The sequence below is a fragment of the Sinohyriopsis cumingii genome, chromosome 10 (assembly GCF_028554795.1).
Source record: "Sinohyriopsis cumingii isolate HCF-2022 chromosome 10, ASM2855479v2, whole genome shotgun sequence".
Lineage (NCBI taxonomy): Eukaryota > Metazoa > Mollusca > Bivalvia > Unionida > Unionidae > Sinohyriopsis > Sinohyriopsis cumingii.
Window position 1 is genome coordinate 12,054,668 of NC_142970.1, and position 52,240 is coordinate 12,106,907.

Here is a 52,240-nt window from a genome sequence, read left to right on the forward strand (position 1 = left end):
CTCTTCCTCCTCCTCGTCATCATCATCAAGGCCTTATTTAGTTCGCCAAGCGTGTGGAGTCATCCCGACCCAATCGATGTATGGGCGGTATAAGGACGCACATGCGGATAGGTCCGATAGGATCTTTGCATTCGCAAAGACATATATAGTGATATACACGCAATTTCTGTGAAAATTAATCATCTTCCTGCCAATTTCATCCAGGTATGGCTCGATGAATGGTTTTTAAGTTAGCTAGGAGTGGTGATAAGATAATTCCCTATGCCAATAAAGCGCTATTTCGGCGATTCCCAATGTTTCGACAAGTCAATAGCTCGTACTTCACAACTTCACTACCCAACATCAATATCAGAATATCAATGGGGGTAACGTAAATCAGCCTTATTTACGTATCATTACGTATCATTGTAATGTCCCTATCATGATTAACCACTCTGTCTTTGAATGAATACTATCTTGGAGACAAATACTTTCTGTAAGGGTTTGTATCTGTAGTAAAAATCCACACAATGCGCATACTGGTACAGTGAGAGCCATTCTAATCCTACCTTTGTTGTAGCACGTCAGGTACTGACCTACATCGTCTGTATGTTGAGTGACAACGTTATGACATGCGTGAATGATGTGTTTGTCTGCAGCTCTTATTAAGTCATGTTTTTCTTTCCTAAGAACAGGGCTCTCACAAATGTTTACTGAGTCATTTTTAGTTCTAGTTCCATTCTGGAAAATCAGTTTATTTATTAAAATCAGAGCAAGAATATTTAACAAACTACTTCTCTTTAATTTTTCTGCCCTTCCAGACATCTGCGAAAATTAAATGTTCCGTCCAAAATATCTATTGTATATATTCCCTGGTTACAATAAATACGGGAATTCACTGATATGATGCCATATATTGTTATATATATATATATATATATATATATATATATATATATATATATATATATATATATATATATATATATATATATATATATATATATATATATCTATATATATATCTATATATATATATGCTGGTCGATGTGCCTTCATTGCAGTGTTATATGCATTTAAGATAAGACTATTGCTAGAGAGAAATATTTTCACACAAGTTATAATTTTATCGCACAAAACATCGATGTTTTTGTTGTTGTTCATCCAGCCGTACCTTTTTCTTCTGCTAAAAAAGGCTTTGATCGTTTTTGATTGGAATGGAATTAAAGCATCAATCGGTGACAAGTGGATTAAACAAATGAAAATAGAGAAAACCATGTTTTACCAGGCCAACAATTAAAAGCATCGGTTCCTATGTTGAATTCAACATAAATGAATGTCTGAATGGTAAGTGAAAAGTGTGCTTTGTTCGGCATAGAAAGACACGAATTTCAACTGAGTACAACTTGTACCGATTGTAACAAACTGTCTTTAAGACGTGATGGGCAGTCGCCAAAGACAACTGAGTACTACTTGTACCGATTGTAACAAACTGACTTTAAGACGTGATGTACAGTCGCCAAGGACAACTGAGTACTAGTTGTACCAATTGTAACAAACTGTCTTTCAGACGTGATGTGCAGTCGCGAAGGACGGCTGACAGTGACAATTTTAATAAGGTACTTTTAAGCGGTTTATTTCGTATAACACAAACTGTTTTCCATTCTGTTGTGAAGATTATATTAAACATGACTTCTACATATATATAATAAAACTATGCAACATGGACGCTAGAATTTTCGTCAATAACGTAAACAAGTGTTGTAGAATTTAACGCTTTATCCGATTTTGTCTACTTAACAAAGCAAATTTTGTTACATGGTCACTAATCAATTACAAAATCAACGTCTTTTATCCGACAAAGCAAATTACATAACCACTTTCCCAACAAACCTCGATTATTTTTCACCAGCACAAGTCTTAGCTTAAGTCTAAATTGTCGTGGATTCATTTTTCAGCCTTAATTCAGATTTACATATCTCTCAATCAGGTTCTGAACTTAAGATTAAATCCAGACTTAAATTAATTCGAGACTTAAATTCATCTAGCGAGTAATGAAGTTACACAGTCACTGATTGACAGGACCTGTAAGTAACGCCACCAATACAATTTGCAACTTAAGCGTTGAATCAGAAGGTTTTGATTGGTCACTTAAAATATCGACCAGTCAGATTCTAATCTTAAACTTAAATCATAGCCTAAATTGGTTTGGTGAAATTGAGCTCTTTATAATGGAGTATATATGTCAACTTAAATCCAGCGAACTAAGCAAATTCGTCAAATCAAATGACTTAAGTCTGGGCAATGTTAAAATACTATCCTGCTCGAAATTACATGCGTAAATTTAAAAACACAAAATAAAATTAGAAAATACAATTTTTACGGAAGACTGATAAGCTTGACAGAATCATTGTTACAACATAGGCTCAACTGAGTCAGGCGAGATGAATTGTAAAGGGAGATAAGTAGTAAAATATATTTTTGTCGTTGAGAACTTATTCGCTCCGATTAATTATATTTAACTCCCACCAATACACCCAACAATAATCATGGACTCTCGATATGTAATTTATTAAAGAAGATACTGAATTAGTAGATATAGTCCCTTCATTAAAATATCCAATGCTCGACGGGGCGTATACTCAGTCGCTAACTTGTATAATACATAATAATAATATGCTATATATAGTCAATCACAAATTTGTGTGTAATTCACGATGGTAGGTAAGTCAATCACTAGTTTGCATAAAGCATTAAGGTACTTATAGTCAATCACCGGTTTGTGCGCTTCCTTATACTTGTCACATTGTGGACAAATTTGCAGATGCCTCATGTATATACATCTTATTGTTAATTCGTAGTTAAGAACACCTTGTGCGAGACTTTGATAATGTCAATAATGCAATACGATTCTGGACAGAAATCTTGGATAATGTCAATACGTAATATATATTATTACGACTATAGATACGATTCTGAACACAAAGAAACTGCCTGTCTGTTGTATAAACATTACGCAACGAACTATCCGTGGTTAGTTTAAAAGGGGATTCTACAACCAGGACGAGGGAGCAGAGACTACGATGTTTGTTTTGCGATCCGCCAGTGATGTCCCGACCAACCTGAAAGCTATTTAGGGCTTTGGGAAACATCTCTGTCGAATAAAACGTCAACGCACGTGATATGCTTTCTATAAGATGGTTGACGTCTTAATGCTGTGTAGTACGTGTTAAATGTCACTATATCAGTCTTCTCTGGTGTCATATTCATCTTTAATTTGGATCAATTTAGAATGGAATCAATTAAAAGTGTTATAGCACATATATAATGGGGCAATTGGTAAATATAAATGACATTTAGCAAATTGCTAATTCGCAATAGCTAATGAGAACTTACTCAGCACAACCAGCGTTTACCTGTAGTGCGTAACCTAGTTAAATATTTTTTTTAAAAAACAAGTTCATACAGGAGATATAAGGTATCACGGTACCAATTGTTTTTCCATATACCTCAATGCTAATGTTTTGTGAAATAAATATACTTTCTGTCCTACTTGGGCATGCATGTCACACACTGTCATATAGAACAATGCTAGATTGTCAATTTGACAATGACATAACCAGGTACTCCATTGCATTTAAGAGAGATAACTCTACTGGAACTAGACAGGGGTAAGAGTTATCTAGTCACAACAAGCACATTTTCAGCCATGTGTACCATATTTTAAAAAAATCATAAAAAATACAAAATATGATCTAGATAGAAATTAACACAAACTCACATGTTGCCAAGAGGCTCAACTTTTTTTAAGCCAAACAGAAAGTACAACTCTTACATAATGCACCAATCACAGCTAGTGTTGTTCTTTAATTCTGAATACAATGTTCCATACACCTTAAGCTCCGCCCACCTGGACTTGCGCAATTGGTACCGTTATACCATAAGATAAGCTATAGAATTAATACTTACTTCGCTTAGTCGGAAGAGAGTGTTCATGTAGCTATATTCTTCACCATCATTGTTCTTTGTGCGAACTCGGCACATACAATTATAATTCCCGGAAAGAACATTTAATTCACTAACTGTGATGCTTTCACGCAATGCATGTACCTAACTTCCACAAGAATCACAATGGATAGAATCATTGGCACAATTCTTTTGGAAACAGCGCACGGGTACTGATCGAGTTTAGCGTGCTTACGGGCACGGGCAGAAAACATTCCAACAAAGATACACTCTATTATCGAAAACAGAATACCATATCCTGAGAATGTTTAACACGTTAATACAATTAAAACACTATTACACTACAACATACACTAAACAATACAACACAATATTTTTTATATACCTCTAAATTGCTAACTGTTAACTACACTTAGTACTAATCATTTGAAGATTCCTATATAAGTAACCGAGTCATGACATAATACTTCCGATGAAGACTTTTATTCTTGGTTCATTCTGATAATTCACAAACTTAAAATAGCAGATGTTTGATCATTTTGATAATTTGATTTAGCCCTGAACCGCGGAAGGTGCGACATTAATATTATCTACGTTTGAGATTGCAGATGCCGGTGTATATTTAAAGGTCGATTATATGGTTACCCTTTGAATAGTACTTCATGAACAGATTTGTTTAACTGACTGAGACAATGTAAAATAGCCAGGAACTATTAAAGGTACGGAATATTAGTTATTACCTGCGTTTGATTTTGCCGACATCGGCAGAGTAAGTGGTTACTGTTTGTAGCATATTCGCTTCTTCTCATCATATACTAGAAACATTAATATCATATAAAAATAGTATTACCGCTGAAGACTGTCTCGATTACGGTGAAAATAATTAGGACATTTACATGTGAAATTACATTCAGTATTTGTGCTGTCTATTCATCGTCTCATGGTTTATCTTTCTCGATGAAAGTACATCACGAATATATGATTACAAAAGTTAATACATATTTAATTGATACATAATTTAAAGAATGCACATGCAAATTTAAATTAAATTAAACTAAATATTTTCTCTAATCGGCTGGTTTTGATAGTGCTGATTGTCTAATAGTAAAGCATTGGTACATCTTATTTTGTCCCAATTAATCTGTCTTTATCAAACGATACTTATATTGAAATTGTGTATTAAATATAACTTCAATATTATTATTATTATTATTAGTATTATTATTATTATTTGTATCCCATTGATATTAATTTTGTAATAAAATTATTAAATCTGTCTTTGTCACATTGAATCTGTTTAATTTTAGTCTTTGCCAAACTATATCTGCCTTTCTTCCAATAAACGTTTATGTTAAACTTATGCAATATACTACGTTTAAAATATTATTATTTTTCCCTAAATAAGATAATTTTTTTATAAAATTATTAATCTGTCTTTGTCACATTGAGTATGCCTTCGTCATACAGCTGTCATACTCAATCTGCCTTTGTTCTATTAAATATTTGATTTTATACTTATATAATATAAAACTGTTATACTATTATTGTATGTATCTCAATAATATAATTAATTTAGAAACTCGTTAATGAAGGTTTATTAAGAATTTTCGGCATTTATATGGTTGTTACGATGTGAAATAAAGGGACACAACTTAGGGATCGTGTGTACCAATTTTGCGTTTAAACAACAATAAAACACGCTTATTTAAACTACGATATTGTCAAAATAAACTTTAATATAGTACAATGCATACAAATATATACAAATTAGTTATTTAAAAAAAAGACTTTATCTTTGCATGACATTGTCTGACTTCGTATGACCTTGTCTACCTTTGCATGACTTTGCATGTCTTTGACTTTGCGGTTGTTTAGTAGGAACGGACTTTCATATTATATTGGATTACTTCAAATTATTGTCAGTTCCTCTCATATTTTTCAATTATATCTTTGATAATTAGCTAGTTTGCTAAATTTTACAAAACATGGCGGTATTGCTTTTTTGATGTTACTTAGCTTGCGACCATAGAGTCGTAACAAAGTCAATCACTAGTCTGCATAACAGCCTATGATACATGTAGTCAATCAATCACAAACTTGCGTAAAGTTTAGACCAAGTATATGCCGCATATATTATTTGATGGTAATCTATTAAAGATATATCGCATTCAAATAACTTTTGTATTCTCCGTCAGAAACTGGTGGCATTTAGGAAAATATGGTATACAAGTTTCACATAAACTGAATTAAAAAAAATTATTATATAATAAGTTGTAAAAAAAGGCTGTTTAAAATGCATTTTTAATATATACTATTAATCTGGTTTAGAATTTAAACTTTCTAATGGAAATAGAAAATTGTACTGGACAGAATGTCATAGATTTGCAAAACATCCTTTTTTATATGAGGACAAGATCCATGCTTAGATGTGCTAACCTATTCAAATGTCTTCCCATAAGCACAGTATTATATTTACGTCATTTACATTACACGAAGAATGGTAAAAAGAACGTCAGAAAATTTACGCATATGAATATTAATCTCTCTAAAATCTGCAAATCCTATTTTATTTTACACCTATGATTCCCTAGAGTTTCTTGCAAGAAAATTAAGAAATGTTGAAGCTGAAACTTGCTTCGTCGTGTCTCAACTTCATCTAAAATATGTACGATAATGATTAAGGATGAGGGGTGAGGAAGAAATGAATGTATATAATAAAACAACATAACGTGTTGATTCCAAGCACATGTCAAACTCTTAACTATGACTGTAAGCAGGCATCACACATTTGACTTTTACCGTGCATTAAAACTATTTTGGACATAGTAACAACGATTTGACGATAAGCATGGGTAAATGAGAACACATATACACACATGATGGTTGGGATTGGTTAATGATTTAAAGTAATACTTAAGTGAAGCGAATCTTCTGAGAGCTTATCATGTTTGTAACTGAAAAGAATGTTTTATTTACGGAATTTCAGTTCTTTCACAGATTTATGGCTTGAACACGCATTACTGAAAGTAACACAGGATTCCTTAGATAAGGGATTGAAAACACAAGATTCAAACTTGTATAGATAAACATGACCCATCTCAAAGTTTTATCTGCAGATAGATTGAATCAAGTTTATATCGATATTGAATTAAATCATTACCTAACCATACAGAGGCCCCGAGTGGCCGAGTGGTCTAAAGCGCTCTCCGTTACGGATCACTGCCATCTCACCGCTGTCTGCGTAGGTTCGAGTCTCAATGTGGGTATGTGAGAAAGCTTGCCAGTAGCTTCTCGAGGATCGGTGGTTCTTTCCGGGGATTTACCGGGTTCTTCCTCCACCATTAATACTGGCCGCCATGTATAGCCTATCGTGTGCTGAAAAACGGCGTTAAACCCTACAACAACAACAACCTAACCATACACACAGCGATCTCATTTGTTGAATGTTAAGTTTGACTCAAACTGGGCTAATGAAGAGTCTTTAACCCAGGCTTAAATAAACTGTTAGCGTTGACGATCTTATATTCTCCGATGCGTTCTATTTGTTTTCCACCAATACTATTCACGATTTTCCTGCTTATTTGATACGTTGTTAATGCAGAAAGGTAATGAATTGGAACTATGTTTATTACATTTAAAACATAAATGGCTGATGAAATGTATAATCCGTGCCTAGTTAGCGTCAAGTTATAGCATGGACCCAATGCTTGGTCATCGTGCTCCCATGAAATAGGAAACCTACAGCTATGCCAAATTTCATGGCCATCAGTCAGATTAGTCACCCGAGCAAAGTCATGCTGAAGATAATTCTCAACCAACTAAAGCCTCAAGCAGAGAAAATTATTGCTGAAGAGCAACCAGGCTTCCGAGCAGGAAGGAGCACCACAGAACAAATCTTCAATTTCAGAATCCTTTGCGAGAAATACCTTCAGCATCAGCAGAATCTATACCACGTCTTTATAGATTTCAAAAAGGCATAGGATATGGTATCATGCGGCCTTATGGGCAACTATGAGGAAGTACAACATCAGCTCAGACCTGGTGCAGGTTGTTGAGCACCTCGATGACAAAGCCACTAGTGCTGTCCTCTTCAATGGCAGTAGACGAGATTGGTTTCGAACAACAGTTGGAGTCAGACAGGGACGTATACTGTCACCTACACTCTTCAACATAGTCCTGGAAAGGATAAAGGAAGATGCCTCGCATGACCACAAGGGCACTGTCAGTATCGGAGGAAGAACAACCACCAACCTTCACCTCTCAGATGATATTGATGGTTCAGCAGGAGATGAAAATGAACTGGCTGACTTGGTTGAACGCCTCATTACAACCTCCATAGCATACGGTATGGAGATTAGAGCCAACAAAACCAAACTGATGACGAACAACACCAACAGCATTAGTGCAGAAATAAAGGTTGGTGGACAGAAGCTGGAAAGAGTCAATGCGTAAAGTTCTTGGGATCAATTATTACGGATGTGGGCTCCAAACCAGAACTACTTTGCAGGATTGCCCAGACAACAGCAGCAATAACAAGGTTGCGACCAATATGGAAAGATACCAACAGTCAGTTTGGTTCCAAAATAAGGCTGATGCGCTCGATTGTCATGTCCATCTTTCTATATGCTTATGAAACATGGATGCTAACATTAGATCAATAAAGAAGGATTCAAACCTCTTTGGCATCTCATACACTGCCCATGTAAACAACGAAGTCCACAGCAGGATCCAACCAGCCATCGGACACTATAAAGACATCTTGACTACTGTAAAAAAGCGTAAACTTAAGTGGTACGGTCATGTCTCAAGATCATCTGGACTGGCAAAATGATCTTGAAAGGCAGCATGCGTGGGTGCAGAAGAATAGACAGACAGACAAAGATGTGGCAAGACAACATTAAGGAGCGGATAGGCATGGGATTTAGAGATTCCCAAAGGGCAGTAGAAAACAGAGAAAGATGGAAAGAATTGGTTCTAAAGTCAACTGTGTTGCCCCCAACGACGTCTTGGGTTAAGGGATTAATGATGATGAGGATGAATATAGTATGGATATTTCACATACACTATTGTCAAGTTTATAGCAAGGATATACCCCATATAATATTGTCGAGTATATAGAATGGTCAGGATATGCCCAATATAATACTGTCAGGTTTATAGTATGGATATACCCCATATAATATTGTCACGTTTATAGCAAGGATATACCCAATATAATATTGTCGAGTATATAGAACGGACAGGATATGCCTAATAGAATACTGTCAAGTGTATAGTACGGATATGCCCCATATAATATTGTCGAGTATATAGAACGGACAGGATATGTCCAATATAATACTGTCAAGTTTATAGCACAGATATGCCCCATATAATATTGTCACGTTTATAGCAAGGATATACCCCATATAATATTGTCGAGTATATAGAACGGACAGGATATGCCTAATAGAATACTGTCAAGTTTATAGCACGGATATGCCCCATATAATATTGTCGAGTATATAGAACGGACAGGATATGCCTAATAGAATACTGTCAGGTTTATAGCACGGATATGCCCCATATAATATTGTCGAGTATATAGAACGGACAGGATATGCCCAATATAATACTGTCAAGTTTATAGCATGGAAATGCCCCATATAATATTGTCAAGTTTATAACTTGGATATGCTACATATATTTTTATCATGTTTATAGCATGGATATGTCCCATATAATCATATGTGGAAGGTATTAAATAAATAACAAGTTTCAGAATCGTATATCTCCCCTATAAGAGATGGGCATTGTTTCAAGAATTTCATGACAAAATGTATTTTCAAATCTATCCTGCGGCTCAAATATCATATCGACGTTTGTATTTCAAACATGTTCATATCCAACTTTACTAATTAATATCTCTCTCTCTCTCTCTCTCTCTCTCTCTCTCTCTCTATATATATATATATATATATATATATATATATATATATATATATATATATATAGTATACGTTGTAATACTACTACTGACCGTATCTTATGTTTTTCATTATCCATATTACGTTTTTCATTATCCATATAACGTTTTTCATTATCCATATAACTAGCTACTTTTGGCTATGTAAAAGAAGCTTGGGCGACAATAGTTTAATAGTTTAAGACAAAATGAAATTATCTCTGAAATGGCTCGTTATATTCACGAGAAAGATTACTATACCAGATTATCAATCATCTACATAGGGATATACCTCTGTGTTGTGTCAAGACTGGCGAAAAGTTGACATTTTTACAGTCAGATTGATTTTTAAATATAATGTTCCATTAGTTGCACCATTAAATGCCAAAGTGTGACCACATAATCGTATCTTTCTATAAGTTTATCTTCTGCTACAATATTTACCAACGTTACGTTTGCTTGTGTGCTACTTTAAGACAGTTAATAACACAGAATGCTCGTATCGTGTTAATCGCGTCACTGAAATACACAAATGAGGTTTTACCCTATCAATAATAATGTAGCACATTTCCATAGAAAAAGCTAAAGAAAATGATACATGACACATACTTCCGTTGTCATGTCGGAGATGGACCGGAAGAAATTGAGGTCAGGAATTCTGGAGAACGAATATCAACCATTCGAAGTATTTTTTTTTAAATTGATAATAAAAATAATATTAAAAGAATTGACAGACGTTGTACTGTCGGGAAATTGATAGGCAAAAAGAAACAGAGGTCAGAAATTGGAGAGAAAGTATATCAAACCTTCGAAATATATTTTATTAATAAGATCCATTTAAATGATGACAAAAGAACAAAATACATAAAGATTACACATATCTGTACTTACTCTAACGGAAAGTTATGTTTGTATATACATGTTAAAACGGGACATTATGTGTACGGATACAATGAGACCTGTCATTACAGCGCGGCTTTTTAATGCAAGCAAGCAATGTCTGACGGAATCATAAAACAATGGCTCACAAATGTTATTGTATGCTTCCAAATATTTTCATGACTGATTCCCCATATGGAAAAGGACATTTTTATCACGCATTCTTGCATATTTAGAAACGTGGAAGAATATTATGAAATCAAATCAAACCCTGCTCAATTTCATCATTCAACATCATTTAAACATAAATTTGACCGAAGCCTATTGATAACCCAAAATCAGTTATATTTATTGTTTGATTTGTCTTAGTCTTCACTGAATGATAATCTTGATAGTGTGATTGCATATTACACTGCTTGTTTACATTAATATACCGTTCGCTGTATCAGTCGTACAAAAAGCTTGAGGCTAATGTCTTTTACAATGAAAGAGCACTTGCATGCAGTTAAATGTGTAAAAGCTACTGTTCATAAGGAATATATAATACACAAGTTCTGTATAATGATAGCTGCAACATAATGAAGGGATTACTGGCAGGTTTAAACGTATGAATGAATTGTACATGAAGCAACTGGATAACAAAACAATATCATGTTGGCTCTCTTTTCTCACTAAACACAACTTCAACCACTATTTGACTAATGCACGAATCTTGTAGAAACGCCAGTTTTGGGCCTAATCTAAATTTATGTCGACTCTGCGAGAGAAAAAAAAACAACGGAGAAAGTAGCACGTAGATGTGATTTGCACTTTATAAACCATTTTATTCTGATTCTGATTCTATTCAAAGCAATAGTGACTTCAGTTACCGGTCACAATGATGGTGACTTCGGGGCTCGACGGTTTGTACAGGCAGTGGTTTTCTTTACTGACGTCATCTAAGGTGCAGATTGGTTTGATATAAGAATAATGTCGTACCATATACTAAGAAAAGACCATTTTATTTAAAGGGGGTTCTTCTGACGTTCTACAACAAATATTCAACCACGAGCATTACAAATTGCCCCATTTTATTAGGTAAGGCGTGTGTAACTAGTGGACTGAATCGTCAATTCTTAAAACATATAGCAAAGCATGCACGATTTTCATTTTTGAAAGTTGGAACTTGCCATACCAGTTTTCAGTAGTGCAGAAAGCTTATATTTTGCCATCAAATAATAAAGTTAATGATATAGTCAATCAAAGAATTGTAAAACCAATTCATCCCAAGTCCAATATAGACTTATAAATTCATATACATCTGCCCACATCAGTTGGCAAAATGGAAGATCAAAAATATGTATTTACAGAGATAATGTGCAAAACGATTAATGCCTTTATAAATTGACTGATTACCTCACCGGCCTTTTTTCATCCCATGTTTGGTACAAGACCAGATTCCTCTCAGAGCATGCTCTGTCTGAATATATTGATGCAGTAACTATGTTTAACCCTAAGCATTGGTTTCATAGCCTTTGCGTTCGACTGGTTAACTAATTTTGTAAATTTGCATGCATTGGAATTCAATCAAGAACGACTTTAAAGAGACATACTGAACGATACGAATCAGACGCGGAAATTGTGACGTCATTCCTGTGTCATGATGTCTGTTCACGTGTCACATTATAATGTTACCGTCCTTGTGTTACATCACTAAAAGAAACTAATCCAAGAAAGTTTGTTCAACAGCGTGCTATACAAAGTCGTAACATCATGCAATAAAGCTAAAATATAGCATCTAGCCTTTAATTGCACAGAGTTCTCAAATAGTATAGCTTTCCGCACGTGAAATTCTTCCAGGAAATTTTCATCACATTTACAAGCATCCCATCGAAGGACGCTTCCGCGTTGATGTAAATTTGTGATGATGTCCGTCATATCTTTTATTTCTCTTCTAAATATCGATTCTATTAAACTTTCAAGGATTTTATTTTTGTTGAAAACGAATCGGTAATGTATCTAAACATACACGCATATATTGCGAAAATAAATCGCTATAGTGAATTACAAAGTTTTTGATGATTGTATATGCTGATGTCAATAAAAATCCAAAAACGTATACTTGTCCTAAATCCAGTCGAATACAATTGCCTTTGATTCTAGATCAAACAATTTGTATGATATATACACTATTATGGATTAACACCATATGAATTCAAACAAACAAAACGCTTTCAAACGTAATTCAATATTTTGTCTAATATTTTCCCCAAAACTGTCTATGATTGCCTCTGTGGATAACAAAAATAAAGCAAAATACAGCAAAACACAGTCACATGTTAAAACACCTAAATTATTACACAGAAGATTAATGAAAAACTTGAGCAAAGGAATTAAACAGATAATTTTATTATTACCATTATTTTATTGTGCGAGGAAACTCCCATCACAAAAACACCACCATTTAAGTATATCCTTGTCACTACTAGACTAATGACAATCTATGATTGATGTAGCCTCTACAGGAAAAACTATACAGTACATTTTGGTTCAGGATGTATACATTTTAGTTCCGAATGTATACTTTAAAATTCCAAAAGTATACATTTTAGTTCCGAATGGATAAATTTATATTCACTTCCGCTCGTTGCTTCCGCAGCATTATGAAGCCTATTTAACAACACGCTCACGCCCCGCTTCGACTCTACATTCGCCAAAAATAGTTCTGGCACACTTCCGTTTTATATACGCCAGAAATCGCTAAGGAATCTCTCTGTATCATAATCAGGATGGTCAATATTTAGTTCCTTGATGATTTCCGTAAGTTTCTGTCGGGCTGTTGGAAGGTCCTGCTCCATCACAGCAACATTGGCAAAGGGTTCCTCAAAACCACCGGGACCAATCTCAGCATGTTGATCGAATAGGCTGAAGTGAATTTTCCCGGCTGCCTCTAACTCCAACCTTTTTGAGATATAGTATGGGTTCTGCAGAAGATGGTTATGCAGAGAAGGGATGCACATGATTCCCATCATCTGACCCTTAGGTATCCGATCAGGGACATACGGCTTAAAACCACAAGCGACCTCGAATGCAGACAGGAGCAGGTCTATTCCATATATCTTTTTGATCCAGTCCCTGAGATAGAAACCACCCATCCTGCCGTTGACCTCCACTAATTTTGGACCGGTTGGCTCCATCTTAAACTCCACGTTGAAGACACCATTCTTCAGGCCAAGCTCCGTGCAGCACTGGTAAGCAGCGACGATAAGCTGTCGCTGTTTGTCATAAGAAAGGGCACTTGGCATACAAGCGGCAGTCTCAGTGAATGTCTTGCCTCTTGTTGGACCATTGTCAGAAACAAAGGCAGCAACCATCTTTCTTTCATGAAGAATGAGATCCACATCATGCTCTGTACCAACAAGATACTCCATAACCATCAAGGTGTTTCCATGACCAAGTCCGATGCCAAAGTAATCGTTAGGCTCCTGTATAAGAGAACGAATTTCCGTGTACTTCTCCTCCATTTCATCGGGGTTTCTCACGAGCGTTACACCAACGGCGCTGGACCCATATTCCAATTTCATGATCAGAGGGAACTTTCTTGCCTTCTGGACATTTTCTATATCAGCTTGAGATCTCAATGGTGAGAACCATGACGTGTAGAGGTAGGTTCTCGGCCAGTGCGGAATGTCTGCAGTCCTTTTCCTCACTACAGCTAGTGTGTCACTCTTGTTCTTCGCACTCAAGGCTCCCTTCTCGGTTGATCCTAGTGAAAAAAAATAGATAAATATAGTATTTGGTAAATCAGAAAATGGCAAGGCACCCTTCGAAGAAGCTCCTCATGAATGTTCAGAGAAAAGTAGTAGCTTCTTTTCTAACAGCGCTGAACTTAAAATCCAACGGATGTTCACTCCTGACCCACTCGGGCCCAGATTGGAGCTGCTGCTTAAGTGTGTTTATGGGACAGACACCTGCTACCCTTGCCTAGATATTAAAGTTGCCCTATTCAACCAATATAAAGAAACAATGCTTGAATGTTCACATACGCGTATGCATGTGCGATTTATTTATAGGTGTTTAGCCTACCCAATGTATCGCTTTTGCTATTACAAGCAAGATAAACAAACAGTACTTGAGTGCTCACATAACGTATGTGCAAGCTATTTATAGTTGAGATACCGACCCAATGGATCGCATGTGCACCTATTATAATTACAACTTCAAATACCGTATTATCAGACAATAACCAACCATGCTGCCATCGGCTATTGCATTAGGCCGCACGTTCCGCATGTAGAAGTGATTTTCTTTACCAGAGGTGACGTTGAACTATGAAATTGTATAATATTGATGAATGAACTACACTAGGAACTCCATATATTTCACGGAAGAGCTTTTCTTCTGATACACCAGTGACTTTAAAACGTGCTCATTCTTAAGGTATCTTTGTGCATTGCTGTTTTACCTATTTATCTAACACCGCTAATTAAGTATATATTCATTTCTATAAATCTACATATTCTTTCCTTAATTTATTCATTTTACAATTAGACAATTGGTTTTATTTTAACCAAAACCTGCGACATCGTTCTTTTTATGTAATCTAACATTACGTGGTTAGAGTTCAGAGAGTAAGAATAAAATACATATACATGTACTTTATTCAAATATCCTTTTAAAATATTTAAACGACCTATATGACTTCCATGTTTTTATTTCGATGAATAAAACTGAATTAATGGCAACAGTTATATTTCATCTTTTTGAAATACTATTGTAAAGCGTTAGTTAAGTCTTATTGCTTGGTTTAAATATGAATTATTAAATGGTAAATCCATAAGAACACATGCTACGTTTCGTACTTCAATCTTAGGTCTTCAACTTGATAAAGCAATGAAGAATGAAGACCAACGTTTGTCTGAACAAAAACGATCACTTCAAAATACCCAGACGTAAAGACTGTCATCATACCTGGTAGGTGAAGAAGATGACATAACTTGGCGGCTAGGGGAACGCAATCCTCCCAGAAAGTGAGGCAACCGTCGAGCTTAATTTTGTTTTTCTTAATCAGTTTGTAGATCTTCGTGGCATGCTGGTCATCCTGAGTATGATCAGAGAAGTCGAAGTGGATGAACTCAGAAACTTCGTCTTTGGCAAAGTGATTTGGGTTAGACTCAATCAACACCACCTACAAAATATAAAAGACATTGTACATAATTCTTATTATAAGTAGGGCTGACGAAGTTAAAGAGAATATAATGAAATCACCATGTCATTTTATTCCTGGATGCAACATTAAACAGATCTAAAAAAAACGGCACCTAATTGGTTACTAACGTGTCATAGCTGATAATAGCATATTCTATTCTCATACTTGTCCGTAGCACAAGCGAAATAATGCATGAAACATCGTTGATGCCAAAGCAACATCATTATAATTCTGAGTCTTTTCCGAGCCTACACTGTTGGTACAAAGAGCATTGAGAGTAAATGCTCCCCCGCCTTTCTGGACCATAATAATTACAGGTTTATCGCACACCCACCCACACTTTACAAGTCTTATCATCAATTTATGAGACCGATTGTCATTCTCGAAAACGTAACGTAAACCGCACTGGATGGCAATTAACAGCTAACACACCACGTTAGAGTCACCAGAGTTACACTCTTGGCTGAAGTGCCGCACATTTGTACACGCGATATTTGTCTTTCGTATTACAAAATGGGCATTGCACGTAAATAGGTCTGAATTATTTTAATTTTATCACTTCAACTCCACTGTCATTCGCAAGAAAACTAATACTATGGACCCACAAGGGTAACACTATATTCGTAAAGGAGCATGATTTTCAGTCATTGATCACGATTCACGAAGATTACGTAGTTCATTATTACAGAATTCACTTCATCACAAATCGATGTATTTGTTTGGTTTCAATAAGATAGCATTAAAGTAAGTTTAAGCTGCATAGCTCTTTATATACAGAGTGTATGTTTATATACTACAACATGTCTGTCTTAAACAATCTGGATGAACTCTGATGAATGTGATTCACATCCCAAGTTTCACACTGGCTTTTCTTATCATTTACGTAGCTCTTTTTGTCAGAGTTACTTGCCCAACAGACAACGTATAGACCGAACGCTGCTGTTGCACGAGATATTTGCGTAAGATTTATAAATAGACGTTTCCTTATTTACCTGTTGAAAATGTAAAATCGTTGGAGAGCTACGATAACACACTTATCTTGATCTCCTTTTCCAAAACTGGTGGCCAAAAAGAGTACTTGACTTGCTGCAGCCACCTATTTGAAAGCCTCTCCACTGTTACGGTCACGTCAAATATAATAGATCAAAGTAACATTAAATGCCCCTTTAAATTTTTGGTGACAATAAAGGTAATTAAAGTACACTGTCCAAAATTTTCGTAATATTTATATATTCTGCATTCCTATGTATCTTGCCTACAGCCAACCTAGTGGCCAATTGCTTCTGTTGAACGATACACACTTTGCGTACAGACTGCTTGTTGGAGAGCTGCAATAACATATTTACCTTTATTCCGATATCCTGAGCTGCTGGCCAGATAAAGTGTTTGCTGTAGCCACCTGCTCCTACCACAAGTACTCTCTTTCCGACCATAAAAAACTTCTGAGATCTAGTAATCATGGTCTCCACAAGAGGACCAACTGACATGCCCATCATCTTGGGATATAAGTTCTCAAATATCTGACAGTTGATGGTACAGTCGTGGCTGTTTACCTCGATGCCAACAGGCGTAAGAACCCCATTTCTTCTGGTGATCACAAAGTCAATACCTGTAAATAGTATGTAAATGATTGAATATTTAAACAAAAATGTGCAAAGCATCAAAGATTGAAATAAAGATGACACGTTCGCTAGTACCAGCAAACAGTGTCAACGATTCTGTAGTACAGTGATTCATCAGAAATTACACAAGTCATTTAAGACTGATTTGACAATCGTTTAATTAGAGTTGACTTAAATGCTGGAAAAATGCCAAGACAAATGCTGCAAAATTACTTTTGAATTCTAAAAGGATCAGGCCAGAACTTTTGATATTTGGAAGAGTTTGGCTTTGTGACTTCAGCTGTACTGAGATAATGTCCTTTCTGTTTAAACAATGGACTTGTGTATATCTACATTACGTGTGTTTAATTTTATTAGGTAGTAGGCGTCATGTTTAAAATTTTTACACAGCTTCAGGCTAGTGGGTTTGAACTTTTGAGATGATGTCATTTCCTTGGAGTAAACATGTATTGTAACTTTTTGACCTTGAAAGGTCGTCGAAAATTGTGTTGTCGAGTTTGATGGGATTTGAGTTCCAATCATGTTTCCTCCTAGGAAAACCAGGTAACCTAATTTGTGATTGATTAGCTGACCTTGGTGAAAAGTCGTCTGATCTAAACAATGAATATTCGATCCTCTTTCTGTTTCTGAAAATCCATCTTAGTTTTCTTCATAAGGGATGTTTACATGAGAATTAGTTATTCCTATTGTAAGCATTAGCATTAGTGGAGTCATTTAGTTGTTCTTTTGAGAGGTTTTTATTTATTTATTTCATGTATTCATTGGAGGTACAAGGTGCTCATACAAGCTGGACTAACTAGCTGTTTTGGAATTAATGACAATCCATTTAAAGACATTTTGGATTATATCAATGTGATACATAAGTACTGTTAAAACATCTAACTATTCCACCACTGAAACTCATTTGGAATTTTCGATACTTTTGGACTTGTGATAGAGACGCAAAACCGTCGAGTTCAAAATATTCCCTCATGTCCCGGAAACCAAAATATTCCTTCATGTCTCCGCAATCAAAAATATTCCCTCGTATCTTAGCACACCAAACGATCCCTCATGTCCCATCAAACCAAAATACTCCCTCCTGTTCAAGAAAACATCTCCAATCAGCAAATTTCGTATGATCACTGTTATTGAAGATCAGATTTCTTAGAAGTACGAGAAAGTGTAGCACTCATTACTCTCGAATAATTATCCAGGACACAAATGGTCACAAAACATCAAAACAACTGCAAGATGGTTGTGTTATCTGTGAGCTCCATCAAGCTATATCAAAAGCTTCAGCTGCGGTTTGGAAAAGTGAATATGCAATTGATGTAAACGGGTGTTACACATGATAAATGAAAACTCTCATATTCAGCGATTTACAGAATTGGAGTGCTAAAATAATAGGATCTCGTATATCCAAGTGAATACGTGTAAGCTTCAGTTAGGCACATAATGAACATAGACAACCAACATATTAAATTTGAGATGAATTACACTGGCATAAATGTTTTGGATATTTTGTAGAAATCGGTTTTGCTGCTTCTCTAAAGCTATGTCAGCATACGTCCTGTACATGTCAGCCCATGACTGTGGTTTAAAGGTCTGACTGTGTGTGTGTGTGTGTGTGTGTGTGTGTGTGTGTGCGTGCGTGCGTGCGTGTGTGTGTGTGTTTGGATTTTTAACTTAGCTTTAAGAAAGATTTAGTCATATCGCTACGATGTCTGCAGTATGGCAGCTTATAGTGATGTCTATAAAGCACAGGGGCATCATGCCGCAGATATGTAGCATGATGTCCCACCAGTCACATTATTCTTACACCAGGCTGACCAGTCATAACACTGACCTCTTAATGATAAGCGCCTAGCGAAGCAGCTGCTAGTACCATTTTTATAACTCTCTGGTATGATTCGGCCGGGGTTCGAAACCAGGACCTCCCGCAGGAACTGACAGAGGTGGGAGAAGAGGAAGAATGGCGAACAAATGTGAAATTACTTAGAGAGGCATTTTATAAGGGATTCACATTTTGTAAGGGAGGCATTTTGTAATCTTAGGGAGGCATTTGTAATCTTAGGGAGGCATCTTGGAAGAGATGCATTTTGTAATCTTAGGGAGGTGTTTTGTAATCTTAGGGAGGCATTTTGTAAGGGAGGCATTTTGTCAAGAGAGGCATTATGTAAGAGAGGTATTTTGTAATCTTATGGAGGCATTTTGTAAGGGAGGCATTTTGTAATCTTTGGGATGCATTTTGCAAGGGATGCATTTTGTAAGAGAGGCATTTTGTAGTAGATGGAGGCATCCTGTAAGGGATGTATTTTGTAATCTTAGGGAGGCATTTTGTAAGAGATGTATTTTGTAATCTTAGGGAGGCATATTGTAAGGGAGGCATCTTGTAAGGGATGCATATTGTAAGAGGTGTATTTTGTAAGGGATGCATTTTGTATCAGAGGCATTTTGTAAGAGAGGCAATTTGTAATCTTAGGGAGGAATTTTGTTAGAGGCATTTTGTAATTTTAGGGAGGCATTTTGTAAGAGAGCCATTTTGTAAGAGAGGCATTTTGTACGAGAGGCATTTTCTAATCTTAGGGAAACATTTTGTAATATTAGGTAGGCGCTTTGTAATATTGTTAAACAGATCGCTTGATTAAATTGTGACATGTTTGCTGCATCCATCAGAATATAATTGATGCAATTATGTCTCTGTATCGGTTGTATTTGTCTTCTTTTAGACTTTAGCTTAACTTACCAATGACATCAGTCTGGGCAAGAAAGCCTCCTCTTTCACTGGTGCTGAGGTCACTCTCGTGCGACATAATACTTTCCAGGACAGCGGCGGATTTTTCTCTGACATCTTTCTCAAACTTTTCTATTTCGTCATCGTCGGTGACACCATATGCAATCAGTGTGGTTCTCAGTGGTTGGCAAATTGTATTGTCACCATTTACTGGCTCCCCAACGAATGAAATTCCGCAATTGACCTAAATGTATGTGAAACCAACCAATTGTAAAGCATCCCGAGAGACACATCAAAATGTAGATTTCATAAACGGATATACGTTCTTTAGGTCAACAACCTGACAACCTAACACATGAATTATGTAAAGGAGAGCACTGATTAGCAATATAAAACTGAAGAAGTATGCAAAATTCCAAAGAAGTGAAAGGTGACAGTTATGTATTCCGATTTACACAAATTTGACTTAAATAAGCATAAAAATCACTCTGAAATGTGTATAGTGTAGTCGTACTATATGCGTGGATTCATTCAAATAAATAAACGTATGTATAAAGAGATAGAGAGGGAGAAACAAACAGACAGACAGAGAGGGAGAGAGATGTCTTCGTGACTATTTATGTATCAATATGTGACGAGATCCAATCATTATAACCGCTTCTGGTAGATGGTGTGTGTGATTTGGATTTTTCAGTCATATCGCTACGATGTCTGTAGTGTGACAGTCTATAGCGATGTCTAACACTGCGGCATCATGCCGCAGACATGTAGCATGATGTCTCACCCAGTCACATTATCCTGACACCTGGCCGACCAATCGTAACACTAACCTCTTAATGCTGAGCGCCAAGCGAGGCAGCTGTTAGTACCTTTTCTATGTCTTTGGTAGGACTCGGCCGGGGATCGAATCCACAACCCCACGTATCCGAGGTGGACGCTATAACCAGTAGGCCACCGGAGCGGTCGGGTAGATGGTCTTTATACGGATGCGACTGCTAATAAGGCTTTCATTGCATTTGATAATGGATCATCGTTTTATAGTGTGGAATTTCGATGACAACTGAGAGCGTTAAACGCCCTCGTTTCATCCAATCCAGGTATATGAACAATAAATAAGTACAGGGACAACGTCTACGGCAACTGGAGGTCAATTGCTTAGTGTTTACCCCGTATGGTCCATACCATATAATACTAAGAACGAATTACATATTTTGTAAATCCCACACAGTTCAATTTATGTTTCTCTTTTATCATAAACATGTGCTCCCACTAAGCTGTCAGATGCCACAAATGTAAATTATAGCACATTCCAGAGACCTAATGGACATATTTTGGAAACAAACTGCAGCATCTGTATACATTAATTACCATGTTATAATTGTTTTATGAGTTGCGTTGGTTTCTTGATACACTTTGACTATTGCTCTAATCATATGCATAGAGGTCTTGCAAGAAAAGCATTGACGAGTTTTAAGATCTTCAGCAATGTCCTTATGGTCAAACAGGATTATGGCTAGTGAAAGCAAAGTGACAAACGTAATCTAGTATATAAGTATTGGAAAGAAGGAATACGTACTTGACTGGTACTTTATGTGTCATCACTAGATGCAGATACAGTGTGGCAGGTAAACTGAGAAGTCTGCCAGAATCATGAAAGCAAACTATGGGCAATTTGTTCTATGAAACCAATGCAGGTATTGAGCAACGTTTGCAAACTCGATTTCATCAATACTGTTCAAATGTTGAAATCCATTTTCCTCTTCTTCTTTTGTATTTGTTTTGTTCTCCCATCTGTTATTTTTGTTGCATTCGATTAAGATACTTACTATATGTATAAAGTTGATGGTAATCGTCTTTTGTGATCACTTCCCCTTTTTTCTGCACAAAATAAATGGATCAACGGAAACCCAGAATAATAAAGTAATTTTAAAAGCTGCACAGATACTGTGGTTTAGGAGGGCAATCCAGCCGAATTTGTGTCGAAAAGCAAAATTAATATTTAGACAAAATTTGGTATTGGGCCTTTGTCAGTTGTTATTGAATATCAGTTTTGACATCGTGATGTCTGTCATGTACGACTTTTCTACAATTTACTTCCTGACAATCCCACATATGAAGATGTAACAATCTGATTGTGTTTAAACATGCTATGTGCATATTCAAACAAATGAAGAAATTTAATTAAATATGAACCAAGTACAACTGCAATGTGGAAAAAGAGATGTTTTCCCGGTCATAGGAAATGTGGTTGAAAATTAGTATTTGTACATGGAAACGAACAAGTACATCTGTAACTTCGAGGTGAATAATGCATCGAATGAATATTTACATCGCGAACAACCTAGTCTGTTAAGAAAGCAAGGACTGGCCGAGAAGCTACGAATGCAACGAACTAGTTTTCATTGCAACTTCTCGTTCAACCATACAGTCAAGTTAAATAGTAGAAACAGCTGAGATGGTCTAAATATACTCGGGCGTCCTATCTGCGTATACATTTATTGCCCATACATACATCCAATGCTTAGCCGACTTTGTTCCGAATGTAATACATAAACACATTTATGCTAAATCAGTTCAAACTGCTCCGTTACATTGGCTGAAGGGAGCAGCACTCAAGAATACCAGAGTGTGCGGAAGGACAAATCTAGTCCATTTTCCAGTCATCCTGATGATACCACATTAGCTGGCATTGCGATTAAGCACTGGAATCTATTAAAGAAATAGCCAGCACAGAAGCCAGACTTTTGCGTATTTGTTTTGATTTTAGTGAAGCCAAAACACAAAGCTACGTTGCTATGTGATTTCTTTGATTTGGATTTTTTAACGTAGCTTTTAAATTAGTTTTAGTTATATCGCTACGATGTCTGCAGTGTGGCAGTTTATAGTGATGTCTAGCACGTGGGGCATCATGCTGCAGACATCCTAGACTCGAACCCACTCAGATAGAGGTGAGATTACAGTGATCCGTAATGGAGAGCGCTTTAGACCACTCGGCCACTCGGGGCCCCTTCATACTCATGCGCATAATGTCCAGCAATGGATTTAATAATACTATCCATATTAAGTTCAACAAATGTTTTAAGGAAATGACATGAAACTATTCAAAATATGATTGATAGTAACTGAAACAGCGAAGGCCCTGCTCTCACAACTTATTACGTGACAGACTACCTTAGTCTGTACTGTTCGATAATGGATGCTCATTATGCTTGGATACAACATATACACTAATTGACATTTCTGCATCAAAAAGTAACAAGAATATATGATAATGGAAAAATAACTCACATTGGTTGTCACAGGCGTATCGTCATGACCTCGACATACTGTTGATCTCAGACGAACTGCACAGTCCTCTGTACAAGACCATCTTGGAACTGTAAATTATGCATTTGGGTTTTTAACGTGGCTTTAACAATTTAAGTCATATTTCTACGATATCTGCAGTATAAAAGTTTAAAGTGATGTCTATCACAGGGGCATCATGCCGCAGACATGTAGTATCATGTCCCACCCAGTCATATTATCCTGACACCAAGCCTACCTATCCTAATACTAACCTCTTAATGCTGAGCGCCATGTGAGGCAGCTGAGAGTATCTTATTTTAATAGGTCTTTGATGTGACTCTGCCGGGGTTCGAACCCTCTAACGTCCGCATTAGAGACAGACGCTCTAACAAATTAGACCACCGGAAGTGTCAAAATGCAAATATAAGTAGAGTATAATTACCTATCATATAAGGCATACTAATGTTTTCCGACGATATTTGTGGCAACTTGGCGAGAAATTGATCGTGGCGGTAATCAAGGCTCACAGTAATGTATAGTAAAAGTATGGTGACAAGAGACACCAATGGCGTTCACAAAGACTACCGAATATCCATGGCAGTATCAACAAAGAATAGTTATATTTAAATTATGTATATTGAACATATGCTATCCAGTCATTTACCGGAACAATTTCATCGACACCTTGTTCTACAGTTAAAAATGCATTCTTTTACCACGCGGTTATATTTTGTCAGCTTTCGTCTCTGTCCGTTCATATGTCTGTCGGTCCATCCTTTGCCGCTACCCCTCTGAACCTGCAATGTGCAGATGATATAAAACGTGTTGCATATATCGCCACGTAAAGACCGTCTGTTAGAAGAATATGATTTATGGACCCTTCTCATGAGGTTACATAGATGGTAAAATTCAAAAGAATTTGCAATTTTTTTAATATTATTCAACCAATTTTGTACATACATTTCCACAAAGAGGATACAAACTAATTTAAGGGATATAGGGTTTGGACCCGTGAGTCACAGTCCAGAGAGAGTGGGTGGATGTCATGGTCAAGGTAGGAGGAGGAGTTGCGGGGAATGCGAGATTAAAAGTATGGGAACTTGCCATGGCAAGTCATTGAATTTGCTCTAGACTTGGACTTCTACATACCTTTGACGGTTTTATCGGGCTTGATTGTCTCGATGAAAGTTTCCACCAGCACGGCGTCTCCTTGGTAAATTAGGGCACACAGCTCCAAGACTACTTTGACGATTCCGTCATGGTCATCAATCCAATGGAAGGTCACTCCACTGCTACCGTGCCACATAACTCCAGAAGGTTTTACAACTATCTTGATAAAGAAACAATGATGAATTATAATTTCTTAATATTAGAATAATAGAATACATGAGAAAAAGTGAAGGTGCAGGAGAACCATGCATTTCCATTTATTAATGTTTAAGGAAGAATTGAGACAATATACCTCAATGGCGATAAGCGAGAGAGGCAGAAAAGCAGGGAGCTAAATCTCTACGATTTAAAGATATGGGATCTTTAGGAACATTGATAAATAAACAACAGATTGCATTTTAGAAAGTGAAAGCTAACAGTGACAGCTTGATTATCGAGAACTGGCTACGTCAAGTTTTATTCAAACCGACACACCAACTATATAACCCAAAAGATCCAGGGAACCCATTCTTGCAATAAGCGTCATTGACATTTCATTTTTTTATCTTAGACAATCAACCGAAAGTATGATCAAGGTTAAAAATATTTGTATTACCTAATATATGCGGTAAACAAACTTTTTTTCTTACCATTTTTACTTCATTTTGTACACATCTTTCAAGGAATTTTCCAACTTCAGCACTGACGATCTCTTCTAGATTAGTTTTCTTTTCATCGATGTGAGCAATGCGAATATATGGCTCTTGATTCGGATAAACCATGTCCGAGTCGTAAACAAAAGCAGTAGTCTCTGGAAATGCCAGCCCAACCCTGGACATGATGCTCCGAGTCCACAATTTATCGTCCGTCAGTTTGCTCAATTTCAAGGAGCTACTCGCTGGACAGTCGAGATCAGCCTATGATACAGAGAGAAACGAATCAGTCAGATAATTTATGAATGCATTCTGTCGTTTTAATACGTAATTGATATATTGTATATTATCATTTATTTATTTTTACATAGTTATGTATATCTATATTATGTGTATTAACAATTTTATTTAAAATTAGTAAGGGTTATTTAATTAATAATGTTTTAAATGTAACATATTCTAAAAAGATGGTTCTGTACTGTATGACGAGTCATTCTAATAGTGCATAGATCTAACGATTTTATCAGGTAATCACCAAATGTGTTAATTGAATCAAGGTTTTATTTAAAAGGCTAAGAGGACCTTATTAATGGTTAGCTGGTGTAACCCACGTGACCCTGTACAAGGTTTTGATTATAAAGATGAAATCTACAGTCTATTGGTTATTTAAATAACAAAATTATTATGTATCAATAGACATTATTAGTAATAACACCATTCTTAAAAGTTATTCAGTTATATTGAGAGGAATTAAATTATTTAATCATTCGTTGGTACTGCATTGCTTGAAATATTTTACATTAGTTGGAATAATAGCTGTAACGGATATACTGTGATTCATTCAAAGACATTTAGATTGATAGTTGTATCGGAAATATTGTCAATTGATCCAAAGACATTTTGGGATTATATCAGTGATTCTTCTGTACTCTTGGTGCGTCATTACATTACTGAGATCATTGCAAGTATCGTCGGATTACGCGATATGTTTTGGAATTATAAGACATTTAAGACTTTAGGATGTTATTCACTATAATGTAAGTTATTTTCAATTCTTTCACTTGGTGTTTCAAGGAAATAAAGAACATTTTTAGTTTTATAAAACGGGCTATTTTTGTACTCTGTTTTGTTACTGATGTTAAGATAGTAGATTCGTAATAATATAAACTGTTGACGGACGTACGATGCAGAACGAACGACGCACCACAGACGCAGTGTCAGAAATACACTCAAGAAACCGACGATTAGATGCGTGAAACCAAATCAAAGTGTAAAGTTCTCACCTCGACTTTCTTGCCATCATGTCGTTGTCCGTTGGTGCAGGCCTTGGTAAAGAAGTTGACAAAGTACGTGACTCTACGTGGAGGGCTATAGGTTTCCAGAAAGGTCTGACCAGCAATCCTAAAAGCGATTGCTTTGTGGACATAAAGCGAATACAAGCCTTCTTTAATCTCGGATTTCTTTTTGGACAGCCAGGTAGTTGACAAGACCAGGAGCATATTGCCAGGACATCGTCTTCCACCTTTGTGTGTATATATATATATATATATATATATATATATATATATATATATATATATATATATATATATATAATACTGCATCATCTGACGCACATGTTTTGATAAGACAGAAAACTAAAACTAAAAATGAATTCCTTCTTTGCCCCTCCTCAGCGCCTTCAGTAATCTAAACGCATACCTTAGTATAGGCGTGATCGATGGACGGATAGTTGGAGGTAACACTATATACCGCTACTACTGTCGTATCTTGGAATACACAGGTGGGACTTGAGTTTGATGACATGAATTCTTTTGCCTAGATACGAACTATTTCGTACAAGTTTATATATAGTGACCCTAAATTCATTTACTTCGAATGGCATCGTTGATGTTTTCTAATAGAAACATTGTTTGATCCCGGTTTTGTAATTCGCAATCTTTAAGAGAGGGGGAAGGAGGAACATCGACGGAAGAAAACTCTCGCAATTCACCGATCGTATGTCTGGTGCTACTGTTTGCCCCATGCCATAACTAGACCGGTTCATTATTTCAGTAAGGTTCTTTTTTAGGAGTGACACTTAGACAATAAGTACCCGATAGTAATCTGATCTTGAAAGAAACTAAATTCCTCAGAGACCACCGAAGAAGTTACTGTGGACTGAAACGTAAAATGGGCAAAGCGCGTTCGTTGCAGGCGTTATGTCCTGAAAAAAGTACAAGTTATATAAACTAGAAGACCGAACGTTACTAGTTTTGCATCACCAACTGTATTTTGGAAGAATGTCGGAACTGCTGGCGAGTATACTATTTTAAAACTGCACCGATGAATTCCACCGTTTCAAAATATGGCCAAACCACATATTCTGAAATAAAATCTACCTCTTAAAATCGATAGTACGGATTGGTTCACGAGTTTGTCGTCCGATAATGTCCAATGGTTTTATGCAAGAGAAGATAAAATGATTACAATATTTGTCAAGAAGCAAGAGATTGAATCTATGAGAGCAAATAAGAGTTAAAATATGAATGATGTTGATGTTTTTTCTGGTAGCATTCGTAACTGAGAGGTGTTAAATTTACAACTTTGTTGTACACAATTTATTACCTTTCGTTGGAACACCTGGAGTTGTTTAAACAGTCTATATTTTCCTGTTCATGTTGGTGTACCCAATCTCACCGATAATCCTGTCTTCACCCCCCTCACAAGTGGTTATATATGTATTTCTTTTAAGATCTCACAAGTTTCTGTTGTTGGAGGGTACAGGTGACAGAATGTGAACCAGTGAAGTAGAATGCAATATTTTCAAATTGATTTAGAATTTGTGCAGCATTTACAGTAACATCCTAACAGTATAGCAAGTATATGTCATCGTAAAAAGCATTTTTATCGCGCTATCAGAGTAACATCCCTTGCGTAAACTAGGATCTAAACGGTGTCCGTTTATATATCCGTTCACACAATCATCTGGTTTAAAATGGAATTTAAATGAACTTTATAAAAGAATATAGAGTAAGGAATATCAAATTGACATATATAAAATCACTAACATTAAGCCCCACGATAGCATATATATATATATATATATATATATATATATATATATATATATATATATATATATATATATATAAGGACCTGTGTAGCCACCGTTCAACGTGAAAGTTGCCAACGATGATATGGCTGATTGATAGTAACAATACAGCGAATTTAGATTTATTCATAGATGGAACTGTGTATCTTGCTTCACTACAGAACCTGATACAGTGTTAGAGAAACAGATCTAAATACAAAAGATAATGTGACAAATGTAAGGTGAATAAAGTTATGGGGCTTGTTTTATTTATTTTGTGGGGGCATAGGAGGTAATGCAATTTTTCAGCACAAGTTAGATTATACATGGCGGTCAGAATAACTGGTGGAGGATGAGCTCGTGAAAACCATTGTAAGAACAACAGACCCTCGGGAAGCTACTTGTATGTTTTCTCACATACCCACATTGGCCGAGCCTAGGACTCGAAACCACGCGGACAGGGGTGAGATGGGAGTGACCGGTAAAGTGGATTGCTTTAGACTACTCTTACCAATCCAAAGCATTACTTTTCAAGATAAATATACCCAAACTTTTTTGACTGTACATAAAATGGTGCCACATAAATAGAGATAAATATAAACAATTAATGTAATAAATAATTGGCAGACATTAGACGATTGTAACCTACTTTTGCCCATTGCGGGCAGCAACCTTCGAGATGAAATACACTCGGTAAGCTTCTAACTTCACATACGAAACGGAAGAAAGGATGAAACAAATCCATTTCTAATCATAGAAACATGAAATATACGTCACTATGATTGTCAAAGCAAAGAGCTAAAGGAACCAAATTAAAATAATCGATCGATTATGAAATGTCACTGTATCAAAGATGGATGCGCCCGTCAAGTTTAATTGTTCATACAAAACTGGCGGAGAAAGGAAGCTGATTTTCAATATGTAACGTAATCGCTGAAGGTTGAAGATAAACACTGTCATTTATGTTTTGACGTGATGAGCAGTACCCTCCGCTTTGAATACACCTATCAAGTTACATTGATGTACATAAAACAACACGAAAGAGACAACTAAATGAAGAAACTTCACATAATTAATGAAGCGTAACAATCGGGTAAATGTGGCATACATTTTAGTACGATGCATAATATTCTCCACGGTGAATACATATTACAGTTTCAAAGAAACTTCAAAATGCAAACAAATTTAGGCAATCACTAGAGTAAAACAAGTTTGTCACTTTCATCTACATTTGCTTGTGGTGAACAGTACAATGCGGTATGAACAAAGCCATCACATTTCAAGACTGCAAAGAAACGGAGCTAAATCTAAAGCCTTAAGGAAATGACTGAACACTACGTCACTGTCACAAACATTGCCAGTGGTTAGCAATACATTTTAATTTGAATTTCCTCATCAGTTTCGCACGACGTTACGTATAACTTTGTCAGAGAAAGGAAGCTAATGATAAAACTTAACGTTATGATTATGGCAACAACAATGACCACGCTAAGAAAATGCTCTGTGGATTATAAAATACAGTCACAGTGACCTAAATTTGAATGAAGGGTTTAGTTCTGCATGTGACCCATCAAAGTACCATCTGACATAATTTTACATTGTTGTATCAGTAAATGAGCTAAACTTAGCGGATGAGAGAGTTGATGAATGTGGGGACAGACATCATCAATCCATAAGCTAGAAATATATTTGCAAATTTGTCAACTAACCTTCCATTAGAATGGCCATGCATTCCACTGGTGAAGAGAGGATACAGATGGAAACGGCGTCCTTTGGAGCATATGATGGTTGGCTAGTTCTGTCCACGGTTTCAGGATATCCTGTCTCATACAGCGTATACTGCAGTGACTCGTAGTAATCCATGACATGATCGTCCTCTGGTGGAATGGGAATACCTAGAAGTATATTCCTGAAACCTTAGGTATGGCAAAATATAAGCTTCAGTACTGCAATATGAATACAAGATGAAGCGGTGGGATCTTGCAAAGTGGCATCGTTTTGGAGCGGTTATTTTGCATATTATTCAGAACAGCTTGTAGCCGTTGTTTGAATTTACTGCATTATATTTTCATCTGGATTATATGTAGGGTTGTAAAAATAGAATGGATTGGAATTTGTTGTTTTTATTTTAAATGCTATATTTAGAAAAAGAAACGGGGAGAGCGTGAAGCGAACATTTTTTCTGTAATTCAAATTTACAATTTGTGTTTGGTGTTAGTGGAAGAAGCAAAACGAATAGCAGTAGTAGTGGGGGTGGATGTAGTAGTAGTGTTAGATCTACCGTCACGGAATGGTCCTAGGTTGACCTTGGTTGACCATTCTTTGTATGACCCAGTCCAGGTGCTGTATTCATCGGGCATGGTTGTAATGCGAATGGTGTTTAACAACTGCTCCTCGTCTTCACTTTGATATTCCTCCTCGGCTGGTTCTTCTTCCGCTGGATCCAGATTCATTTCGCAACCAGCTGGATGTAAAAATAATGACTGATTGATTTATGACGAACGGCAAATCAAGACACGAAAAGAGATTTAGAGAAACACACAAGTTTATTCATAGAAAAATGGGCATCAACAATGTAACAAGCTAACTGTGGACTAAAAATGTCACTTGGCCAAACACACGAGAGCAAACAATACTGCGTGTGTATGATTTGGATTTTTAACATATCTTTAACAATGCTTCAGTCACGTCGCTACGATGACTACAACGTGGCAATTCATAGCTATGTGTAGCACTGGGGCATCTTGCTACAGACATATTGCATCATGTCCCAAACTAGTCACATTATCCTGACATAGGCTGACCAGTCCAAACAAACCTCTTAATGCTGAGCACCTAACACGGCAGCTGTCGGGACCATTCTTATATGTCTTTATTATGACTCGGCCGGGGTTCAAAACGGCGACCTCTCGCATCCGACGCGGACGCTCTAACTACTTACGCCACCGGAGCGGTAATAAATTACTGAACATGTTTCATGAGAGATATGAAATACGTATAAACGGCTAGATTTAGTTTAGGTTACTGCCAGTAGACGTATACAAAATCGGTAACCGTCGAAACGTACATGCACGTGACTGTCAATGACCTAACCTTTATCTGTTTAAATTATATTACATATTTCGAAATCTTTGCTTGAGGCAGAATTTACTACTAAGAACATTTTCTTAAAGTATATATGATTTTTGCATCCAGTGTGGAAACACTAGGAAAAGGAGTACAGTTCCCGAGAATCGGTTGCACTGCACATAACGCATCAGCGTGATGCTTGGATAATGCTAACAGAAAGTGTGTTTAGCTGCATTAATTACCGTTGAATAACATAGTTGTTAGCAGAAAATTTGTTTGTAAACCTAAAGTTTGATATATTCAAGAAAGACTTATTTTGCAAACTGAATCCTGTCATAACAAGAGGAAAAATACTTCCAGCAAATGCAATAATCGCAATTTGAGTGAAATATGGCATGCATTCTGTCACTGCCATTCCCGTGTATATAAACAGCTGTCAGCTATAGGCATGAACAGCTGTCAGCTGTTAGCCTAACATACAGATCAGGAAATGCTGATTGTCGTTTCTGTTGGATTCAATGGCACCGTTTCGATTATAGTAAAAAGCGACAATATTAGTCAACGTTGAAGCCTTAGTCGCTAGAGAGTCTGTCTAACGACAATGTTTCCTTGCATTTCATCATAAACGTTTCTGATCAGCAAAGAACTGAAATGAAGTAAAATAAAATGAGCAACAATAGTATAACTATATTTAGTTAATTAAATGAGATTCTAGGGCACAGTGACCTTATAATACGCAGTGTCATAGTGAGGACTTACCTGCTTCAATTGAGACTAGTCTCTGGTATATAGGAAAAGGCTTGCTCTCAGGCAGATAAGTCCCATGTTCGATCTCCATTTCTACACCTCCCATTGGTTCTGGCGGCCATTCATAGTTTGACTCGGCGACGTTAACGTCCATTTTATCAAACCTGGATGAAAATACAGAAGGTGCACATGACTGAGATAAAACGAACCAATATTTCATCAAGTATAATTTTTAACCAACTGCCAACAGTTTGCAATGCTATGGCAGGTGTTGGGTCTATATTGTTTGTTGTACAAATAATCTAAATCGGACAGCATATACACCGATTTGACTGCGTTATGCGATTGAACATATGGTTGAATGAAGCTTGCCATTGTAGGTTGTACACAGGTAAATGAAAAATCTTATTTGCTAAACAAAACTTCCATGAAGCACTTTATGTGGACTGTGAATATATATATATATATATATATATATATATATATATATATATATATATATATATATATATATATATATATATATATATATATATATATATATATGGCACCGGTTTCTATTTAGTATTATTATGTAACGATTATCTTGAACAAAACGACTGATTATTGAAAATGTGTGATTTTTTTATCAGTTTTGAAACAACATGTGTTGATGACGATGAAACCATATCTGCCAGAAAAGTGAGACATATGCCTTGCCCGCAACTGAGATTTTAGTTTTTCTTCATAATCTCTAAACAAATCAGTGCAAGATAATTCATTACATAGCTATATCAACATTACAAATATAACTGAGTTTTGGTTCATATCTATAATTTTCATGAGATCTCGTAAAGGGACAAAAATGAGAGCAGCTGACCAAGGAAGATTAGACAGTTTGGTTACGTTATGCAAATGTCTTTTCTTATTTTGTTAATGTCTGATTTCGATAAAGTTTCGTGAATATTTTCTTATTTTTATATGCAGCTTCTATATTTCATAACGGATCCGTATACTTTCTACCAATGTGAAATGCTTTAAGGCTAGGATGTTTTCTGTTACATTTGCTCAGATTCTGTGGGACATTTTTGTAACAGAAGCCAAATTTGTCGGGGGTTCGGCATCATTTGTACACCTTTGAAAAACCTTAATGCCACGGTGGGTTTTTTTTTTCAAGTTTGGTGACATTTTGCTTTCTGAGAAGTTGTAAATAATAGTTGTAAAATGACTGTCGAAGAACGATGCCATACCATCTTATGAGACTGGGATTACTGGGGTAAAGATTACAGAAAAGTAGTAGTAGTAGCAACAGCAGTAGTAGTAAAATCAGCAACAATCAAAATCTTGACAACAACATATCTTGTTAATAGGGTTCAGCATGTAACGGCAACGTAACTGCGTCTACTAAACGAATAATATCAATATTGGAAAATAACATTGCAGTTTAATGATCAAATTTACGATTAGGTTCGAATGTACCCACAGAAAAACCCCGCAACATTGTTTATAATTATGAAGCCATTTTCCTTCTTACGAAGGCGAGAGAATCGGAACAGACATTTAAAGCACGTCGCCTTATACACCTTTGACCCATAATAATAGCAACGTGAGGTTTCATTCGAATGAACTCACGCGTATAGAAGATATGTGATTTTCAAGACAAACACCAAACGCGAGCATTGATGACGCCTACGCTGACACCGTCGTCGCCGAACTAGCTGAGAAAGTGACTACTTTATCACACCATGCTGAAGAAAGTGAAAGAATAATATATAAATGCTTGATTTATCATTACATTTCCCTCTCACAAATTAATGTTAAGAGGTTCTATTACGTATGTCATCTGTATAATGATCTGCGTTCTCTAAGTAATTAAGCCTTACTGAGTCTTGGTTTGAGTCAAAGCGTGAAGTGTATTAATTTCATGAGATCTGGATAATAACATGATTGCAGTGACATAATAAGAAATTGTGATCCCACGCCCTGCATAACTTATTTCTCGGGCCTCCCCCAAATTTGCGGGGATTCCTTGGGCTGTAACAATGCCACTGCCTGATTAGATGAGTCAAACTGACAGATCCATGACTTGATGAAGCGACCAACCTAAATTATTGTGTAGTGTTGATGTAGGCTGTCAAGATCGAAGAGTTATCTCTCTTAAGTACGACGGAGTAAAGGTTTCTGTTCCAGTCAAATTGACAATTTACCATTGCTCGATATGACAGTGTGCGACTCGCGTGCTGAAGTAGGATAGAAAGTATATTCTTTTCGCCAAACGATACCATTCAGATATGTGGGGAAACAAAAGGTAAATAGAGGCATTACAGTTTTTTAGTATAGGGGAGGTAACTTTTACAAGCACATACATCTTCAATTACAGGTTGCGCACCTTTGTATTGCACCAGTATTATCATACGAGTTCATTCAAAATAAAATATAAAATAACAGAAATATTAAATCTTCAAAACTTCTAGTGATATCTCAGTTTGCAGATTTATTTCGAGTTATAAAACTGATTAAAACAAAAGAGAACAACATATTGTGCAACACATTTTGGAATTAGCAGACTCTTGAAATGGTCTACCTTCAAAAATATTCTAAATGCAAAACATGGTACACGAATTGTGCTTTTGAACTACTCTGATATAAACCTAGATTTCTGTCATAATGTAAAGACAACAGAGAGAGAGAGAGAGAGAGAGAGAGGGAGATTCATGAATTCTACAGGAGAATGTTTGATAATATTAGGAATAGGTGCCGTTTACCCGTTAACGTGGATTCGAAACTCCGCAGAGTACGAATCAAAAATTATCAAACTGTATAACAATTACATGGCTTTAAAGTGATGGAATAAAGGAATTTGATATATCAATACTGATGTAATATCAAATTGTGGTCGCCAATAGCGCATTAATACGCATATATTAATATTGTTGCAGCAATAGGTTATCGATTATATTGATCAATGATAAATTTCCACTGATTAATCATAATGGACGCAAGAAAATAACGAGAAAAATGTTAATTATCCCCATTTTTCAAAAATGAATTGAACACGGTACAAATTTTGATCGAAATCCTTTTGGTTTTCCTACCTCTCTGGCTGTCTGCTAGTTTATATTCTACGGTCGTTTCAATGCACAGGCCGATAAGAGAATGGAAGTGCGTTTAGTGTTCAAGAAGCTGACATGCTGTGTTTGTAATGATCTACTTTCTTCAGGAAAATTGTAATTAAACCATATCATATGTTTAAATCATAAGTGTGTCTTATATTCATTTAATCAATATAAATGAAAAAAGAAGCTCGAAGGAAGCAACTTTTCAATTTTCAAAGGATTGTGAACAGCCGCAAATGTCACAGGACTACATTTTGTAGCGGACACACTGGGTAGGGATGTGAAGTGTTCATTCACTCCGTCAATACAAAGTTGCCAGTAGTTTAAAAAAAAATATCCATTCAAAAGGTACGTATGTGCATTTGTACGAATTATGAAGAAAACATAAATATTGCATGTATATTGCATTGTGATATACCTTTCGTTTCTTTTTAATGAAAAATATATACATCTCGTTTTATATAATTTATACAGCGTATATACTATACATATATTCTATATTATATATGTCTGTTACGGACGAATGTGTATTCAAACGATTCTGAAGCATCCTTTTTTGGTAAATGTGTGTATGGTTGAAATGGTCTAGGTGCGTACAGTCAAGGTCTAGGTGACGTTTGTCGCGTACTTTGGGTTGGAATGTCCGTATCATCCACATGAAACATCCTTAAAGTTGAATGAAACTATTCTTATTTCTTCGTACATATATATATATATATATATATATATATATATATATATATATATATATATATATATATATATATATATATATATATATATATATATATATATATATATTTAAAGAGAGACAGAGTCTAAGGGGTACAGTTTAGTAGTTTTTTTTACAAGGTTCTCCTGAAATTGGTCTCTTGATATCTTAGTACAAAACAGAATTGTTTTCCTCATAAAGGTGATAATTACAAAGAAACAATTGGTTGTGCATTGGAACTTTCCATTAAATGAATTATAAATTGTTCGACGGTATTGCGAATACGGAGTTTCAAACAAAATGAAAAATTCTGCATTATTAAATAAGCTGCGATTCCATTGGGCCAAGGGACAGGCGCCGAATTTAATTACATCCCGGGATGTTCCGAGCACCAGTGAGCTCTAATTTATTCATCATATTTTTGTTTTGTTGTTGTAAACTGTTGAGATTTTGAATCCCTTTTATTTGAAAATGATTACTTATCAAGTGTGCAATTTTGCGGGACAATCCAACTTCATGGAATGACTGATGAGCTTCCACAATATATTGATCTTTCTAAATATTAATTTGCTCCATTAATTAATGAATTCATACGGCGGGCAAGGTTATTTCACGCTTTTTCAGTCCGTTCATCACATTCTAGTAATATCGATAAGTTGATATTAGCGATAAACGCTACTCGGTATACACGTAATTAATTCAAGTAAAGCTGAATATTCCCTTTGTGTCTATTTCTCTTGGACTGTATCGGTGTGTGATGCACATTATATGTTGACAACTTTTTAAACAATGTACACAGGGGGATTAAACATCGCGGCCTCATACATAAATCACTCATAGAGCTAATAATCATCAAGCAGTCTGTGACACTTGAGGATTCTCTAACTTCATCAAACGTCCAACAAGTCATGCGCAAGGGAAGCCAGGAAAGTATGACGCCGAACACGACAGGCAATTCGGAAAAATTAAATTAAATATTCTACCCCCACAATTCTAATACGGCACGTTCATGAGACTGTTATCCAATTTTCATCAGATCCATAACTGCTTTCTTAGTATACTTCATGTACGTGCTCTAAACGGGTTTCAAAGATCTTGTACATAACCTTTTAGACTTAAGCGCGAATGTTTTCAATATTAGTTTAAAATTATTGTGTAACCTGGCAGCCCTTCTTGCCTGGTCAGAGAATCCATATCGTGTATCAATGAACTATAGCTAATTGTTCACACCAATGTTGAAGGACCAGTGGACACAATCTAACTGTATATGTCCTATTACACCGGATATGTCCATAGTTAAGTGACACGGAATGCACATGCGTGTTAATCATTTATCTAAATCTATTTTTCTGTCACTTTTAAATGCATGCCATCCCACCAAGACATAAAACCTTAGAAAATATAGACTGTATGTGATAGACTTCCCCGACTGTATGTGACAGACTTCCCCGACTGTACGTGACAGACTTCCCCGACTGTATGTGATAGACTTCCCCGACTGTATGTGACAGACTTCCCCGACTGTATGTGACAGACTTCCCCGACTGTATGTGATAGACTTCCTCGCTCACTTCGTTATTATCATGAACCAGAAAATCATTTGTGTATACATTATGAATTATGTGTGGCACCAACATGCAGAATTAAATATTCTCACCATTTCCTACCTGAAACAATTTGTCTTCTATAGAAAGAAGAGGTTTCCGACACGTTGTCTGTCACATTGTAAAATAAATAAGCTATGAAATGTTTGTAATTTTGTCTTTGTATTTTGAAAGTAAGGAGGATGTGTTCGCAGTTTCAGATGCATATTTTGTTTTATTGTTGTTGTTGTTTGTTTTTTTTCTTTATTCCTTTTAAAACAATGAAATGTGATGACTTTATTGCGAATGATTATCTGATTATACTGGCAGTACAATTAATATGTTGTCATTTAGCGGTGATAATCTTTTTATGCTCTAAACGTAAAGAATGTTTGTTCATAACTTCATATGGCAAGATTATTGTGTTTATAACTCCATATGGCAAGATTATTGTGTTCATAACTCCATATGGCAAGATTATTGTGTTCATAACTTCATATGGCAAGATTATTGTGTTCATAACTTCATATGGCAAGATTATTGTGTTCATAACTCCATATGGCAAGATTATTGTGTTCATAACTTCATATGGCAAGATTATTGTGTTCATAACTTCATATGGCAAGATTATTGTGTTCATAACTCCATATGGCAAGATTATTGTGTTCATAATTTCATATGGCAAGATTATTGTGTTCATAACTTCATATGGCAAGATTATTGTGTTCATAACTCCATATGGCAAGATTATTGTGTTCATAACTTCATATGGCAAGATTATTGTGTTCATAACTCCATATGGCAAGATTATTGTGTTTATAACTTCATATGGCAAGATTATTGTGTTCATAACTTCATATGGCAAGAGTATTGTATTTATAATTCCGAATGAGAATAGTATTGTGTTCATAGCTCCATATGGCAAGATTATTGTGCTTATAATTCCAAATGGCAAGAGTATTGTGTTCATAACTCCACATGGCAAGATTATTGTGTTTATAACTCCATATGGCAAGATTATTGTGTTCATAGCTCCATATGGCAAGATTATTGTGTTTATAACTCCATATGGCAATATTATTGTGTTCATAACTCCATATGGCAAGAGTATTGTGTTCATAACTCCACATGGCAAGATTATTATGTTTATAACTCCATATGGCAAGATTCTTGTGTTCATAGCTCCATATGGCAAGATTATTGTGTTTATAATTCCAAATGACAATATTATTGTGTTCATAACTGCATATGGCAAGATTATTGTGTTCATAACTCCATGTGGAAAATACGGCAGAAATGTTTGTCAGGTGTGTGTGTGTGTGTGTTAATTGATGGCTTGAATCACTACAGAGGCTTCCACGCATTCTGTATGAATAGTTTAATTAATATTCCTCCCAACCCCCACCCACCCCACCCACATTAAAGGAACGGTATGTTTATTCTACTACAGCTCTTGTATCGTGCCATCGAAGTTACGGTGCTACAGTAAATGGAGATGCTAAAATTTGAGGCACTGAAAAAGTGCCAACATGTTTGATTTAATCTAACGATCAGTAAGGTAACTGCTTTGATTTGAACATTATGTTGTTGTTGTTGTTGTCGGTTTTAACGCCATTTTTCAGAACACGATAGGTTTATACATGGCAGACTGGTGGAGAAAGAACCTGGGAAATTCTTTGTACTCCTATATGCCCAATTCTCGGGGTCAAGGCGACAATATTTGAGTAACATTGGGTGAGGATGCCGCTTTCATCTAGATGCATCCCATTACCTAATCCAGGTATAACAGTATGCATAATGGACATAAATAAGTATATGACCATGAGCTAAACTCAAAACTTTAAGATTGGACCCAAGTCTCTAAAATGTGAAATATAAGTCACTGGTCATTGTTGTAATGGTGTGGTACTAAACAAAAATGCGAACAATCATAGAGCGTGATGATTTTAGCATGAACAGATCTGCAGATAAAAATTTAAAACACAAATTCAAGACAAAAGTGAAGCTCGAAATATTGGTCATGGTAACCTACTTTTGAAGTGAGAGTTCGGTACAATCAACATACAGATGCACTTCTTATCTTGCCGAGTTTCAATGATTCTTCGTATACTCGTAAATATCCAGTCTGTAAACAGCATATGTGGTCATGAGATAATTGCACGAAATATTAACCGAATCCGGTACATGTGTGAAACGCGGGTCCTGGTGACCTTTTAGTTTGGCATGACACAGCAACACAGTCAGGTTATTTAGTGCAGAGGCAATTGAAGAAAAGTGTGATACCCAAGGACCAGAAAAACGCACTTCAAATTTTGACGAAAGTATGAAAAGCACAATTCAGTTTATCACGCAGTAAACAAATTTCTGACCTACTAACGGAAGTACGTACGAACGGAGACAACTATAATTTATTACAGTCTGACCAAGCTATTTTATGTCTACACATATCAGTAAAAAATATGGAACTCAACTCAACTGTTCCTTACTCAGTTTGTTCCAGAACATACTGGCAGTGAATACAAAATTACTGCCCTAGAAAAGACCCATGATTTTAGACATCATACTACGTTTAGAGCCTTCAAAACCCTTTTATAGTCACGAACCAAACGCAAACACAACCTAATTCAGTAAAATGGGGAAAAAGCTAATCCATTAAAAATGGAAAAACCTACTCGCGTAAAATATGAAACGTAGTTAACAATTACCTTTTATTATATGGGAGTGATACTATCATAGATATTAACAATTATATGGTTTAATGACCAAAACATACATAGTAAAAACACAAAACGTAGCGAAGTCAGTGAAGCGTGAAACTGGGTTAAAGTGGTCTGCTTTTTTATTGAGGTCATATCAGACATCATGATGCATCACCTCAATGTATAACAAACAGCATATAAATAGGATGAAAGAAAATATGAGCTAACCATGTAAACTTAATTTCAGACGGTACAAATGTGGTAATAATATGAATACCTATAAGCATCAAATTTGAACATTCTCACATCAACAAACTTTGAGAAACAACTCATATTTCACATCAACTCAATACTGTGTGTGTGTGTGTGTGTGTGTGTGTGATTTGGCTTTTTAACGTAGCCTTAACAACTGTTCAGTCATATCGCTACGATGTCTGCAGTATGACAGTTTATAGTTGTATCTGGGACATCCTGTCCAACCCATTCACATTATCCTGACACCAGGCCGACCAGTCCTACTACTAGCTTTTAATGATGATCACCAAGCGAGGCAGTTTTTAAGGCTTTGGAATTACTCTACCGGGGCTCGAACCACGATCTCCCGCAGGAAGCTCCAACCACTCTGGCCACCGGAGTGGTCTAGTACATTTGTGGAAGTTCTCTTATGGCGTAGTGAGTCGTAGTCATGGCGTGGAGTATGCTCCAACCAATGAAATAGTTCAGATGATGGCCAGCATATGTTTATAAATATGGAACGATATACCGAATGGTTACTGGCAATGACACCAAATGTAAACATGAGCCTATTTGGCATACTCCCAGTTGATATCAACCACCGCCCAAACATATCACCTGGCACTTTTGTCGCCCCAACTGAAACGTTATGTTGCACCAGTTCAAATTTCTCAAGTACAACATTTTACTAGTGTAAATCACTGACTGTAAGGTGGTACGTTAAATACTACGACATGGAGGCCATCGATTTATATTTGTTATTCACTCGCTCTTGTTTTCTCTGCCGAAACAAATCAAACGTTTTTTGAATTTCGTGTGGAAGAACTAATTTGTCCTACTCTCCATATCGTTGCCGTGAGAGAAACACAGGTTTCTATCTGACTTGTTGACTGTTAACTTACAATTTTCATTAAATGTTTGTTTCAACTATGTTCTGACCACACGTTCAAGAGATTCAGTTCTGTATTGCGAGTACCATTAATATTGCACAATGGATTGATCTATTGCCGTATTATTTCACTTTTGTCTGTATATATATATATATATATATATATATATATATATATATATATATATATATATATATATATATATAATCTGACTGTCGTCAATTGTTTTTGGTATCATATACTTCTCTGAAGTGCATGCTTCACGTATGTATGCTTCAACAATTTATATAGTTTATTGCAAACTTTAGCTATTTCTCCTTCAGCGTCAAGCACAAGAGTGCGCGCGTGTGTGTGTGTGTGTGTGTGTGTGTGTGTATGTGTGTGTGTGTGTGTGTCTGTCTGAGAGAGAGAGAGAGAGAGAGAGAGAGTCAGAGGTACAAGACCGATAGTGAAGATCCACACAATTATAGCAAATACTTCAAACACTTGTCGGAAAATTACTCAAACTAAAACAAAATCCACATCACATGCATTCTCTTTATGAATAGCAAATATTCTCATGATATCTGTTAACTATGCATAAAATCTTAACTAGAATCGAAAGCATGATTGTAACTATCGACTATCATATATATATATATATATATATATATATATATATATATATATATATATATATATATATATATATATATATATATATATAGATATATCACTTACCTTTCTGTTCCCCGTGTTACTTTCTTACTGATTATATCCTCGGACTGTTATGTCCTTAACGTCCTAGCGTTGACCGCAGCACTGAGCGGTCATTGCCACCGTCGCTCTAATATAGGCCAGGCTCCTGTGCGCAGAGTTAGTTTCCTTCAAACCAGTCCAGTCTGGATTCACAAGCTTGAAACGGTATACTATATTGGCTAAAGATATCCAGTCTGGATTCACAAGCTTGAAACGGTATACTATATTGGTTAAAAATATATGCCATGTAAAGTATCTCGCAATAACATGTTTACAGCAACATCGACTAAAGCATAATTCCCTTCCAAACTGAACTTTAATATTACCAGCATGTTCTCTTTAAAGCGCAAAACGAATTTCAGCGATGACATATCTACAAAACCCCACCCATATGGTTGAGTTGAACGTGATTATTTTGGGGAAACGCTAGTTTTGTGGTCCTAATTTTTACTCTCTATGAAGTAAAAGTTTTGCTTTAAAGATTCATATTCCCTATGATGAAAGCGTGCAAAGTGTTCATAACATTGTTTTAATTTAATTGAGTCTGCTACCGAAATCTGGTCACGGAGAAACACGTGTGGAGAGTGTGAGCACAAACTTTATCGGCTTTGCATCTGCACCAGTTAAACCTCACAATTTGGTTTATATCGTCAAGATCCTGTATAATTGCTGAATGACTGCAGTACAACGAAAACAACGCAGGGCCGCGGGGGTGGGGTGGTGGTGGTGTTATGGCTGGACTCCTGCCCCGGCAAAAAATAATTTTTTTATAAAATAATTTAAAAATAAATAGCGTACACACACAAACATGCAAACACTTGTCTCTTAAAATGTTACCATCCTTATTCCTGCGTACTTTTATTGGGTATTATGTATACTTCGAGTAAATAGACATATACTTTTATTGGGCATTATGTATACTTCGAGTAAATAGACATATACTGTTATTGGGTATTATGTATACTTCGAGTAAAGAGACATATACTTTTAATTCGATGCCCTTTCGAAGAAAGTCAGGGCCCTTTTGAAATTTTGGAAACCACTCCAAATACACTACACCTGAGGCTGTCCCTGTCAACTATGCACCAGATATACAAATAAAACCTCACCGAAGATTTGTGTGAAATTCATTGGAGCAAAATCTGTATTAAAATATTTTTCTTGATTCCATGTACAAATAATTGGATTTATATCGATCTGACATTACCACAAACTTTACTCGATAGCCCAGGGCTATTTTTAACATCCTCATATACAGGGTGTCGTAGCAAGATTAAGGTTCACTGTCATACAAAATTGAGGTTCACTGTTATACAAAATTGAGGTTCACTGTTATACAAAATTGAGGTTCACTGTTATACAAAACTGAGGTTCACCGTTATACAAAATTGAGGTTCACTGTTATACAAAACTGAGGTTCACCGTTATACAAAATTGAGGTTCACTGTTATACAAAATTGCGATGCTCGGTCTTATGCCTCTGCTTTGCAGATTATGAAATATTTACCTGACCGCTTCGGTGGCCTAGTGGTTAAAGCGTCCGCCTCGGATGCGGGAGGTCGCGGGTTCGAACCCCGGACGAGTCATAACAAAGACTTGGCAGCTACCTCGCTTGGCGCTCATCAGCGTTACTAGATTAGTTCCTGGACTGATCGGCCTGGTGTCAGGATAATGTGAATGGGTGGGACAGGATGAAGCATTGTTAAAGGAACGTTAAAACTCCAAATCACACACAACAGCACACACACACACACACACACACACAACATGCGAAAAATGTTGGCAGTTCATCTGATTCTCAAGCAAAGCATGCTACTCCTTTACTAGTGTAACTGTAGCTCAAAGTAAATATACAGCAAAATACTTTTGTGGAGATTTATTTATGGGCTCGTGCCTATTAGGCTCATCAATGCACATCTGCTTGTGTGTGTGTGTGTGTGTTGGATTTTCAGTGTAACTTTAACAACTTTCTAGTCATATCGCTATCATGTCTGCATTGAGGCAATTCTTAGTGATGTCTAGCACTGGGGCATCATGCCGCAGATATGTAGCATGATGTCCCACCCAGTCACATTATCCTGACACCATGCTGACTTTCGCAACACCAACCTCATAATGCTGAGCGCGAAGCGAGGAAGCTGTTAGTATAATTTTATAAGACTTTGGTTTAACTCGGCTGGTGTTTGAATCCGCGACCCCCTACATCCGCGGCGGACGCTCTAACCACTTAGGCCACCGGAGTGATATATGTATAAATGCTTGTATTATGTAGACTATATTATGGTGCTTATAAATAAGTATATATATTGAATCCACAGCCACTTGCAACAAAAACGTACTTTTGTTTAGTTTATAAGAGGTCAGAGCGTTCTCTTCGCATGCGGGAGGTCGCGGGTTAGAATCTCGGCCGAGTCATAACAGAGACATAAAAACGGTACTTACAGCTGCCTCGTTAGATGTTCAGCATTAAGATGTTAGTGTTAGGACTGGTCGGCCTGGTGTCAGAGTAATTTGACTGGGTAGGACATGATGCTACATGTCTGCGGCATAATGCCCCACTACTAGACATCACTGTAAACTGTCACACTGCAGATATCGTAGCGATATGAATGAAATGTTTTTAAAGCTACCTTAAAAATCCACACACACACACACACACACACAGAGAGAGAGAGAGAGAGAGAGAGAGAGAGAGAGAGAGAGAGAGAGAGAGAGAGTTTATAATACTTTACCAAATATTTACTCATAAGTCCAGATTATTCGCAGTCTATTTAAATTGTACCCTTTTTACCTGCACTGGTGCAATTGAAATTACGAAGTGATTGCATGATGACAAGAAACAATGTATCGAAATACTCGAACCCACTCCACATGGAGTAGCGGATCATCCATCTGTGAAGTCGCTGACCATTTTTATGTGACCAGCTTATAGAATGACGTCAAGATTTTTCCCGAGAGGAGATGTAACATTGAACGTTTGGGTCATCTAAGCATAAGCTCTCTACTGTTAGCCAACCAATTCTGAAAAAGATGAACGTTGGTATTTAAAAAAATTCTAAGCATTTCCTGATCTGAGTAAAATTACTGTTAGAAGTATCAGAAACTATTAGGAGCAAGGCCACATCATCAGGCTGTCTAGAACAGATCAAGCGTACAAGTGTCTTAAAGATGGATCAAGGTATGTTAGGTTTTTGTCTGCTCTTGTTCGGCCAACCCATGTGAGTAACTGGAGGAAAGGACATAACTTTAGCACAGACATGTTCATAACACAGGTATGGTTGTCTTGTTTGTTAATTCTTTCGTTGACGACAGATTCTGAATGAGGCTTATTGTATATGCATGTACTCACCGATTCATTTCACACACACACACACACACACACACATATATATATATATATATATATATATATATATATATATATATATATATATATATATATATATATATATATATAATGAACACCAATACGTTTTGACGGAAATATATATTATGATAAAATTAATGATCTTAATGTTAATCCAGTTTTGGACCGGCGAGATATATCTTAGACACATATACATCATACTACTATCTCTTAAAAGTTCAGTTTATCTTCACTAAACATTTTGCTTTTATGATGAAAATGTTTCTATAAATCCATTACAGTATGAAAAGTGTCTGTAAATCCATTACATTATGAAAAGTGCATGTAAATATATTACAGTATGAAGGGTGCCTGTAAATCCATCGAAGTGTGAAAAGTGCCTGTAAATCCATTACAGTGTGAAATATGTCTGTAAATCCATTACAGTATGAAAAGTGTCTGCAAATCCATTATAGTATGAAATTTGCCTGTAAATCCATTACAGTATGAAAAGTGCCTGTAAATCCATTACAGTATGAAATGTGTCTGTAAATCCATTACAGTATGAAATGTGTCTGTAAATCCATTACAGTATGAAAAGTGCTAGTAAATTCATCGCAGTATGAAATGTGTCTGTAAGTCCATTACAGTATGAAAAGTGTCTGTAAATCCATTACAGTGTGAAAAGTGTCTGTAAATCCATTACAGTATGAAAAGTGCCTGTAAATCCATTACAGTATGAAATGTGCCTGTAAATCCATTACAGCATGAAAAGTGCCTGTAAATATATTACAGTAGGAAACGTGCCTGTAAATCCATTACAGTATGAAATGTGTCTGTAAATCCATTACAGTATGAAATGTGTCTGCAAATCGATTACAGTATGAAAAGTGCCTGTAAATATATTACAGTATGAAAAGTTTTTGTAAATCCATCGCAGTATGAAATGTGTCTGTAAATACATCAGTATGAAAAGTGCCTGTAAATCCATTACAGCATGAAAAGTGTCTGTAAATCCATTACAGTATGAAAAGCGCCTCTGTGTGTGTGTGTGTGTGTGTGTGTGTGTGTGTGTGTGTGTGTGTGTATTTGTGATTTGGATTTTTAGAGTAGCTTTAACAATTTTTCAGTCTGCAGTGTGGCAGTTTATAGTGATGTCTAGCACTGGGGCATCATGCCGCAGACATGTAGCATGATGTCCCACCCAGTCACATTATCCGGACACCAGGCTAACCAGTCCTAATACTAACCTTTTAATGCTGAGCGCCAAGAGAGGCAGCTGTTAGTACCATTTTTACAAATCTTTGATGTGACTCGGCCTGAAATCGAACCCACGACCTCCCGCATCTGAGGCGGACGCTCTAACCACTAGGCCACCGGAGCGGTTATGAAAAGCGCCTGTAAATCCACTACAGTATGAAAAGCGCCTGTAAATCTAATTTAGTGTTTATGCTTTGCAAACTCGTTTACATATCAACTTCTTTCAGATTAGATATTTTGTTGTTAAAACTACTTACTTTTTTAACAGCACTTCTGTTACTGCGGGTCCAGGGGTGCCGATGAGGGCCATATCACCTTTGTCGGCCTAAGTTCGAGTTTCTGGCGTGGCCAATGTGGGTATTTGAGGTCTTTGGTTCTTTCCTGGATTTTCTCTGATTCTTCCTTCATCAGTTATACTGGCGGTCGTATATAGCCGATCTTGCCCTAAAAAATGACGTTCAACTCAAAACAACAAAAACAATTTCTGTCACTGTTGAAAGTTTGCTATAAAAAAGTAGATATAAATAGAAAAGTGATATGTTATATTTCGTGCATGCATCTTTGACAGAAATATTCAGGTGTCGGAAAACATAGATAATTACGTAGAAAATGTTAGGATCATTGCAACCTTGTTGTACTCCCTCGTTGGCATCAATAGAGGCTCGAAGGAGTTGTCAGTTTGTGCCAGGCGATTGTGTCACAGTCGGGTAACTGACATCCAAATCTGAAATCTGCGGAGAAGCAGGGCATCCAATAAAGAACACTGCTCGCGCCGCCTTAAATCCTCGCCCCGCCACTGGTGAGCCTTGACGACACTGTTGCGGGTATATTGGTTCATGAAATCACATGACCACGTGTTAAAGTTCGAACAAACTTGTCCAAGTCGTCGCTTTTGCGTCCTCTCAAGATTACTATGCCGCAAAAACATGTCTTTAATATAATTACTCTTCACGGGCCAGATTTCTGTGTTGTTTTTATTTGGCCTGAGGGCCGGACAGAACACGTTCGCGCGGACCGCGGGTTGTATACCTCTGATCTAAATTAATAAATCTTGTGGAATGTATGGGGATATGTTAGGACCTTTCTTACATTTATTCTGTCGAGCAGTGAATGGAGAGAAAAGAGGACCAACAGCAAAGAAAAAGCCGTCGAATCGCTCTAGATATTAATTAACATAGTGACGTTTTCGGTTCTACGTTCTCCAGCCCGTATTATCGTATTATATATATATATATATATATATATATATATATATATATATATATATATATATATATATACGAAAACTGTTTGAACGAAATATATGGTATATCTATATATATGAAAACGTCTTCAACAAAATATATGGTATCGATGTTGAGCAGCCAAATACTAATAGGGCAGTGAGAAACATGATTTTTTCGTACAATATTCCAGACCCAACTTCTCGCAAAATAAATTGTTCGTTGTCACATGATGTATGTAATGTTAACATAAGAAATAGCGCTATTCATGACATATGTAACGTAAGAATGAATATCACTAATCGTGATATATGTAGCCAAAACACGAACAGCACTATTCGTGATAATACGTGGAGCGAATAGCACTATTCGTGATAATACGTGGAGCGAATAGTTCTATTCGTGATGATGCTGAGAGCGAATAGCGCTACTCATGATGCTGTTGAGAGTGATTAGCGCTATGCATGATGATGCGGTGAGCAAATAGCGCTATATATGTTGATACGGAGAGAGAATAGCGCTATATGTGTTGATACGGAGAGAGAATAGTGATTGTCATGATGATACCGAGAGAGAATACTACTATTCATGATGATGCGGGGATTCTTGATCGATTATGTTATAGGAAATTTCGAGTATTAATAAGTGTGAATTCGTCAGCATTACACCTTGCTGCCTTTAATAAATATGTATACAAATGGTCAGACATATATACGCATGTGCTTACCGTGATACATTTGTATGCGTCTGGTTGCTTGTTGTATGTCTTTGCTGAATTTTGTGAACAGAGAATGATGTGTATTACATAAGACTTGGATATATCTCTGTTTTGTTATTGCTTTTGTTATTGTTATTTCCCAGCAAATAATAATTTAATCATTTCGCTTTTTCTGTTATTGCTGTTGTTCTTTCGCATCAACATATATTATCTAAACTGAGTGGTTTATTTAGTCCCATGCACAATGGGGCCGAGTCCTGGCTCTCTTGCCGTATATGTCTTGTTCGGGTTGAGGCTTACATGGGTCGATTTTGTGGAATTGTTTTAGGAGAACGACAGAAACATGTTTTGGAATAATCGCATTCGAATTCGTTCTCACGCTTAGGAATAATCTTAGAACAACAAATAATGCAGACTACATTTGGCACCTTCTGCCATTTTTGGTCTCCTTCACTCCTAATTTCGAGATTTTGCGAGTTTTCAACAGGAGAACAATGTTCCCGATCAACGCTTTTCTACTAAGGGTCACTATTTCACGAGAACGTTGTTCGGATATGAAAACCAGTGTCAATAAAAACCGCATCAAATCTTGTTCTCACTAGAAAATCAATCTGCGGGGACGTGACGGTAGTAGAATAATTTAAATGTGACCTCATGCATGCATCTTCGCTAGCCAATGTTCCGATATGTTAACCCTATTTACACCTTGGCGGAACGAACAGATACTTGAATGCTTTCTCCTAGCGACATCTAGAGGATTTTCATGAGTTGCCTCCCTTAGTATGCAAAACTAATTAAGCCAATAGTGTTTAACAGAGGTGCATCGCATATCGGCCGAAAATGGTGGAAGCAATTGACTTCAGAAGGATACTTTGTAAGTTTGACATCGAAAGTATGGCTATCGACCAGAGAGAAGCCATTTCATGTTTATGTGAGTGAAAGGTATTTGTACAAACATGGACCAGTAGTGGAAAATTGCTTATTTATGATTGTACTCAAGTTGTATGCTCCCGCTTGTCTCGATCATGTAGCAACAGTATTCAAATTTGAACAACCTAATTTTAATTGGATGAGATGGCTTCCAGCCGCATTCTATGAAATTCGCAGACCTGAAGCACAGAAATATATGCTTGATAGCCAAGGTGTAGATAAGTTAACATATCGGAACCTTGGCTAGCGAAGATGTCCTTCAACTCTTAAGAGGTGCCTAACGCGGACATCTTTGATTCTTCCCCAGATTATGATCCAGCTCTGAAAATCTTGTTCTTTTTAGTTAAAATGTGCAATTTATATAAACAATGATTTTGTAAATTAATGACTTTCACGCTTTCCCCCTCCCCCTTACATTTTCATTCTTTTTAGATTTGTTTGCGATTCAGAGACAGATTATGTTTATCCTAGATCACAGCACATTAACCGGTTATAAGCAAGGGGCTCTAAAGATAATCAACATTACAGATTGTATTAAAGAATTAAAAATATCATGGCTGAGAAAATCCAATAAGTTCAGGGTATCCGAGTGGCAAAATGGTCTAAGTCCCTCGTCTTTACATATCACTTACATTTCATCTCTGTCAACGTGGGTTCGAGTGTCAGTTCCGCCAACGTTGGTAGTGAAAACTTCCATTATGTTGTTGGTTTTTATTATGGATTTCCCGCATTCTTTCTCCGCAACAAATACTTACTGACATTTATTGTGTTCTTAAGAATGGACCAACCAAAGCAACAATTAAAGACCAACAAAAAAAAATATGGATGCCTTAAGGTTGTAATGCTTTTAATAAAATGTTGACTTTTGCATAACATACTAATCATTTGTTGCTTGAATATCTTATCGACAAGTTTCGGAAAAATGTGCTAGAAGCATTGCAAGAATTTAATAAGAAGTTGAATTTTTTTTTCTTCCCACAAATATGGAACAATTCCAATATATGAAGCTGCAAATAGTTCGTATGAAGGATTGACCTCAGAAAGGATTCTATAACATTTTAGCTACAGGTGACAGTTCCTTCTATTTTGTTTTTGTCGTGATATCACAAGGTGGATTGATTGAATGGAAAATGTCTCGAAATAATATGTGTGCGATACGGAAAATTCCTCAAAAGTAGAAAGATTTACTTGAAGATTAAGTTGATTATCTAATAGTATTTAGAGCATTACGGTATTAACGTCTAATATATATATATATATATATATATATATATATATATATATATATATATATATATATATATATATATATATATATATATATATATATATATATATATATATATATATATATATACATATATATATATATATATATATATATATATATATATATATATATATATATATATATATATATATATATGTGTGTGTGTGTGTGTGTGTGTGTGTGTGTGTGATATGTATATGTATGCATGTATAATTTTGCATGATGCCTTTGTTGCTCAAAGAGAATATTAAAAATATACCAGAATACTGAGAATTTACATTAGAATCGAGAATATACTAGAGTACTGAAAATATACCAGAGTACTGTTGATGTACCAGAATATTGAGTACATACCAGAATATTGAGTACATACCATACTATTGAGTACATAACAGAATACTGAGTATATACCAGAATAGTATTGAATAATGCCAACACATTGAGTACATACCAGAATATTGAGTACATACCATACTATTGAGTACATACCAGAATATTGAGTATATACCAGAATATTATTGAATAAATGCCAGCATATTGAGTACATACCAGAATATTGAGTACATATCATGCTATTGAGTACATACCATAATACTGAGTACTTCCCATACTACTGAGTACATGCCATACTATTGAGTACATACTATATTATTGAGTACATACCATACTATTGAGTTCATACCATACTATTGAGTATATACCATAATATTGAGTTAATATTGAGTACATACCATACTATTGAGTACATACCATATTATTGAGTACATACCATACTATTGAGTACATACCATACTATTGAGTACATACCATATTATTGAGTGCATACCATATTATTGAGTACATACCATACTATTGAGTACATACCATACTATTGAGTACATACCATGATATTATGTACATACCATATTATTGAGTACATACCATATTATTGAGTACATACCATACTATTGAGTACACTATTGAGTACATACCATACTACTGAGTACATACCATACTATTCAGTACATACCATACTATTCAGTACATACCATACTATTGAGTACATACCATGATATTAAGTACATACCATAGTATTGAGTACATACCATAATATTGAGTACATACCATACTGTTGAGTACATACCATATTATTGAGTACATACCAGAATACTGAGTATACACCGGAATATTGAGCATCTACTAGAATACTGAGTATATTCCAGAATATTATTGAACAAATACAAGAATATTGAGTACATACAATACTACTGACTACATACCATAATATTG

At 36.1% G+C, this 52,240-nt stretch overlaps 1 protein-coding gene across 1 annotated transcript; it reads right to left on the bottom strand.

Moving 5' to 3' along the window:
- Window positions 1-10,701: 10,701 nt before the first annotated feature.
- Window positions 10,702-42,318, bottom strand: LOC149789603 (carnosine synthase 1-like). The gene is made up of 12 exons (XM_089971623.1): window positions 42,207-42,318; window positions 32,286-32,437; window positions 30,739-30,921; window positions 30,167-30,352; window positions 26,668-26,906; window positions 25,382-25,648; window positions 24,732-24,912; window positions 23,583-23,671; window positions 20,307-20,538; window positions 17,303-17,565; window positions 15,719-15,935; window positions 10,702-14,513 (listed from the first exon to the last, which is right to left on the bottom strand). Exons 2-12 carry the CDS (start codon window positions 32,425-32,427, stop codon window positions 13,489-13,491), a joined length of 3,024 nt encoding a protein of 1,007 aa, XP_089827749.1. The 5' UTR covers window positions 32,428-32,437; window positions 42,207-42,318; the 3' UTR covers window positions 10,702-13,488.
- Window positions 42,319-52,240: the final 9,922 nt, after the last annotated feature.

Bases quoted from the DNA above. Each gene is read 5' to 3' on its own strand.
- LOC149789603 (XM_089971623.1), bottom strand. From the start codon at position 32,427: ATGGACGTTAACGTCGCCGAGTCAAACTATGAATGGCCGCCAGAACCA. The intron at 17,566-20,306 runs GTAAGTTAAGCT...TACTATTTACAG, and splicing joins TGCCCAGACTGATGTCATTG to GTATTGACTTTGTGATCACC. The intron at 14,514-15,718 runs GTATGATGACAG...TTTTTTCACTAG, and splicing joins TCATCTTCTTCACCTACCAG to GATCAACCGAGAAGGGAGCC.